Below are 72,089 nucleotides of genomic sequence, written 5' to 3'. Positions count from 1 at the left end.
TCTCACTTTTATCAACAAATGTCAAAAAAGCCAAACAACAGCAATGACATCCTGCCCAAACAGCCAAGAGTGTTTCATTTTCTTTGCACTTCTGTTTCCTCTGTGCCTTTAATCAGGGCCGGGGGATGTAATTGCTCTGTCTGGGCACAGCTTAAGGCATGCTGTGCAACTAACAATTAGTTTAGAGACTGGGATCTATAAATTTTGAGAAAAGAGTAAGAGGATTTGGTGTGCTTGAGCTATCCTTTCTAATGAAGAAAAATATCACACCGGAAGGGACCCAGAGTGTTATCAAAGCAACTTAATATCATCTGGTAGTGATTTGTAGGCCCTCATAATCTATTGTGATCATGTTGAAGGGGGAGGAAAAAGTCCACGTGTTCCATTATTTATGAGATTTCCAAAATGATGGCCGCCATCTGTGCAAACGCCACTAATCTCAGCCACAGTCTTCATGGCAAATGGCTCCATGAGATTGTCCGAGGGAAGGGAAACACTGCAGGAATGTTGGGCTATTTATTGTTTATAAAAATAAACCAACTGGACTAAGACATATGCGGGGAATTTATATCAAACAGCTGCAAAAGCAAGTTCCCTCAATAGGGAGCGTGCATTGATGATGCAATTGGACCACACTGAAAGACTTCCCTATAATTCCCTATTAATAAATACATGGCACTAGTGAGATACTGATTTGTCCTCATCTAAACCCAAAATCACCTTACAAGGATATTCCTAAAATAATTTTTGAAAACTGTTTATATAGACTAAAGCTAATTTATTATGTGAGTTTATTAACTCAATAAATATAAACAAGTCTAAGAACAGTCTGTCCCCACACAAGCTTACCTCTCTCAATCATTTCCTTGCTATCTTAGTTTAAAAAGCACAATGCGGATACTAATACTCAGTGTCAGTGAACCTTCAACTCATGTACAGTAAGTTTCTAGGATTTGAAAACTCTTGTTTTATGGCAGTCTAATCCCATTAAAGTCCTTTCCTCATTTCTTAATGAAGACCAAATCCATCACAAGAAATAAAATTCACTGAGAACAAGGAGTCAAGGAATAACAACAAAAATGATAAATGATGTCACAGAAAAAACACAAAGTACAATATTTTAGTATTGTGCCGGCATAACAGCATCAGACAAAGGGGGAAAGAGCTCTAAGAAGAGAGAGAAGCTTCTTGCCTTTGCAAAACATGCTTGACACTGGAGAGAATCTTATTTAACTGTTAATGGGTTGGTATATCCACAGCAACCTCTGAGAAATTCTCTTTCTAGGTCTACATGCTTGAGAACAGCTATCTTCTCTTTTCATTAAAACTGCATGCACTTTGAAACACCTGCCTTCAGGAAAACTCTCAAGCTGATTGACTCTAACATGAGAATTAATTCAGGCTGCTTTAGTGCGTGGACAAGGCTCCACAGAACAGCGTGTTGGTATTAGGCTGTTCCATAATACAAACTGGCAAGGATTGCTCTTTTGGGAATCCTGCTCAGCTGGAATCCAAGCACTTTGTTTGACAACTGACTTTCAAGGTGTGTGTCCTTTTCTTTTAAACAAACACATGATGGTTGAAGCTAAGACACAACAGTGCATATATACATACATAAAAATGAATAAAAGACAGTTTCCTAAGAAATCATTTGCTATAGTTTATAAGTGTTATTTACTCATGCTCATGCCAGAACTTTCCAGTTAGAAGGGAGATGTATTGTTTGCTTAATTTATTTAAAATGACTGGTCATATAAGCCACTGGTAGATACAAATTAGATTTTCTGACTTCCAGGAGACTCTAGGATTCGGGTCTTCCCTTTTTATGACAAAAAATTGTTGCACAATCACAAGATGTTTTAGCTCAGACACAATAACAATAAAGCGAGGTACACACTAGAACTGGATTCTTGTTAGCAAAAAACTCAACCCCAAACCAAACCCCTTAAGCCACTTGAAGTATAGCTGATGTGTTACAACCCACTTGAGCGTTGGTCACACTGCTTCAGTGAGTGATTTCTCTGAAGCACAGATTTCTAACACTTGCCAATGCACAACACCAAACATGCCACAAAGCTCCAAAATTACCCTGCAGACCTTCCAACTCTGCCTCTTTCTTATACATGTATATTTGCAAGTTCTCTGTCCACACAACCATGATCCCCCATTCGAAAAGCACACACCTGGACAATGGTTCACATCATTGTTTTCCTACAGTTATGGCTAATCAATAAAACAGCATAAAGGCTGCTTAAATTTATTACTGAACTGACAATAAACTTGCTCTTTTAGAAGTGAGAGATGGCTGAGAAACAAGTTCAAATATATCTGTTGTCTTAATAATCACTGAAATGCAATCTTGGTGTTGTTCAATGTGTAATTACCTGATATTTTTCTCTGATAGTAAGGCATAGAAATTCTTGTATTTCCTTTTAGTCTCTGGCTGCTCATTTCTGTTCTTCTGCTGCAGCTAATCTTCTCTGGTGTGCTGAAATCTATGGAAGTGGCCCCACAAAAATCTGTAGCAGCAAGCAAAGGTAAGGTCTGTGACCCAGAAGCCAGGGAAGCATTAAAGTTGACTTCACCACTAAAGAAAGTAGATCTTAGAACTGCATCATCAATAGGCATCATTTCTAACCAGATTCTAAGCAGCTTTTCATTTGAATACACACGGAGTCCTAAAAACTACTTTAATAAAACTCTCAGTTTTATTAAAGTTTTAAAGCATGCTAATTCTATCTTATCAAGTAAAAGAGTCTAAGAAGATAATTACTGGGAGCTTAATGATACCTCTCAGGACTAAATCGAGGCATTTTACATGGGCAATGGTCACATTAGTGTTAGAACAATGGGCCTAGAACATTTCCTTGCAATCAGTGATTCTCTCCCTCTTTCCTAGTATCTGATCAGCTATTTGAGTATATGTATGTGTCTTTAGGTCTATTACCAAACATATATATGTTTATAACACACTTTGGATTAAATTCAGAAAAAAATTAAAGGAAATCAACTAGGGATCCATGCGCATAATATAAACTATGTTTATCTTATAAGCAGATGCTCTCACGCATGACCATGCTCAGCCCACAGTCAGACACTGTCTGCAGAAACAGTTTCATCATCCTCCCCTCAACTTATTTCTTTTGCCAGCAGATGTTAGCCAACAGGATGGGTGTGAGCACATCTCAGTTCAGTTTCCCCAAAGGAAGACTCCTGCATTGATATACTTGTTCCCATACCCTGGTGCAACTTATTTCATTCTGAGTTATATCACTCCAACTGTTTATGAAGTCACATTATAAAGTAGGTTATAAAGTGATCTGGGTTCAAAAGCTGTTGTGAATTGCTGGCAGCAAGAGATGTGATGATGGCATCAGTCTCTGAAATCAGCTGTGCTACATGACAAATAGTGGAACCCTATCTAAGATTACCTTTACCTTGGCAACTTCTGTGTGTCTTATGTCACTAAACTCACAAACAGGTCACAGATCACAGTATCACAGTATCACAGTATGCTAGAGATTGGAAGGGACCTCAAAAGATGATCTAGTCCAATCCGCCTGCCGGAGCAGGAACACCTAGATAATGTTACACACGAATGTGTCCAGGTGAGTTTTGAATGTCTCCAGGGAAGGAGACTCCACAACCTCCCTGGGCAGCCTGTTCCAGTGTTCTGTCACCCTCACTGAGAAGAAGTTTCTTCTCAAGTTTAAGTGGAACCTCTTGTGTTCCTGATAAGAAAAAAATTGCAGAGCTCAAGCCTCAGCAGTGAGCAACCTTCCCAAGAGGAAACTTTACCCTGGCATTGGTTTGTAAAAATATATGCACAGTGACCCATGTAAGCACCTAGTTTTCAAATACAGAAACAAGAATAGATTGTGTCCTCCTGTATATGCCTATAAGGAAAGTAAAATCATGCTAGAGGATATTTTGCTCCCATTATCTGAAGCACAAACAACCAAAAAATAAAATTCACTAGCCGATTGTTTTTTAGGCTTCATTTAAGAGAACTTTTTAACTCCAGTATACTTCCTACTCTTATCAGCATCAGCCATCCACAGCACTGTGAAATACCATGTTTGTCACTCTTCTGGAATGTTAAGGCATGTGCTACCTGTGATATGTTGTTTTAGGATTGCCAATTGATTCATACTGTGATGCATTCATACTTTGCTGGTGAGCAACAGGCATTTCAGAGTATGCTAGTAACTTTCTGTTTTTCATGTTATTTGTCAATCTTTCTACACATTATGATATTTTTTCTATTAAACCACATTGAGCTATCACTAAGGAGCTAGCTGAAATTGTGGAATTTTCTTCATGTTCACAAGATATAGGCAAAAATACTAAGCAAAAAGGGCTGCAGACTGCAAGATGCACAATTGCTTCACTACAAAATGAATAGAAATGTTCCATTTCTGCATAGTCTGGATATTCTTTGCATGCTGTCTAACATAAAGAGCCTTACACAGAATTTCCTTCTAATTAACAAGTACGTACATCCAAGAAAAGGTCCTTAAAAGGTCTTAAACATATTATATGCAGTACCATTATTCCCACCATATTGAATATTGAAAGATTAAATTAACAAACACATACAAACAAAGGGGATCTTACCCTTTAGTTCTCTGCATGGACACATAATTTGAGAAGTTATCTGCCCTTTAAAACAACAAGAAAAGATCTTTGTTATTTTTATGACAACATTTTGTTTTCCCCATCCAAGAGATCCTCTTTTCTTATCAGATATCACAGCACTTTCTGAGGAAGGTAAATGTTCCAATCTGCTCTTGGAGGCAGAATAAGAACTGATTCACTGCAGTTTAAGTAGTTTACTTAGCCTGGCAAAGGAGAGCTAGAAGATTGCCTACATTTATATTCCACCCTCCTATAAACTAAATGTACTGCCTTCTATCTATTTATATAAGTATAAATATTTTGTATTTATCTATTTATATTTATCAATTTATCTATATAAGTATAAATATTTTATATCTTGTATTTTTTAATATCCTTAAAAATGTAAGTAGATTTTATCTGATTGCTAAATTCACATGATTCACTGATGAAAAGAGTAGTTTTTAAGCCCTGGAATATGACTTGATTATTTTATAAATTTGGTATTTTGAAGGCTAAAATAGCACTTCTTTCAGCTACTACATACTGCACTATTGCTGTGGAAAGAGACAGTTTGGTGACGTGTATATAAAAAGGTGCTATTTTTTGGAGCTGGTAACTAGCATGAAATTTATAAACTTGCACAGATTCATAGCTGTTGTAAGGAAGTTTTGGGGAGCTATACTTATTTGCACCAAATATCTCATTTGTCAGTATGCTAAACACAAACACTCTGCAGATAGATATCTTTCTGCTCTATATTCACAAAATAAAAATTAATTGACCTTCCCTAAACTCTGTAGTATCACAAGCCAATATTCCTCAAAGACTACATAAATACTATCAATGCTGTACATTGCAATTTAAATGAAAAATCGACAGTTAAGATCTACCTCTTGGCAGAACAGAGCAAAAGAAAGGAACTTATTTTTATAGAGTACTTCATTTTAACAATTCTATGGATTATTTTTAGTTATGTGGTCATATGTTTTATGATTAATTAATAAAAGCTGTCTATACTGAAAAGTGACCTGGAATGGACAAGACAAAATTTATGACTGTTTTGTATCAAAGCCACTGAATCCAGTGGAAATGAGAAGCAAAAAAAAGTATTAGTCTAACTGTCAGAAAGACCAAACTTTATGATAAAAACTTACTTCTCCTGTAAAAATCCTTTAATGGGTATCAAAAATAATTTAATGCACCCATCATCATCAGTTTTTGCTTTGATCCTTAATGCACTCCTCCTAGACCTGAAACATACTAAACCAAGAAACTCTGTATGTGCACATAAAACTACTGCAAAACTGAAAATTGAATAAATGAAGAAGCATTTTAAGATTCCAGTCAATCTTCAACAATCTCACCACTGTCTGATACTTTGTCTCATCACATGCAATGACCAGACTAGAAACAGGGGGATTGATCATGTCAAAACCAAAATGGGAAAGAAGATTCAGGCACAGCTTATCTTTGCTCAAATAGCTGTCTGCGTTCAAACCGCAGGTTGCTGTCCAGGCAGTTTCTCTGGTAGCATGGCTTCCTTAGAGTTTAAAATACTATTTGGCATTTATCCCAAGCATGGTGAAGTGGGGGGTGAAATGTGATAAGACACTAGAGCTGTTTTTCACTTCTGATAATGCTATTTTCTTCTACCACTCACTGTGGTAGAAATTGCTTCACAAAATCACCTTTTCCTTACATTGTTTTTCTAGTTGTTTTGCTTTTCCGAGGTGTTGTGGAATAATAAGTATCATGTAGTACTGAATTTACAATGAACAAGACTTGAAAAAATACTTTTTATGACACTGGGAGGCAGAATATGTGCTGATTTTTTAGATTGTGCAGTCAAGTGAAAAAATAGTAGATTAGCCTAATGGAGTGCCTTTTAATTAACATTTTCTTATTCTTAAAAAAATAAAACTGTTTTTCAGATTTCAGAAATGAAGGAATAAAAATCAAAGTAAGGAATGCTCTCAGCATTCTTGGAACAAGTGATTCTTCATATTACCATTTTTATGGGAGTGACTGTCAATCATCAGTCTTCAAATATGTCATAAACACCCACACATGCTATTTCAAAGATACCTAATGTAGGATATATAATACCATATTTCAAACTGGATTCAAAGCTTTTCATCTATCTAATAGTTAAGAACAAGGAAAAACACAAACATCAAATGAAATGAAATGTTTTGTTGATGCTAACTGGAAATATTAATTTAATAAAAATTAATAGCCTATTACATATCCATTTAAAAATTTTTCATGTCTGAATGATGATAGTGATCCTGAAATGCCTGCATCCGTAGAGAACTACTGATTCCAGCAGGCAATTTGCCAAGTAGGACCAATTAATATTATGGCTTACCAATTTCTTCATTTCTAAAAGAAATCAATAATGTTTGACAGATTTCATCCCATTCTGACCTGATCTCAGTTGTTCATCAAGAATTTAAAAATCACAGAAGTAGGGAGGGGAAAGTCCACAAACATACTTATGGAAGGCACTCCTTTTCCAAAACATTACAAATGTGTGCCACAGCTCCTAGGCCTTCAGAAACTCTATCAGCAAGGCATAATAAAGACAGAAGATGCACATGACAGATTTTCAGCCTTTTTCCAAATTATTAGAAAAGTAATCAGCAACAGTACATTTGGAACTGTACAAAACAACAAATTACAGTTTGGTTTTGCTCTTGCTGTAATTGAACTAAGAGAGAAATGCTGTAGAAAGGATCTACTAGACAATTAAGGGACAGTTGTAAGCAGGTCTACACAGTCCTATATAGGAGGAAACAACTGCTTAGAAAGAACTGCAACAGAAAGTAATGAGAAATTATTAGGAGAAAAGATAACTTTTAAGTGCTTTGATCTCTGATCATCTTTGATATTTTAAGGGAATATGTTTCATCTAATCCAGAAAATGTACATGTTACTACAGTGGCAGCACTCTTGGTTGACGAACAAATAGACCAGAACTATCTATGGAAAGTTCATCAAACAGTCCAAGGACATGGTCATAGACCATTGACAGATGTGGTTAGAGCTTCCCAGTGAGACTGGTAATCCCTCACTGTGCTTTGCTCCAGAAGGCCAGGGGCTTCATAGAATGTAACCAAGCTCAACAAAGATACTACAGGTTCAAACAATATTTAACCTAAAATTATCTTTTTTCCTTTTTTTTTTTTTTCCACATCCCTTAAGGGAAAAAAACAATGCATGAGGTGTCGAGTCAGTACTAGCAAAGATATGGCAGGAACATCATTGTCTTGGCTATCATTGTCTGGGACAACTGGCAAGGCCGCACTTGCACTGCCTGCATCTCTCCATGTCATTCCTCTCTCTGATCTGGTAAATTAATGGAACTTCAAGGCCACTAAAAAATACTGGGTATATTTCTCAACCTCAACTCCATCTTTCAAATGACTGCATTATTTATTCATTAGTACTACAGTCAAAGTGCTGTTTCTCTTGTTACTTGGTGAAATAAATGAAAGAATAACAATATCACTCTAAATCCCCATTTACAGCTCTTGGAAGGTGCAGATGACTGTGTCATAAAATTCTGCTTGCCTTCTGGCCTGTCACCCTTTTCTGCCTTGCATCTGATTGAAAGTCTTTCTTGCCCACTGCAAGTGGGTAAAGGCTGACCTGGTGGCCCAAGGGAATATATTACAAGGATCAAGATATTCCAAGTGGAAAGTGGGAGACATTGATGTAGTTAAAATCCTGAACTTGGATCAGAGGATCGAGCTCTACATGTAAGGTGTATCTGCAAATACATTTCTTCTCTGGAGAAATACTGGGGTGAGAAAGCAGGGAATACTGAACTGTCAGAAAGTACACCATGCAGACAAGGTTCACCTACTTGAAGGTTTTATTCAGTTCCTTGTTTGCTTACTTATTATATGGGAAACCAAATATCTATCTAAAAAAAATAAAATTAGACTGGATTACTTCCTGAATCTTTATTTTGATTTATTATGGGAGACACTAAGCCATCACTGTTTCTCATGTGTAGCTGAGCTTCTCATGACTGTAACGCAAAGTTCAGTCCATTCTGCTCTCATAAACTTCCCCTGGCGAAGCATGCAAACTTACTACATGTTCCTGTGATGTTATGAGGAATACAGCAAGATGCAGGCAGTTTAAATTGTAGGCAGTTTTTAAATCCAATAGCTTTAGAACAAGCTTCATATTATATGTTCAGGTGCTAGCCTTTTATAATTACGGAAGAATTCTAGTTTTGACTATTCAAAAATTTCAGCACAGACTGGACTTGGGGTCCTAACCCCTGCTACTTTTTGTGCATACTTGTAAAGAAAATCTTAAGCCCAAATGCTCATATGTTAGAATAAAAATATTTCAAAAGTTTCATATTTTTTAAAATCTATGCTTTTTAAACCTCATTTGATGATTCTCAGCATCCTGCCTCCTGAACACTGGTGACACAGCAATGTGACTATCAGAATTAACTCTTCAGTCAGATAGGAGGGGAAACAGCTCCAGACTATCCTGTTAGCACTTGAGTTTTTTTGCTGACTATCTCTGTGATTTTTCAAAGGGTTGTAGCTGTTAAGCACTCGGTTCTGACCAACTTCTGCAGTAATTTAGACTCCAAGAAATCATGTATGTCATCGAAGAACAATCCTTAAATGCCATATTATCTACCACCTCTCACCTTTCAATTCCCTAGGAGCTACTTTAGACTATTAAGACAGCCAAGTTACTTAGTACCAGGAAACATGAATTTGTATCTCTCCAAATATTCAAGCTCACAGGAAATCGCAGACGCTTGACCTGTGCAGATGCCTATGTGTGTAACTGTATAGGAAAAATAGAATGCATATATGTGTATGCCAGTCAACTAGGAGATGGCTCCTACTGTTTACGTAACTGCTTAAATACACCTAGCTACTTTCAAATGGGCAGTAAAACACTAGCTGTTTAGCAGATGCAGGCATGCAAACTATGACTCAAGAGGAAGATCTAGTGTGACAAAAGCAAATTTAGTCTTTACTATTTGAGTAGGTAGCTCAAAGAAGCTAAAGCAGGCAGAGTTAAATTAAACCAAGGTCAGAATATAACCATTGCTAAGATAGATTTAGGCAGCAACGCCCAAATTGCTTAAGGACGTAAAAACTGGTAATTTATCTTGAAATCTAACGTGCATTATCTGGCAATGGCATTGTTTCAATTATGAAAAAATTCATATCTCAGCTGACATATGTAATGAAGCTTGCTACTTGCCTAGTACATGATATAAGGTAAAAGAAAAGAGGGTATGTTTTATCATGATCTATCATATCTTTGTCTATTGTTCTGCAATCCATTTGCATACCTAAAGGGAAATGGCCTTTTTAATTTCTTTCCCCTCTCCTAATCATCTGAGGCCTATTAAGAAGTGTTCTGTATCCTGTAATCAGGCAATTTATACAGTGTGCACCCTTAGGCTACAGCCATTGCAAACAAGCTGAAAACCTCCTTTACAATAAATGGTTAGCATGGGAAGACACCATTCATAATTAATTTTTTTCTGTTTGCATTGGCAGATGGTCCCAGACATTGAAGCATGGCCTATTGCCCACATTTTTATTCCAAAGAGAAAGGGGCAGCCTTAGAGAAAAAGAGAAATGCCTGTAAGACTGCTTCACTTTGGGAATAAACATGCTCCTCAGCTTTTCATGAATTCGGGCATGTTGAAAACTGGATTCAAAGACTGTGGAAGTCAAATGAAAATAAATCGCATTAGCTTGTAACCAGGACCCGAGATAAAATCACAAGAAAAATACTGACTTGAAGGAGAGTATGACTGCTTTTTGTCATCATTTTCCATATGGATTATTCCTGAGGCAGCTTAAGCAGACATACTGTGCACGTGTATTTGAAAATGATCAGCTTTTCATCTGTGAAAGCTGGGTACTCACTGAGGCAGCAAATAAGAATTCTGCTTTTAGCCACATTTTACAACATGCATTTTCCTGCTTCCACAGAAGGACAGCTGATGACAGCTTCGGTCTTATTACTCATGTATTTGCTCAGCGTTTGTATGTTGCTTTTCAGTACTTTAAAACAACTTCTGATTCACTTCTGAGTTGTTGGCATCATTGCAAACTCCCCCAAAATGAGATCCAGCCAAGCAGACTGTCATTTTAGTGGCTTGTGCCAGCATTTCCTTGATGGTGACAGGATAGTCCTAACTACTACATAACAGATTCCTAACTTAAGAGTAAATAGAGCCTTCTGTCATGGCTCAGAACACTCTGATCCTCCCTTTTGCTCTGCAAAAAAAAACAGTAAGCTGCATTTCCATATGTGATCCCTAGAATGTGATCTAATCCAGTCTCACTAAAGTGTACTGTGTGTTTTGTGTGCTGGTACTGAAACCCAAAGTCATCAGCTGCTCATTCAAGATCATTTGTTTGGATTTATACACACAAAAATGCCAAGTCCCTGGATGAGCTCTGGGGTGTGGCACAGAGATTACAAAATTTTATCGAAAAATGTTGTTAGCTTTATCCATATCTCCTATCTGATATCTGGTCATAGCTATACTTGCCAGGAGGACACACGTACCATAGCTTCCTAGGGCCAACATGAGATAATCCACGTAAGCTGGACTTTCTCCAAGGAAGACATGACATGGTATTACTTCAGGTAGTGACACTGCCAAAGAGAACACGCAGTTACAGGCCATACTAAGTTCTAGCCTGCTTTTGCCCCACTCACTGAGACTCCACAGGCATTATGAAGTTCTTGCTGTTGACTTCAGGTATCCTTCTTCTGAAAATGTAATAATTGGCTTGTACTAGCACCCACAAAGCATTAGGTGCTATTTTAAACTTTCCAGAGAGGAAAGAGAAAATAGGAACATTTAGTCTGCAAATGTTTTCATGCTCACTGAAGCTAATCTTCAGCATTGTCCCATTTCCAGTGGCAGAATTAGGCCTGAGAGCCAGGCACAGGGGATCATTCCAGGGTGGTACAGCCACATACAATCAATTCCAAACGACACATGCATGGGACGGAAACTAGGTGCAGACTTTCCACTGTGGTAAATCATACAGACTTCTGCTTACAGATTTGCTTAGTACTGCTTTGGTATTCTCTTTTTTCTATTATGCCAAAACCTACTTGCCTGACAGATATTTTGAAATACCAAAAGGAAAGCTGTTTTCACTCCAATTCCAACCTGGCTTGAAGTATCAGTTTTACCACCACACCACATGGATTTCTATGTAAAGGCCAAAGAGTTTCATCTAATTTGGAAAAATAAAGCTTTTGAGTTTTCAAACGTTGTCATTTATCAAACGTCTCCTAACCTTATGAGTCCGATCTCAACAGAGAACTGATGAAAAAGCTCTCTGAGAATTTCCAGTTTTGATGAAATAATCAACTTTTTAAAATGGCATGCTCTTTCTGCAATGCAGAACCAGCTGGACACTAGCAGAGAACTAGGAGTCACTAGATATGCCAGTGGCCCAAGGAAATGTACTCTCAGAAAGCCAATCTGCTTCCTTCAGATAAATACATAACTCTTTCTCACCCTCTCTTGCAGTTGATGCAAAACCATAAAAACACACGTTTTTGTCTCTTCTATGCAGTGTTAGCAATGTCTGTAATAACAGTAATTGAACCGTTGAACTTCAGTTTGAAAACTAGCTTACTTTATTAATATGACCAAATATTGGGGCCACTAAAAGATTGTATTCTTAGCCCTTTATTGCGTATTCAGTAGAGATGGTAGCCAAGGCTCCTGTCTTTTCCGCCTTTCTTTCAGCCATGGAACTGTAGGAACAGCTCCTACACTGATAGACACTTAAAATTCAAATTGCAATTATACTAGAGCACAACAACATGCAGGTAAGGCAGAGGTTGGGTGCAAGCTATTTGACAGAGCCTCTTTATTTGTTTGGATGACCTAATAAGCTGCAGAAGCTGAGGTCATCAAAACCTCTCAATCATGTTGCAGGCTAGTGCCAACAGCTGTAACAGAAACTGATGATGTAAAACATGCTAAGTATGCCAAACCCAAGTTTCAAACAAGTCAGCCTGTAACATTATTTTCTACTTGACCATTGCACAGAAGTGTGCTCAGGTTTATTTATGCTCTTCTTGATAGTAATAGCCAGAAACCCCATTTCACTTTTTCAAGGATGAATGCAAGGACTGTTTTGTCATTAAACAGTATGAAATCTATATTGCTTTACTTTCCAGTTAGGCAGAACGCAGGTATTCAAATTGGATTTGAGAATTTAAGTTTCATTTTTTTTTGTAGGAAAAATACCACTGTTCTTATTAAAAAATACTACTTATTATAAGTTTGGGGGGGGAGAAACAAAAAATGAATTTATGACCCTCACCATTTTTTGCCTCTTACTTAATTCTTTACAACCCTAATTCAGTCAGTGAAGAATTCCATAAAAAGAAAGCATAAATGGCAGAAAAAAAGAAAAAAAAACAAACAACACCACACAAAATTGATTGATTAGATAAAAGATAAAAGCCCTAGGCAGATTTCAGACTGTGATAAAAATGTCTACAGGCAGAACTTACATGGATTCCTTTATGGGTAAACCATATTGGAGTATATTAAGGAAAAGAAAGTAAATAGAAAAGATAGTAGAGGCAACTCTACACAGTTTTCCTGGGACACCATTGTGGCAAAGCCAAAGGGTCAGATTCCAACATCTAACACACAGCGTGTATTGCCACACAAGTCTAAAAACATCTGCTGACACTCGTAAACTGCCACATGTTTGGATTTCCAGCAAGATCTCACAACAAGCTGGGTTACTGCAAGTCATTATTTCCTTTGGGGGAAAAATGTCTCTAGTGATGTTAAAACTCATGGCAGGATGTACTATAGTGTCAGGATAGCTCACCGGGGAGCATTCCTGCCTCAAGGCCAAGAACTTGCATATAAACTCTGCACCTGGATAGGGGCTGGGGAGAATGGGACTAAAAAATAAAATCCAAAAGAGTCAGTGGTTGTGGACAATGACATACTGACAAATCCTGGGAAAGAAGGTAGAAAACCTCCAATTGCTTACACATTTCAGAGCTCTGCAGTGTGGCAAGTGCACCTGAGTGATGCTTATGCCAGCACTTGCCTTTTCAAAGGTGTATACACTAAGCTAGAATTAGCTTTAGGGATTTTCCCACCACCCATGTTAATCAGCTAATCTGTGTTCTTATATCACAAACCAAAGAGCTGCATCTAATATTTTATCATAAATATGTGGCATGTACTTGTTGAGTTTTTCTGGAATAGGGAATCAGAAGACAATGATCAGAAGCACTGAGTCAGCTTGCTGATTGTCTGATATTCTCAAACCAGTTCACAAGATCTCAGAAGTTCTTAGATCCTTTATATTTTATGATGTCACACAAAAAAATGTGTTCTTCCTATATGAAGAAAAAAACAATAGAAGATATTGATCTGGAATGGCTTAAAACTAAACATTAACCACCAACACAAGGCTCAACATCTTGCCTGTTTTGTCTGTGCTACTACTTTGAAAGCACATGGTATTGTGACATATTGTGGATCTTGGCCTACTTCTTGAAGTGTTGCTTCAATGGCCTAAAGTTAGTACCTAACATACAAAACTGTTGCTGAATTTTCCCAAGTTCAAACACAGAGAAAAGGGAAGAGGTTTAAGTATCAACTCATTAGTGACCATTGATAGGCAAGAAGAGGCTAAGATACTTATGTGAAGTGATCTTAAGTTTCTCAGTGGAGTAAAAATTACTATCATGGGTTGATTTTTTTGTCTTCATCTTCTGCTGAGAGACAGGAAAGCACTGCTGTAGTCTTATGAGGGGAAGCTCACAGTTGCCAAAGTAATCTGTCATGGATACTGGATGATCCAGGAATAAACGAAGTAGAACCTAGTCAAATATTGAATAAAAAGTATTTTGCTGAAATTAAGGTATGAAAATCCAGTTCTTATGGATGTATGTTATGCAGTACAGTGACAGCATTTAGAATAAAAAATATAGATTTATATTATGTTTTGAAACAAAAAAATACAAATATTTACATTTCTGACTGCTTTTTAATTTAGTACATTAAATGCTCCAATGCTATACTTTTTTTTTTACTAAAAAAAAAAGAAGTAGAAGGAGAAGAAATATTATAAATGTAATACCATGCTGTTCTATATATACCCTGACTTCAACAGTACTACTGATTTTAATCATGCGATATTGTTGAAGTATATAAAAATAAGTCTGTCACAAACCCCATCGAAAGGCAACAATCAATTCATTAGTGAAAAACAAGAGAAATTTAAATTAATACTTTGCCTAGGAAACATGCTATCTTCTCATTAAAATCTCATAATTGGCTTATACATTTATTCAGAATATCTACTATTACTACAAAACTCAGTTTAACAAAGATTTGTACTAGAAGTATATGCTTAATTTCTTAAAAAAGCAGTTTATTTTACAAACAAGAAATATTTCTGTGCTTGCAAACTTGTTAAGAATATAAGTAAACTCATGCATAAATTTGCTGAGTCAATTAGGAAAAATCATTTACTGCATAAATCTCTCAACTTTTATTAAAACATCAGGATATTATAAATATACCAGCAAAGGACTTCAAACTGGGATCAGTTGGAGTTTCCCATTTGTTTTTTTAAACTGATCACTCATCACTTTTTTTTATAGATATGCTGCCAGGAATTTACCGTAGCTTAAAAAAAATTGTATGATTCACAATATATATACATATAGACACACACATATCTTATTAGCTAACTTATTAATGAGATTTATAGAGGGTGGGATCCAAAATTACAAGACCATAGAGGCTCAAATGGCACGTCTAATGATGTTTGAGAAGGGCTTATCTCAATTCCTGCGACACTCTTTGGAGATACTAACCTGCATCTTTGTGCCCCTAAATCGGACTCCCTGTTTGTATTACAGAAAGAGGTCAGAGCTTGTGCTTTAACTGTACAACCTTGTAATGGGACATAATTTACCAGGATTATCTCAGTACAAAAAAGGTCTCGTATTATATACTTTTGGCTGAAGAGTTTTCCTTAAACGTGTATTTGAAGGCCCGACCTTTAAGTGCAGTGAAATCAGTCCAATGTGTTATGAATTTATTGCACTTTGGAAGAGCAGTTAAGAGATTCTTATTAAGAAAAGCACATTTTTCTCTTAATCGGAACCATTGTGTATATTTAAACAATAATCAGGAATGTGTACAGTGGTAGTATCAATGCAGTTGAAACTAGTAGGATTTAAGTAGGCATTATACAAGTGGTTAGGTTGACTCTGTATGGCCTTATGTACCATGGTTACTCTGATACAGTTTTATTTCAAACACAATTTTTCAACAGATGGAAATGATAAGAGAAGGCAAAGGGCATAGCCTAATATTTGAGGAAGTAACCTTATGAAACTCTTGAACAACATTTTGGAGTGAGATAAATATGCACTATTTTTGTTTTAATTAAAGCACATGATAATGTGGTTTGCAATGGGGAGGTTTTAAAAAAGAATAGGAAGACATGGCAGATTGACAATATTATGTGATAATTGGTTATATACATTCCTCATTTTTCATAAAATCCATATAATATTGATCTGCAACAGTTTTGACTCACTATCTTCCGTTATGTTGTTGTAGATGACAGCAATACTCTGAAAAATATTAAATAAGAATCTTCCAGCTGTTTCCTTATATACACAGGAACTAGTGACATGAAAGTTTCATACTACTTTTGTCACTACTAGTGACAAGTTTGTACTATAGTGTGCTACCACACTACTATATTCATACTGTTTGAATGAAAACTAATAACATTTCTTCAAGCTAAGTTTGTGTTTTCCTGTCTTGTTCAATTGTGAGGTGGGAAAAAAAGAACAGAAATGATGGATTTTAACAATATATACTTGAATATGCAAACACAGATAAATATACATAGCACAGATGTTATTATTTCTCAAAATATACCAGACTAACAATCTCAGTCTTCCAGAAACAATTCAGCATTAATTATTTTATGAATATGTCAGTTGAGTCAATGAAACTAGTTATGTGATTTAGATAAACAGGTACTTAACAGCAGGTAAGGGATTAGCGGGGAAAAAACAAATCCATTGGCACACCTATTTGTAATTTTCCTAGTATGAGTCAAAATATAGTGAGTCAATACCCTGCTTAGTATAAAACAGCACAACTTACTGACATTGGAGTACTTTGTGCAATTCTGCTGTCCTCAGCTTAAGAAGGACATGGAGTCGTTGGAGCAGGTCCAGAGGAGGGCCATGAGCACCTCCTATATGAAGACAGTCTAAGAAAATTAGGGCTGTTTAGTCTGGAGGAGAGAAGGCTGCATGAAGACCTCATAGCAGCCTTCCAGTATCTGAAGGGGGCCTACAAGGATGCTGGAGAGGGACTTTTCATCAGGGACAAGATGTAATGCTTTTAAACTTAAACAGGGGAAGTTCGGGTTAGATATGTGGAAGAAGTTCTCTTCTGTGAGGGTCATGAGGCACTGGAACAAGCTGCCAAAGAAGTGGTAAATGCGCCATCGTCGTCAGTGTTCAAGGCCAGGTTGGACAGAACATTGGGCAATATGGTCTAGGGTGAGGTGTCTCTGTCCATGGCAGGGAGGTTGGAACACGATAATCCTAAGGTCCTTTCCAACCCTAACAATTTTATGATTCTGTGAATGGAGCTATGCTGATTTACACTTACTGGGACAGCCTAATAGATACAAATTCTGATCCTTGACATATTCTTGCAAATCCCATCAGTCCAAATATGGAATCTTGTTAAATCAATATTTTAAAGATTTGATCAACTGGAGAAGAAATCTGAAAATACAGGTTTGGTTTATATTTTTTTTTTTTTTCTTGTCAGATGACTAGTTGAAAAAACTCAGAAGTGAAATAAATCGTAAAAAAGTCTCCTCAGGAAGAAAGTTTAATTTGGGCAAAATAAGAAAAACAAATGAAAATAAATAAATAGATACTCAAGAATTATCACCCAAAGATACTCCAAATATAGATTATGATGAATTCTGTTCTATTCAACAAATAACATTTAAATACTCCATACAAAGGAGTAGACTACAGACATTTCACCCTAAAGTACTGATGCCATGAGGGTAATACAGTTCCCTGAGACATCAGAGTCCTTGGTTAAAGTTTGGTCTCTGCTGAATTTAGTGCATGGGCAGAAATTCATGCTTTTCTGTCCTCCTAGAACATGTTCGAACCATTATGATGTGACACTGATTCCCTCTCTGCTAAGTGATGTACAAGTTGGCCATGCAAAGTGGATCATAAAGAATCAGAATCCACATTGTCTTGGGCAAGGGTAAGGGCACTCTCTTGAAAGGCAGGAAGACTGCAATGTGCTTGAGCCAAGGCATCTCACAGCATTTACTTGGCAAGAGGACACATCCTTTTATTTCTTTGGCTTCCATTGCAATGCACAAACCCAAAACATTTTGAAACACCGAAACAGTTCATTTTGACATTTTCAAAATGAAGCACTTCAACATTGTGTTGAAAAATTTTTGTCAGTTTTGTTTCTACTCAGACTATTTGTCAAATAGTTTCAGCCACTCTGAAACTTCTTTGTTCAGAAATAAATGTTACCCTGATTTTTTTTCTTTCTCCCTTAACTTTGATTTTCAAATAGCTTACCCAGAGCTGTACTTATACTCAGTAAAATTTTTCTCGTATTTTATTTCAAATGGTAATTTTAAGGCTTGTTGTAATTTGAATTGCAACATACTGCTTAGTGAACCCCAATCCTGTGAAAGTTTAGAAGACTCCATGGTATTTAGAAGGAAATAGGATATGTAACATTCTGCTAATTGAACAAGACAGCTTTTATTACTAAGCAGTGTCTTTCTATTTCTCACTATATCCAAGATATTTACATACACCTTTAATTTGCAGACTATAAGCAGCCAAGTCATTACAAAGCAATTAATAATTGCTAATCTATTTACATGGAAATTATTCAGCAATTAATGTTTTACAGGAAAGAGCAACAGCTGATTTTGTCCTTACAAGACAATCTCTCTAATGACACATTTCCTACACCTCAGAAGCAACAAGCAAAAAACCAGGTTGACACTGGTATCAGATGATTAAAATAAAAAACTTTTAATAATTCATTTCTATACTTTTTTTATGTGTGTTTTTTTAGGAACCTTAGTTGTAGGTCCAAATTAACAGCAGAAAGGAATGCTGAAATGAAATCCTGCATCATTGAGATCAGGTGAGAAGAGCAATATAAGTTTCAAGAAATCTCTACAGCCTTTTAGTGTGTTTTCATTCAGAGAACAGAGAAGAAAAGGCAGTATTTATCATCTCATAGCAGAGAAATTACTTTAAAATGCATATTTTGGGTTATCAACCTGTTTTGAATGCACTGAAGAGCCAATAATGGCAAAATATATCTTACAGGTGTTATTGAAATCTTAAAAGATTGCTATACAAAAAAATGTCAGACTCTATACAAATGATGGCAGGGGAGTGTTTACATTCAGACTATGCAACTAGATGGAAAAACAACTTAAAGCTAACCCTGGATTAAATGTTTTGCTTACTTTAATGGGAAAGTTTCAGCCATGCTCAAATATGAGCACATACTTCCTAGATGTAGCTGACTCTTTATTCGGCTCAACAAATGTAAATATTGTATCATGTATTAACTATAGGAGGAATTAGAGTGGATGGAATTTTGACTTATAAACAGAAACGGAATTTGTAGCTGTTTAAAGACATAAACTATGTATAACTATGAGAATTTTAAACCAAAAGGCTTTTTATTTATGCAATAAACTAGTTTAGTTTATAATCAGCCTATTCAATGCTACTATTATTAATCCTTTGAACTAGAGTTATTTTGCTGATTCTACAATTTATCATCATCACCTCTTTTCACTTATCAAAGGAAATAAAGCAGGACCTTTTTCTACAGAATAATAAAAATAACAACAACAATAATAATAAAGAGGTCTTCATTAAAGGCATGTTCTAAGGCCCAGTGAAATCAAGAGGCAATTTCAGAGTCTTCAAGGTACTAAGTTATTTTAACTCCTAAATTAAACTAACAGTAGCAATTTGCCTATCATCCGCCCAAGCCTGAGTTCTTCACAGGGACAGGGAAAATACATTTAATCACAGTCACCTTGTTAATAATTATGTATTTTATCAACTTTTTATGCTCAACAGAATTCTATTATCTAACATGCAAGAAAATTTTGGAAATGAGAATTGCGCCTAGAAGTGCCCCTGCCTATGGCAGGAGGGTTGGAACTAGATGATCTTCAGTTTTTTTCTGACTCTAACTATTCTATGATTCTAAGTCTACAAAAACTCAGACCCAACTGACAGTCTACAGGTTCGGAGACCTCATGACTGCAAATGGCGAGGAAGGCATTTGTGTGCCTGAACTGTAAAGAAACATTGTGTTTTTCAACATATGTGATTACTCAGGAACTTCAGCGAGGCACACAGTTTGAGCTGTCTGTGGGATCAGGATCTTATACCAGCACTGGTATTGTCTCCATAAATTCACGCTACTCTGATCTTCGAGAATAAATTTTCAGAAGATGCACTCTGATAATAAAATAAATTTGCTAACAAAGAGACACTCTTAAAACTTCTATTTTCAAAGAACAGGGCAAGAGAGTTCAAAGATTACAAAGAGGAAACAAGCTGTTTCAAAATATCTGTGGAAAAAAAACTAAAGTTTGCTGGTTTTAAGCTTTTCTTGTCTTCATTCATTAATTTATTTGCTCACTCAAATCCTCAAGAGAGTAAGACCCAAATCCTGACAGAATCACTGCACAGAGCATTATTTTTAATTTTGCATGTGTTGCTCAAAGCCTTGTGCTCAGAGCTACAAGGATATGTCTCATCTCAGAATCAAACATGATGCAGTTCCTTACATTGACTGGTAACTGTTAGTAATACGAGCAAAAGACATTGCACGGCTGGTGCCAAAGCTTTGAACAAAATTACTTCCTTTAACACACCGCCACCTTAATTATGTGCTGGGGAACATAAAGCAGGTCAGACAATTTGTACTGGGACATCATAATTCCATCAGTATAATGCTGACATTGCTAAAGATTTATGAATGGAATGTCGTAATTATTTTTCTAGTAAACATATCAAGTTTCACTAGTGGGGGGGCTGGAAGTACTAATTAGCTGTTTTGGTTTTTTTTTGTCTTGTATCATATAAGATGAGGGGATCAGAGGGTGGAGGGGAAGGATCTGTGACAAAAACAAGAACACACACAATTTATGTATGGCATGTAATTCAAGCAGATGTTCTTATATAAGGGCTGCAGGGATTAAAGCCTTTCTGCACATAATTCCATTTACTAACTACCTTTTGTCTGCACAGGCCTTCCAGTCTATGATGGACTTTTGCTAAGTTACATCTCTTTAAAAGCAAAAAAGAAAAGAAGAAAAAGAATTTAAAAAATTTCTGCTGTTAAGTGTCAGGGTTTGGCAGCTTGACTGAGGCTCTTTAACCTGTAACCAGCTGGTTGTTTCCACTGGAAATTCCACCGGAATTATAATTGCATCCTACAAGCTATGACTCTGATGGAGCTTCCTTTGGAAATCCATTCAAAACAGCATTTAACCAAAGTAGGCACATATGCTTTCACTGCAGAAAGAACTTGTACTCATGCTAAATCTGAAGAATTCGCATTAAAATAATAACCAGAGCCTCTCCCCTTGGTGTCTATGCTCAGATTTGTCAAGATAAATAGGTAGCTCAAACAGAAGAAAGAGGTAAAAACAGTTAAGAAGTCAATACTGCAATACTACAATACGGCAATATCCCAATGCAATGGCAACAGTACAATTTGGGGTCTGAACATTCCAAAATTGCTATTTTTAACTTGCCTGACAGACACACTGCATCCAAAATAAAGTACTGTTCACAACAGTGAAGAATTTTGAAGGTTTAGATAAAAACTATATTCATGTATGTAAAGAAAAAAAGTTGGTCAAAATTATTTTCTTAAACACATAAGTGCAATTCCACCCTGACATTATTGTCACTCAAAATATATAGCAAGCAATATCCAGGTATGTCTACAGGTAAAGCCTTTTTCTGCGATCACTTGTAGTCAGATACTAGACTTCCTACAAAGGAAACATAATAAATATAATTCTTGTAGCAAGAAGGAACTATTCAAGACTCTAGATCTCTATTATTCTTCCTCCACCTCCTTGAAAACCAGAAAACATACACCATGATAATATTTCTAGAGCAGTGTCATGACTTTTCTACTACATTTCCCTCTTATGAGTGAGGAAGGAGACACAACCATGAACTAATTCTTCTTGCATGCTGTCATGACTCTACAAATGGAATGCTTGTAACAATAGCACAGTCTTTGTACTGTCTTTTATATAATGTTCCATCTCTCTCTATACGGAGAGAGACAGAAAGGAGAGAAAACAGGATTCAGTTCTCAAAGTGAAGCTGAAAATGAATTTTCAGAGTCATGTTGTTAAATAGCTTAATACAGTTTTTAAAATTTCATAGAAAAGATTAATAAAAATTTGTCTTGGCTAGAGGAGGGATAAATTGTGGTTTTGCTGGATTTCATAGAAAAGATCAGTGTTGTCCAACCACCATATGCAAATGACTTTTAAATACATAATTTAAAGGACATCTTTACTTATATTTACAGATGTGGATAAACTGACAATCTATTTCAGGAATTTTTTGTATAATTGTATCTTACAGTCTCTTTGCTTCATGAAAAGTTTCCTGAATATGTTGCACAAACAGTATGGATTCCTAGCAGAATGTAGCTCAATGTATCTCAACATTTCTTAAATTATCTTTGAAATAAAGAAAATTGACATAAAACACAGAAGTCAAGTACATGACCCTAAAAATGTGACAGTTAATATACAGTGATAGGAGAGATTTCTAATCTCAGAATAAAGATTAACATTAAAACTTTATCTAGAGTTTGGCTTTCAATTATCCTCATATTACAGCACTTCCAAAGAAATTTGGATAGCATCCAGATAGCTTGGGATCATTTATTTTCTTTGAAAGGCTTTTAATATATTGTTGATCATAGACACGCCCATATTCTTGTGCTTCAAATATGACAGAAATGAAACTTCTTTTTCTATGCCAGCCAGCTGCAGCACCTGCTCTCATGTTTACTTTTTATATTTCATTAGTGATTTGAAGCTTTGTATAAAAGCTCATACACGTTATCTAATTGTAGTCTTCTTATTTATACTTTCAAGACATTGAATATAAAATAGAGATTGATACTGAATTGCATGCTTCAGTAGTATCAGAATGAGTACTGCATGTAAAGGATGTTTTTGTCCCATGTCACAGTGGAACTGCCTCAGAAATTTTGCATATAAAGGATAAAAAATCCCCAATTCTTCTAGAGACAAAATGACAAAGCATACTTATTTGTTATATTATTTGTTATATGTCTGTTAATGACAATATACTGGGTTATATTGTCAATAAGCTACTAATTTTATTTTTTTTTTTCCTCCCAGCATGTCTGAAGCAACTGGTTCTTCAGCGTTCTGTTTAGTCAATAAAAGTAGCACAATCTGGGCAGGACAGTGGAAGCTTCTGAGAATAAGACGGAATAAAAACTTTCAGAGATCACTACTCAACTGTGAGATCTCTTTCAGTGACACAATGATCAGCTGTAAGTGGTGTTAAAGGAAAACCCTGGGTAGAAACTTTATTCATAGTCCCAAAAGAGAAAATCAATCCTCAGAGTGATTTAAACAGGAAACAATGTTGTCTGAATATTTTTTAATCTTATTCATGTTTATACTTTTGTTTTTATTTTTTTTATGCTTCTGCATCATATATTAGAAGGATTTTTTTTTCAGTGTGAATCTCTCTTTTTTGACAACTATTTTTGGTAAGAATTGTTTCCCTATTCACTTGCAATCTGAAATCTGTACTGAATCCACTGTGCCTAGAGAAAGCATTAGAAAATCTGATATGAAATTTTTGTAGTGCTTTCAAAATTCTATCATAATTATTTTAAAGTGCTTGCTTTAAAAATACTTGCAGGGAAAGGAAATGAGTGGTGGAAACTTTTCTTCCTTTTTATATATACCTTCCTCATACTGCTTTTAAGCACTTCATTGGTGAAGAGCACATCACAAAAGATTAAAAAGGGATAAAAATAAAAACTGACATCTTGGAAGAAAGAACAGATGGTAAAATGCCAACATTACTGGTAGTAACAAGAAATTCATAAGTGTAAGAGGAAGCAGTAGTACAGGGCACAGCAACAGCACCAAATGAAACTTTTCTTCTGTACAGCTTTAAAGACTATTACTTGCCTGGATCAAGGACTTGTGCCACCAGTGGTCTTGATAAGAAACATATGGATGCATTTTACATTGGTGTGAGGATGCGATTCTGGTATTATTAGATCAGTTGACAGCACTCCCCCAGGGCAATGGGCATATTGTGAGCATAATGGTATTAATTCTACTTCATTTGCTGCAGCTTAGTTGTTTCCTTACCATCAAAATCCTTGTAATGAAAAGACAGAGGTCAGAAAGTTTTCCAGTGTACTAACATTCCACTGTAAGCATATTCCTAAAGCATTCTGTTACAAGGGAGAAGTTATTAAAAAATAACACATAATTACTTCACTGGTTGCAAAGACTCAGCTGTGCATCTCACTGCTGTAACCTCTCATTGGAAAAAGCATGAGGTACCACACTGTTTTGTGAATATTTGTGCAGTCAAAGGACTGCACATGAATGGAAGGTGAGTAGGAGGAATCTACTTACATATATGGAGTACTCTGAAGGGTCGGCTTAAAATGAAAATTAATTTTGTTGCTAACAATCACATAAGTGAAAAACAGATATTTCACCCACCTGGAACTGTTAGACAAAGCAATTCTGAGCTCTCTTCAAACTTCACCTTTCTCAGCTACAGCTTTTTTTTTAACCTAAAAGGTTTTTTTCACTCAAAGAATCTATAACACTTGCTGTGTACAGTTTGCAAAGATTTCTAATGAGAGCAAACTCTTAAAACCCTTTTCTTTTTTTAGATAAACATATTTGATTTTTTCCAGTCATTATCATTTTAACTTGCAAAGTGACATTATGCCAAAAAGAAGGGATTCATAAATTAGTTCCAATTTAGAAAGTTTTCTTGTCATTGTATAAATGACAGATCTTTAAAAAGATGACTTAAAATGAAATGCAATAAAAAAAATTCACTTTTGTGGCAGGTTTTTCTTCTCTTTTTTTTTTTGACTGAAAGAATAAAACAATGTGCTATCAAAAAGAAATGAGTAGTAAAAAAATTACAAATGTTCATGGGCAGGAAACTCATTTAAATTCTTAGATTGTTTTAGGAAAGCTAAATTTAGTTGGGACAGTAACTAAATAAGATGTAAGCAGAAAACACTTTCCTAAGTTTAATTCACATGTCAGTAGAAATTAATAAAGCATAATTCACATCCAGCTTCGTATTTCTAAACCTGACGGTGGTTAGAACTACTGTTATTTTGGAGTTCAACTAGAAATTTGCTAATCCTGTTACTAGGCTAACGTGTCACCCATGCATTTTGTTTCTATTCTCTTTAAAGACTGTGAAATTCAGATGCAGATTCGGGTTTGGCTTTCAAATACCTTTAATGTTTAGGAGCGCTTGATTTGAATTCCTTTAGCAGATGCATTTCTGTAATGAAAGAGATGATATATGGAGAAGTATGAAAAAAAGACATGAGCACAAGAGATGTCAGGGTGACTGTGGAAGCTAATGGAAGAATGCCATCTGTGAAGGGGAGAACGCAAATTTAGGGTTACATGTGAAGATTTTTTATAGTAGGAAAGCATTCTTAGTTTTGAAACATTCAAACAAGGTACCACTCCAAGCAGCTCTTAGGACTTCTGGGACCAAAGTGATCCTTCAGTGGATTCATTACTCTAGCTTGAGCTTGGCTCAAGGCATTATTTAGCGGGAGTACCACATGGTTGTTCTGGACCTATGGATAGCAAATTCTTTAAAATATTCTTACTAATGTAAAAGTGAACTGAGCAATTTAACCACATGGCCATTAACCTATAAGAAATAGCTTCCTAACATCATCTTGTCTGATACTAGCTATCCCAAGTTACACACAAGACTAACGCCAAGATGTATTTGTCACGTTAACATTTATTTTTGTGTTTAGTAAGCATATGTTTGATTCTGTAATGCTGAGATTCTACTACTCTGTTTTTCTATTTCAGGTGTCTTCCCTGAAAGTTTAACAGTTGCCAAACTTAAAAATTTGCTAAACTTAAGGTAATCATGGCTCTGTTCAACACCTCAGTTTGACTCTTCATTTCTCAATGAGTTTTCATTATGATTTTTTGGTGAGTTCTCATACAAGAAATTTTAGCGTCAAGTTTTAGGCAAAAGAATTTTAGGATGAAGTTACTTTTTCTTACTCAAGATTTCACAATACTATCTTGTGAATCCTGCACCACTACACACTGTGACTGGCAAAACATTAATTTTTTGAGTCGTTTTCTTCTTTTGCAGCACTGTAGAAGCTTCAGTTGAAAGCGAGTCTTTAGGCAGCTTAATGATAGCAATGTGCAGGTTTAAAAAAAATACATCTGTCACAAGCCACTAGATATCAAAATACAATAAAATACTTTGGTGTTCTTTGCATTGCAAATTGGTACATAATTTATAGAAAACAGGTTTCTGTAGGGAGTGAGTTCTACCATCAGCTAAAAGAACACTATTTGATGTGCAGATATACTGCCATAGTGCTAGTCATTTTAACGTAATCCATTATTTATACCTGTAAAAATAGTGATTGCAGGACACAATTTCTAAGCTTTCTTTTTGAGTGCCTCTTTCACAGTGTGACAAAATTTGTCTGTCAATACCTCTTTCTGTAAGAGAAAGCTGAACATACAAATTTTCTGGATGTAGTCTAAAACTATATTTCAGACCAGTCATGAAGGAATCGTTAATTCTTGAGGAGCATTTCTTCTAAACAGGTAGTTCTTGTGTACAAGCTGGTTCCCTCTCTAGTCTGACCAAATGCAGAGGATCATAGAGTGTAATTAAGAACATTGATTGTCTCTGTATGGGTATACATATGTGTATGTGTATGCATGTACATATACACACACATCTATGTACAGAATGATCTTTCTGAGGAGAATAATTGCAACTGAAGTCTTTTAGAGCTGAAAATACATTCTACAGTATTACCCCAAAAGCTGCCTGCTATGGTGAAAAACCTGCTATAATGCTGTTAGGAAATGAATAAAAATGGAGAATGCAGGACACAAAGGAAGCAACATCTAGAGGTTAAAAATATTTGTCAAACTCATTTGTAATCACATCTGAGAATATTTGTATGAGAAGACATCATGTACTATGATCTCAAGAAATAATTCTTTGAATCACAGAGGCATTATGAAAACTCTGTTTTCCTCATCTCAGCCTTACAGGAAACACAGGTTTTGCACAATGCTTTTAGAAACCTTGAAAATAACATTTTAGACATGAGTTTCAGATCAGATTGGGGTGTATATGACAATACACACAGCTATGTAAAATAAGGAAGACAACCTAATCAAGTACCAGCCAGTCTCTGATAAGTCTGTGGATATATAGGAAGCAAGTATCAGCTTTGAAAAGAATCTTCATAAAACTTTCAAAACTTGTCTTATTAACACTGTACGTGAGATAAGACACCTCCATGAAAATGTTAAGATGACAAATATATTAAGGCAATAAGATACAACTACACATTATCTATTGAGATATTATTCTAGAATAAGTTCAACAAATAACCTAGAGCTAACCTGTTTTCAGAAAAGTTTAGATTCTGAATACAAATGGGTCATTAAGTTCAACAAAGTAAATTGCAAGGTCCTACACCTGGGTAGGGGCAATCAATTTTTATGTTGAGGACACCAGAACTGTACACAATACTCCAGGTGAGGTCTCACAAGAGCAGAGTAGAGAGGCAAGATCACCTCCTTCAACCTGCTGGTCACGCTCCTTTTGATGCAGCCCAGGATACAGTTGGCTTTCTGGGCTGCGAGCGCACACTGAAGCCGGCTCATGTTCATTTTCTCATCGACCAACACCCCCAAGTCCTTCTCCGCAGGGCTGCTCTGAATCTCTTCTCTGCCCAACCTGCAGCTGTGCCTGGGATTGCTCCCACCCAGGTGTAGGACCTTGCACTTGTCATGGTTAAACTTCATGAGGTTGGCATCAGCCCACCTCACAAGCGTGTCAAGGTCCCTCTGGATGGCATTCCTTCCCTCCAGCGTATCAACCAAACCACACAGCTTGGTGTCATCGGCAAACTTGCTGAGGGCGCACTCAATCCCACTGTCCATGTCAGCGATGAAGATGTTGAACAAGACTGGTCCCAACACCGATCCCTGAGGGGTGCCACTCATTACTGGTCTCCAGCCGGACATTGAGCCATTGACCACAGCTCTTTACTTGCGAAAGACTGGCGCTACTGATCAACTTCCAAAAATTTTTTGAACATTAACAGCTGTCAAAGTATAAACAGTTAATTGCCTTTCGTAGTTATAACCTTGTCTTCATTCTTCCAAAGTAATACATTCAGAAAATATCCGCCTCTTCAAGCAACCAGCCTTATTTCAGTGGGGGATATTGGATCTGAGTCTATCTAGTACAATTTCAAGACAGTGAAACTGCAACTGATAGAAACTTCAACATGATTAGAACGATCTGTTATCCCCACATATAAACTTCTCTGGTTTTTATTTTTTTCCCTGTGTAGTAGACCTCCTTTTATTACTTTAATGGCTACATTTAAGGCGGAAAGTGAAATGATTTTTGGGGTAATGTTTTAGTGTCTGTTTCACAATGGTTTTTATTGAGCTGTAAAGCACTGCATGCATAGAAAAAAGAAGGTGCATTTTAGAAATAAAACTATTAAGTAACATTATCTTGCCATGGATCATTCCCACTGGGATAGAGGCACCATTTGAAAAGCATAACTGAATTCAATTAAAATATGATAAATTTTGATCTCCACCTTACCCACACTTTCAGCATTGCATGCTGATCAAAAAGCTAATAAAAGCATGACTGTTTATGTTTAGCAGCTTTCGCCTGATCACATATTGTACAACACGTTCATATTTTTCCCTGGCTACTTACAGTAGGGAATAACTTGAGTATAACAGCCTTCTCATATGTCCTACATGGCGACATATGTGTGGATGGACACATATGTCCCCATACCTAATTACCAATCTGCGGTCCATCAGTAACAATCACTATTACTTGTCATTCCCCAGAAGACACGCTTTTGCATATCATGGCAAGAGCAAGTGGAGTCCAGATGGGAGAATGAAATGACTGTTTATATCTGACACAAAATCACAGAAATGTGTGTCCAAAGTAAAATTCACAGAAACAACTTCATTATATTTTTTTCTGTGGGACAAATCCAGAAACTGCATGTATCTTCTTTTCTGTAAGCAGACACCGACAGAAACATTGGAGATATGCGTAATTATCTTGAAATGACTGTTTCCTGATTCTCTCTGAAGAAAATGGAAACTACTCCAGTTAATTGAGAGTTAAATTAGTATGCATTTCTGAAATACAGGCCCCATATCCATGTCGCAGGTCACTAGATCCCATGATCTGCACACAGGAGATTAACAACATCTTTTGAAGTATATTGGTTTTCCTATCACATATATGAACACTGTTTAATATAGAAAAGTAATACTAAAACCCAGGTACACAGTAGGGAAAGACCATTTCTGCTTTACAGATGGCCAGCTGAGACATGAAGAAACTACGTGATTTTTCCCAGTGTCAGACAAGAAACCTGTGTCAGAATGGAGCAAATTTAGGCCTTCTGAATCTTGGCTGATTTTCTGAGCTGTCAAACTATTTTTCTTTTCTGATATGAATAAACTTCTGGTTGCAAAGTGGATTGGTAAAAGCATCATGGGATTAAAGACAAAAAAAGAGAAGAATCATCTGACACAGTATAATATAACCTGTATAGCAGCTGCCTTCTCCAGAATTATATCCCAAAATCTTATATAAAGTTAAATAACACACTAATTAAAAAAAGAAAAAGAAGCAGAAGAAAAACTAAGTACCTTAGACAAAAAGATGTTTCAACTGAGGCATGAAAATAAATGTAGGTAATAATTATCACTTATGCAATTCTTTTCATCTGCAAAATGCTGTATAAATATTACTTTCAAAACCCTCACAACACCTCAGGAGGTGGGTAAATATTAAGCATAATGTAAAAAGTTATGCCCTCATATGATATAAACCAATTTTCCCTCTGGAAAAAAAAAAGGGTGGAAGGCAAAAAAAGTTTATTTAAAGCACCTGAGCTAGCCACATTCTAAAGAAAAAACCCTATACTGCCATCCAAGAGGGTTGTAATTCTCACAGGCATACATGAGCTAGCTTTAATTAATCTAGCACAGACTCAGCACATGTATGGCAACTAGGGTTCAACAAGGCTACAAAGTCTATTCCAGATTCCAGGCAAATAGTGTAGGACAGTTAGCCTGGATTGCATTCAGCACTAAGTGGTCATTAGCAGGATACAAATTAGCTAATTAAAAGCAGACGTGAGTACCTTGTTCAAAGGGTCCTCATACATCTATAATGTAGCATGAGCAGATCCAAAGCTGAGGCTGAAACTGTAGAGCTGGCTCCGAAGTTTTCTCCAACAGCTCAGAAGCAGCTATGCAGGCACACACAGTGAGGCTATTTCACACATGATGGAGCTGCAGTGGAGATGGAGCTTTTACACCTGCAGAGCCTGCCAAAATAATGTAAAAGGGCAAAAGGGAAGGTGGTAAGTCTAATCAAAGACAAAGTTTTGGGCTGAATAAAACACTTAACTGCGTGGAAAATTCCATTAGATTGATTAGATACTTGCCTTAGGGCCCTCTTAAAACACCTGTTTAAAAAATAATAATAAAAAAAAAGATAGCTTTTGCAATGCGGCTTAAAAATATTGGCAAAGCAGGAAATGGAGCTTATTAGAGCTCAAATTAGATCTGAGATTTATGTGAAGAACATTTGGTCTCTTTAAAAGGCCTGCTTAATCCCTAGATGGCTTTTATTATTTCTATTATTATTATTTATTTATACAGTGGCATGGTATACATGGCACTTTACAGACAAATAAAGAAAAAACATTGGTCCTCCCCCAGAGAGTTTACAATACCTGTTCAGGCAAAGAGTCAAGTACAGGAGTAACTTTTTTTATAGAATAGCCTCCCTGGGAACCAATGAGATTTAAAGAACAACAAAAAAAATCAACTTACTGACATGATTCCGCCTTCCAGATCAGACCCTCTAGTCTCAGACATTCAGTCTTAAGTCACAAGTGTAGAACCCAGTTCACAGGAGTAACTACCTGAGTTTCAGTAATTTCTGTTGAGTGAATCTCAGTGTTTTGTTCCAGGTTATGGATGATAAACATAAGCAAAAGCAATAAAGGGGTGAAGATAAACTGGTTTGTACTGCTAAGTTAGTTTCAGTGAGAGTCTTTCACTAGTATTTGTAATATTTTCTCAATTGGAGGAGTGAAAATAGTCAGTGATTGAGAAACAGCTACAGGAGGCCGTTTAATGCAAAACAGGGAAGCTGCAGTTTTTTTGTTACTTCTTACTGTACACTAGTGTTAACGAGCTGTTTCTTTAGGGATGACTGACCAGATCTCTCCATCTCTACTCTCAGACTTCTGAATTTGAATATTATTATAGTGAATGTATTATATTTCAGGTATAAACTTGAAGTAATATTGTGTGGAAGTGTTCTTTCTTATTTTACTTTTCAAAAGCACTTATGGTTCTGTTAAAAAAACCTATATACTGTTGGTTTCTCTGGAAGATGACAGGATACTATTCTCCTTCTTACCTTCATGATGCCCCTATTTCTGTGAATGGAAAATTGGAGCTACCTCAAGTGACTTCTCTTTTGGAGGGTAGTGATGACTAGTCCAAATGTACAGCCCTATTTGCCTGCATATAAACTTTTAATAACGTTCATTAAACTTTATTAGAATTGTACATGCAGCCAGATCAGGGTTACAAATTAAAACCTCAATCCAGCAAACACTTAAGGAGCTTTATTCATTTGAGCAAAAAAAATTTCTATACTCGCACACTTAAACTGAATCTGAAACCTAAACAAAATCCCTTTTTGTTTAGTCCTCTGATATTAAACTTAGAAACATACAGTCAAGAAAGAAATTACATGTTACTACTGCACAAAGGAGCAAACCACTCCCCAACTTTTTTGAAACTGCATTTTTAAAAATTATCACTATGTATAAAAAAATTTCTGATGCAACAGGGTTGGAAACACCAATGAACAAATGAAATATGACCATATGCATGTAACGATATACAAAAGTCCTGGTCAACAGGGACACTGAAGTCTGAAGAGGCTTTGCAATAGTCTTTATGGGCAAAAGGATCAAACCAACAGAGCCTGATCTGAGGGCCCTGTGAAGCCAGTAAGATTTTCCCCATTGATAAGGTTTGAATCAGATGTACAGTGACAAACAGAACTGTAGGTAAAGATGCAGCCATAAAAGCCATAAAGAATTTTTAAAGACAACAAACATAAGTGTCATAAAGCCAAGGTCAAACTCCCATCAACCAGACAAGTATGTGTGAGTTATACCTTTTAGGCCTAAATACAGTATTCATTGGTATTGATTTACCTTGAAACAAAAGATAAATTAATCAATTTATTTTAAAAATATGGTTCTATTAATTGAGTAATTTCCTTTGACAAATATTTCCTAAACCCATTAGCAGTTATACTATTTTTTTGTTTATATCTGACATGAGACTATGTATCATTATTCATGCATAGTCTGATTCTGATACCTTGTTTACAATTTGTTTTGTATATTTTGTTATGTAAGCAAGAATTAATATACTCAGAAATGGAAGAAATATGCTATATTATCTTTGACTACATTTTTTTTTAATATGGCTGTCGTGGTTTAAACCCAGTCAGGTAACTCGTTCACTCACTCCCAGTGAGTGGTGCCGAGATGACAACAATCGAGGTCCGTGTCCCCCCCCCCCCCCCCCACCGGGGTTCTCCCCTTCCCCACTCCCGGAGGAACGGGGAGGAGGATCGAAAAAAGTGCAACTCCCGCGGGTTGAGACAAGAACAGTCCAGCAAGCAATGTACACAAATCACCACCGCTACTATCAACTACAACAATGATAAGGGAAAATAACAAGGGAAGAGAATACGATACCACCGGCCAAGAAAATGAGTTCCACCCAGAAGCCCGTGTCCTTCCGGGTAACTCCCAGTCACCCCCCACCCCGGCCATGACGTGCTGTGGTATGGAATACCTCGCTGGATAGCCCGGGTCAGGCGCCCCGTCTCTGCTTCCTCCCGGCTTCCCCTCCTCCCTGGCAGAGCATGAGCCTCACAGAGTCCTTGGTCAGGGTAAACATCACTTAACAACAACTGAAAACATCGGCTTCACCAACACTGTTCTCAGGCTGGAAGTCAAAACACAGCACTGCACCAGCTACCACAAAGGAAAAAAAAAACATGACTGCTACTGCTGAGCCCAGGACAATGACACACATCATCTTTAAGTTACGGACAACATTCAAGATAGTCTGAGTTAAACATAAATAAATACACATATGGGCAAGGACAAATATGCTAACTGGAAAATTCTATAGAATACAGGCTTGCATATGGGTACATTAAGCATGTGTACCTATAAAAGCAATGGAAATCATAATCTGACTCCAAATTTTCGAATAAGCATAAAAAATTGTCTAGCTTAGATAATAACAGTCACAGGCTGCTCTCCTACAGCAACTAGGTGACAAAACCTCAGATCTTCCATTTCAGTTTCTGCACATGGGAACACCCCATCACAATTAGTACACTCTTTTCTAAATACTAGCACCCTCCAGTGTGCACACCCAGTAACATACACCTATCCCTTGTTTGGTGAGCTTCCTACTGCAAAGATAACCCACCACGCAGGAATGCAGATTAGATGTGAAGTAGCAGACGTTTTCATACAAACCCAGGTTTGCACAATTCCAGTGATGGAAGTATATAAAGACCTGGCAATTCTGACAGAGTAATTCAGATGAGAAATTGCTGTGAAAATTTGGAGACTTGCCTTCAGATGTATCATTTCTAAGGCAACCAGGTTTCCTGTCCTCACTTTTTTCTTCCATTGCTGCTTCTCTTAGTCATTTTCAACTAGCGTTACATGAGTGAAGTTCTCAGACCACCTGGACTCAATACAACCTACTTGAGTCTTTTCCTTTTGACTATCATACCTTTTTATCATGGTAAGTCACAGAGCCTGAAGCCTTTCATCACGTGTAGGCAGGCATCTCCCATGAAAGTCTTTTTGTTAACTGCGAGGAAAAAAGGACAAAAGCATTTTTTCTTTTTTTTTTTTTTTTGTTCTGATACAAAAGAATGTTTCTATTAAGTAGCTGAATTGAGAGTATGATGACTCAAAAAGGTAAGTACCATGTAACTGATTTATGTTCATTCCTGTGTTTCCTATTGCAATTTAGTTTTGATAATTCTTGTTATTTTGGATTTCGAGTATATGGAATGACAGGAAAAAAATTTAATGTTCAGAATGCTGAGACTCCCTGACTAGTTAATAATCCAGGTGTTTGTTTCTTTTTCTTTTATCCTTAGTCATAATTATATTTCTCTCTCAATAGTTAGCTTGGTTTTTATTTATTTTTATTATGTTTGGGTTTTTTAGAAAATATATGCAATTATTATTGATTTGGGCCTACATATAATAGTATGGTTTTGTGGCATTTTAAGTTCTCATATTCACATCAAGGGAAGATGAAATAGATAAAACATCTCTGAAGGAATTGTCTATGGTAGTAACTAGGTTGTAAAGTCTGACCTTATGAAACGAACCTATGTGGTTCAGTTGAAACATTGAAGGGAAGCAATGGCATCCAGAGGGACCTTGACACGCTTGAGAGGTGGGCCAATTCCAGACTTGTGAAGTTCAACCAAGCCAATTGCAAGGTCCTACACCTGGCTAGGGGCAATCACAGGCACAGCTACAGGTTGAGTGGAGAAGTTCAAAGCAGCCCTGCGGAGGAGGACTTCGAGTTGTTGGTCAATGAGAAAGTGAACATGAGCTGGCTTCACTGTGCGCTTGCAGCCCAGAAAGCCAACCGTATCCTGGGCTGCATTAAAAGGAGCTTGACCAGCAGGTCAAAGGAAGTGATCCTGCCCCTCTACCCTGCTCCCACGAGACCTCAGTTGGAGCACTCTTTGCAGTTCTGATGTCCTTAACATAAGAAGGACATGGAGCTTTTGAAACAAGTCCAAAGAAGGGCCACAAGGATGATCAAGGGGCCATGAGCACCTCCTGTATTAAGACAGGCTGAGAAAGTTGGGGCTGTTGAGCCTGGAGAAGAGAAGGCTGCGTGGAGACCTCATAGCAGCCTCTCAGTATCTGAAGGGGGCCCTATAAGGATGCTGGAGAGGGACTCTTCATCAGGGACTGTGGCAGTAGGACAAGGGCTGATGGGTTTAAACCTAAACAGGGGAAGTTGAGGTTAGATATAAGGAAGGTGTTCTTTACTGTGAGAATGGTGAGGCACTGGAAAAGGTTGCCCAAGGAAGTGGTAAATGTGCCATCCCTGGAAGTGTTCAAGGCCAAGCTGGGCAGAGCCTTGGGTGATATAGTCTAGTGTAAGGCGCCCCTGCCCATGGCAGGGGTGCTGGAACTAGATGATCTTAAGTTGCTTTCCAACCTTAACTATTTTATAATTCTATTATTCTATTTTATTATTCTATGATTCTGTAAGTTATGTAATGAACATTGTAAACTAGACTGTTGGAGCTCTATGGTATTTCAGGGCCTGTCACGCTATGCCTTCTGAATGCTCCTCGGATTATGAAAATGGTCTAACCTGTCTTGAAACTAAAACTAAATTTTATTCCTACTGATCTACTGACAGCATCAGATTCTAAGGGCAGCTGTGACTTAACAGAACCCAGACAATGTTCATCCAGGTACCTCTTTTCCTTTTCAGAATTTCTATTGCAATGTAATGTTTAACCAAGAAACCACTACCGTTAAATTGTTTAATTTGTTTATAATTAAGAGAATATATTTCTCATCTAAATGTTTTATTAATATCACTACAGATATTGCCAGTAGCATCTTACAGTCATATTTTCAATTAAGTCCCACAGATCTTCAAAGTTATTTATGTGCTCAAATTCTAATGAAAGTATTCTGCAAAGCAGCCGCCTAATGTCTTTCAGGATGTAACTTGAAATCTTACTGGACTTTTACAGATAGATTAGTTTTGATGCACAGGGTCTTAAGTAATGTAGCCATTTTTGAAATCTGTGTCTTTGGTCTGCCATATAATTGATCTAGAACAATGATCCAACATGTTGACAACATCTTCCAGCCTAATCTGGCCCTGGAGGTGAGTCTGAGATAGATGTGTCTGTGAAAGCAAATCATCTGTATAGAAATCAATAAAATGATGCAAAAATATAATAAGAAAACACTCACAGGAGGCCTACTAATAGGTTTTGCAACTCTTCCTTTATATTTAGATTTATCAGTAAACAAGGAACCATCACTGTCTATTACCGGGCACATAATCTTCAAGGCTGTACTTTTTGATTATACAATTTTCATGAACATTGCCTCTAATCAAAGTACCTTACCTGCTAATTCATGTCCTGACATCGCATTTCAGAAGAGGTAGCTGGATTTTTGACTGCTTTGCAATATAATGAGTAGAGCTTGGATGCTCATATTGTAACATACTTTCAAATGGAAAATTATCTTACTCTTAACTCCAGAATTATGATCTGTTTCCAGAATATTGAAATCTCAATATTCTCTTTTCACGAGTAAGGTCAATATAATTTTGTTCCCTATTTAGGATCATGTCCTGGGTTTAGCAGTAGCAGTCAATTTTTCTCCTTCTTAGTAGCTGGTGCAGTGCTGTGTTTTGATTTTCAGCCTGGGAACAGTGCTGATAACACCGATGTTTTCAGTTGTTGCTAAGTCATGTTTACCCTGACCAAGGACTTTGTGAGGCTCATGTTCTGCCAGGGAGGAGGGGAAGCCAGGAGGAAGCAGAGACAGGACACCTGAAACAAACTAACCAAAGGGGTATTCCATACCACAGCACGTCGTGCCTGGGGAGGGGTAACTGGCTTCTGGGTTGGACTCGTTTTTCGGCGGGTGTTATTGTATTCTCTTCCCTTGTTATTTTCTGTTATCATTGTTGTCGTTGGTGGTAGCGGTGGTGATTTGTGTTGTACATTGGTTGCTGGACTGTTCTTGTCTCAACCCATGGGAGTTGCACTCTTTCGATCCTCCTCCCCATCCCTCCGGGAGCGGGGAAAAGGAGAGCTGGTGCGGGGGAGGGGGCCTCAATTCCTTCCAGCCCGGCACCACTCACTGGGAGTGAGTGAACAAGCTGTCTGGCTAGGGTTTAAACCATGACACATCATGAGATAATTCAGGTTGAACGGGGCCTCAGGAGGCATGTAGTCCTACCACCTGCTCAAAGTAGGTTCAGCTGTGGTCAGTGAAGAGCACTCAGGATTTATCCAGTTTGATCTTGAAAATCTGTAAGGATGAAGACTGCATAACCTCTCTGGACAACCTATGCCCCTGCTTGGCTTGCCTTAGTGGGAAAAAGGTTTCTCTTCATTTTCATCCTGAACCTTTCTTGTTCCTCCTTGTGCTTGCTGCTTCTCACCCTCCCACCATGCATCACTGTGAAGAGCCTGGCTCCATGCCCTCATGAACCCCCTTGCAGGCACAGGGGACTGCTATGAGGTCCCCCAAAAACTTTACCTTCTCCAGCTGGACAAGTCCCAAAACCTCAGGCACCTGCAGTGGTTCTTCACTGAACTCACAACAAGCTTGCCAATGTCTTTCTGGTTTTTGTTGATATTTACAAATAAACAACAGCAGTTATCACAAAGTAATGGGTAAAATTAAATCCCAGAATCCAGTGATGTCTTCTGCTTGAAAAAATGGGGTTTCGCAGGGCTGAGATGTCACAGGTAGATTCTTTTTTAATGCCTACCTCTGGCACACTCTATTTCTGAGTTTGCTCATTCTTACCTTTGATATTTATAATGTCTCCCCCTCTTCTAGATATTTAATGACTTACATGTTCCCAAGTCACTTGAGAAAAAATGTTGACATAATAAAATTTTTGTGCTTCAAAGTAATAGGAACAATGGAGAGATGGTACTTATTAAAATATGATTACTGACTTGAACTGTATAGAATGGACATACTTATAAGAGAAAATTCTTGTCCTCCCAGGAGCAAAGCTGTATATTCACTTTTGTTTTCAGTTCCAAATAGCAGGAATGTTAAACTGGAAAATGCACTTATTTTCAATTATGGCACTTTTCTGTGCTTCTTACTTTTCCAGTGGTTTAACTTAACTGCAGCCCAGAGAGGCTGGATGAGAGCAGTGAGAGATGACATCATATCTGTCTGAATTAACAAGGTGATAAAGAAGTACTGTAAGTTCAGCTGAATGGATCAAGAAGTAAGTAGAAATATAGTTTCCCATAGCTGCCTAAGACAAATCATGAGAACTCCTGTCTTTGGAAAAAAATCTCCTTTAAACCAAGACTAATTAATTTCACATTCTTGTTTTTTGTACATATTCATACTTTTTATGGTTCCTTAACCTGAATTTTTTTTGACTTTTTAAATTTTAATGTGTTATATGCCTTTATGTTAATAAATAACTGCTAGGGTTGTTTTTTCCACTTTATTTTTCTACTATTCACACCATACCTACTTCTACATATTTACATTTATTACAAATGCTCTGCCTGCTGTACCTACAAATTATAGAATGTTGTCTATATGTTCTACCAGGGTTTTTTAATTTCCCTGAAAAATACTTTCATTCACCACGTACCAATAATTGTAACCAACTCTTATTTTCAGTCAATAGAAAAATGTTCACAACTAAAGCATTATCTTTCATTTCAACATGTACAATGAAGATGTGGTTTTGCTGGTATGTATCATGTTTAGAGCTGAGAAACAAGAGTCTAGAAAACAACTCCCATCCTTGACTTGGTCACCAGGTTCCTTTCTGATCTTGAACACATCAAATAAAACTTAAGCTAAAACTTTGTCTTCACAGTTTCTTTATATTAGATTGAGATGCGCTGTATGAGGGACTGAAGCTGCCCTTCAGGGACTCTTAGTGCCATGATGTTACAATGACAGCCTGACTTGCCTCCTGCCACCCCAGAAGAATTGAAAAAGAAATCTATCCACACAGTGGAAAAGATGGCTAAGAAGTGTGTTTTCTAGGAGCTGGTTTAAAGAGTTAATTGGACTAAGAGCCAGGATTAAAAGAACTACAGTAACTCAGGATTTTGGGTCTCAGCTGATTGTCCCCAGGTTCGGCTTAGTCAAAACTACTCTGATAATTTGCAAACCCTAGGCTCTGTCTGCCCAGTTAAAGCTCATTAACAGTTCCAGAGGCATGATTCTTACAGAAACATCACAAAAGAAACATGCACAAAAGAAGGAAGAAAATGTGAGGAAAGGTAAAAGGCTTTTGACAGATGAGCTTCATGACCAAGCATATGCAATTAATAATGGGCAGTTTTAAGACTTACCTGGGCTGACAAAAGTTGGCAAGTAAACCTCACAGGTATCTCTGAGAGAGAAAGCTGTAAGGAACCCCAATTTGAGGAGATTTGTGTTACTGGGTTGAACATTCTGCAAGTAGACTGAAAATCTTGGAAAAGTCTTAATTTCCAGTTCTAAGAAAGAACTACAGAACTGGATCTGCTCCCTAAAACTGTTTTCCTGCTTCATTTATTTCTCCTGCTGTTTTCCTTCTTAATTTATTTTCCCCGCAGAGGCTTGGCCTTCAGCTCCACTCTCTAGATAAACCATATCAAGACCAGATGGGGTAATATGTAATTGCAACATCAAAGTGTGCAGATCTGTAGATGTCTCTGTAAAAAGAACCACGTAATCAACCAAGCTCAGTGTTAAAACATGGAACGTCTTTTGATTGGACATTCTGGCTGTTTGTAAGCCCTACAGTGTCAGACAGGATAGATTTATGTTTAACATTTGTTGATTGATATTTAGTAATTTTTCTATTACAAAAATAAGTGCAAGACTGCCAAGTCCTCCAGTCCATACCTTTAATTATGCTTGTTGTTAAAAGGAGAAAACTTCACCAGATCCTTGACTGACATAAATGGAATAGCATTAATTTCTCCAGGGGAAAAGTACAAACTTGAATTATGGAGTAATTAGTTCACAATATTGTGGTGGTTCATAAAGAATTCTTACAAATTAAATGGACTGCAAGTGGTCCTAATTTTTTGGTTTTTTAAGTTTTACAAATCCCATCCACTCCCATTCTTTCCAGGCTCCTTTCCTGCTCCTTAAGACTCCAGTAGACTGCAATCATAAGGGAAAAAATCCAGTACTCAGTCAATAATTGGGTGGTAATACCACTTGGCACACTTACCTGTGATAATAAGCAATGATGAAACTTATTTTCAGGTAATCTAGGTCTCAAATTGTACTTTCTATAGCTAGTTTTCACAGTTCCAGCACCAAGAATGTACAGAATTTTTACAACAGCACTTCAGAGCCTGTTTGGTATATAATTACTGACATAGTATTTTGCAACAGACCTCTAGGAATATAAGAACAGGTTTTTCATTATTTTTCATTTCAAACAGGCAAGCTGAGTAAGACAGAATAAAATACTTTTTGCAAGAGTCATACATTAAACTGGATCGGGAACAGGGGTTCTTAAATCTCTTCTCTCCTTTAACTCTGACTGCTAAACCTTTTTTTTTTTTCTGCAGCCATAAGAGCTGTCCAGGCATTGCAGACTGCTTATAAAGTTGGGTTTTTTTCTGCAGCACTGCTATTTCTCTGCAAAGTGGTAGAATATAAATATATGACTTTCACCACTGCTGTCTATATATTGTCTTTGAAGTCCTTATTTTTGTTTAATATTAGATAACTGAAGATACCACTCATAAAAGTCAGTAGCACGACATAAAGTTACCCCTCATCAAGAAAAGACCTATTCCTCTAAAAGGCACTAACAGATTCCTAATGATGCCATTTTGTTAAGGAGCCCTCACGATTCTTTACTGAAGGGTGATTTGGTGTGCAAATGATACCAAGAAATACATATTTAATACAAAGCTTTATCTGCTTTATTGATCCCATTAATACCTCACTCTGTTCCCAGAAGTGATGGCTCAGAGATCTTACTGAGTGCTACAAGAAGGGAAGAGGGAGCATGTAATGTTCCCCCAGGTCTGAGCTAGCAGTTGCCATGTTGGTGCCAAACACCTCCAGGGCTAAAAGTACCTGCTGCAGAGAATCCTTCTGCAAAGTAAAGATACACTGCATAGATCATAGATCTAAAAAGTTAGGACATAGAGAGATCAGTAAACCACATTTATCATTCTTGTGTAAGAGACTGGTTGCTTCTGCCCAGACTGCTCCTGGATAATGTGAAGGATAGTGTTAGTCAAATAAGGAAGATATTTGCAATTTGCAAATAACTGGCAATAACCTAAGCAAAAATTAAGATGACTACATTATTTTCTTGCTCTTTCACCAGAAATCTCCTATGTTAACACTCATTCCCAAGCAAAGCTTTTCCACCATATGCATCTGACAGAATCTATCATCTGATAGATGTTTCAGTTTCACCCCCCACCAAAAAAAAAAAAAAAATCAGTTAATTTGTGATGGAATATTTCTTAGACTATTTGCATAGCTGAGTTAGGCCACAAATGATGGGAAAGGCTGATAACTGCAAGGTTTTATCTATACAAAGGAGAAATGTAAGTATTTGTTTTCTGAGACTGGAGCTAGTTGACTCAGTCTGGTGGCACATACCTAAGGTATAAATCTCATTCAACAAAACTATGAGTCTTTCTCCTGAACTTTTATTGCGTTGGTGGATCATGAGCTATAAGTTAACAGACATTTCTAAAAATTGTTTTAAAACCAAATACATCGTTACTTAGGATAACATTAATACGATGAAAAAAAATCCTAATTTGAATACAGAACTAACAGGCATGAAAGAACAGAGATATGACAGAAAAAATGGAACTTGAGTCTATTTCTAACACACAAAAGAACTACCATCTTCCTATCATATGGTGATTAAGCTTTGTCAACCATGCAACAATTGCTGCCCTTGTTTATTTTTTTGCATTGTCAAAAATAGAAGCTGCCTTTCAAATGCAAAAATGTAAAAGTCACCATAATTAAAGGAAATGCTACAAATTCCTATTAACTAAATTAAAATTAAAAAAGTAAAAAAAAAAGGAAAAAAGGAAAGAAGGAAGGAAGGAAGGAAGTTTAAAGCCTAGATGTTTAGACAGCCCTGCAAGCCCCCTTGTGACCTTACTCTGATATTTAACAAAACATTAATCTTCTTGCCAGCAATTATAAAGAATACAGTGATGTAGTTGGGACTCAGTGAGTGAGTAATAGTAATTCCATTGTTCTCTCTTATTTATGCCTTGGCTGTACCAGGCAGATGAGGTAAGTTGGGGTGTTTTATATATTATTATTCTGAACTGGCAATACATAAAGGCTGATTACACAAATATCTGTCTGTTTCTGAAGCACTGTTTCACACCACTTTCCAGCTCATGATCAAAGCGTTTCAACATTTTATTACGAAATCATGAATCCCCACTTAGTTTGCATATGAATTATAGTCTTTTTTTTTAAAAAAAAAACCCTGGTGTACAACAGTGACAGTGCCTTTTGAACTAAGGAACAAAACAAGGTGTTACACATTGCTTCTTGAAGGCAATGACTTGCTGAATAATTCTGTTTGTTGGAGCACAGTCCAACCTCCCAATTGAATACAAAAAGCCTTGAGACCAAAGATTTCTTTTTTTCTTTTTTTTTTTTTTCTGTGAACAGGCCAACAATTTTGTTTCACTCACTAGAAAAAAAGAAAAAAGCAGAACCCTATCAAGAAATTGAGAAAATGTTGCCATGTAGCTGCAATTATAACAAATCTAAGAGAGCTTCCTTCTGTATTTCTGAAATGCAATAGTTATACTAAAAAATTTTTAAAAAGGCATGTTTTCAGTTAATAATATCCCATTGTGCAAACCTTACATTGTGAAAGGTTCCATGTGGGTTCTATATACGTGTCATAAAGCACACTAAAAGAATGGTAAAAAGGAGGCAAAGCATACCCTAAAGTTATAAGCTGGTATCCTGCACCTATTTCTTAGGGGAACTGTTATGGTATCTTTAAGTTCACATTTACTATATTTCAAGGATCGACTTCATAACAAAACCCACAATGCTCAATCTTTCTGCTTCAGGAAGAAGAGGGGTTAAGGTATCCATTCAATTTTTTTACCCTTTAAGAAACTTGTATTTGAAAGTCTTAGAACTGTAAATCACGGATTAGAATTCCTCTGACTTTTACAAGAACATCTAATTGTTGATGCTTATGCTAACATGCATGTTTCTGTATGACGTTCTTTTAAATATACCGTGAACATACATGTGTTTTCCTTCACAGTAGTCCAAAAAGTGTGCCATTCTTATAAAATATTTTTATATTCTAAGGATTTTTTCAAGTTTGCTTTACAGAATACAATCATGAACTGTAAACAATCTTATAAATAGAAAAAAACATTTTATTAGGCTTTACTGTCAGTGATTTGCAACTATTCATTTTGTTGAAAGTCTGCCATTTGTGCCACTTCAGTCAAAGCAGGAGTTGGTTGTAATTTTTGGCCTCTTTTATTTGCAATGTTATCTTCTCCTTCTGCTCACTTCTCTGTATTGGCAGAGACAGATTCAGCTCATGTTTATAAATCTGATAATGTCACCAAATCAATATTTAAGGTGGGAGGGTAAAAGAAATTGCTCCTATGTTTCATTACCTGCCTAAAGAATGAAGGATCTAAACTCTGATCGCAGTACTTCCATATGGCTGTACAGTGAAAGATTGCACAGCCAAACAACAGCCTAGTAAGGAATACTTGGTTTGTTAAAAGATTTTTTTTTCAGATCATCAGTAGGTGGCTAAAGTAATTAAACTTAATACAGCATTTATTTTCTGAACAACTAAAGGCTTAGCTTGTTACACTGAACAGTATTTTCCTCTTGGAGTAAACACATGGAGGTTATCCAAAAGCAGATTCAGCTCAATGGCAGCTAATGTAACCTGGCTCTGTACTCCTTGTGGGACTGCAGTGTTGTGGCTGTGAAAATTCATACATCTTCTGTCAGATGATATAATTTCTTTTACCAGCCAATTCAGTACATTTGAAACATTTTACAAAACTGGCTACTACTTCAGACTTCCTCTGTGAAGTAACTTTGAATATCCACATTTGACCTTAATATAATTTCTTCAGTACATCTTAAAACTGGGATGGGTTTAAATTCTGCATAATCATCACTGCATTTTCTATACTAGCATATTTTAAAGCAGAACAGAACAGCATTGTGTTGGGTGAGATTAACAATTACATTTTTATAAGTATAAATACTTTATTAAATTAATTAATACATGTATAAAAACCTTAATATTACTCAACCTCCTTGTGCAGACTTCACAGAAATGCCAGATCAAACAAGGAGGTATCCCTGTCTTGATATCAAACTTCAAAAATAATCCATCTGATCCTGTTCACAGACAGAGAGGATGCATCTCTGTGTACCCTGCAAAATCAGTGCTCTCCATGTGTGAGACACAAACTTACAAAGGCAAGAATTCAGAGTTGAGCCTTAAGCCCAGTTGATAATTTGTTTCATTGTTGCAGCACATATGAGATATGCAGGACCCCCAGCACCTCTGAAGCTCCTGTTCTGTTCCTGCACAATAGGGGTGAGCTAAGGATTGCATTGTATCCATATCCCCTCAGTTCTGGTGCCTGGGTAAGCTTTAAGAAAGATATTTAATGTTATTTGAATGAGGTTTTATGATGATGTCGAAAAAAACAATATTTGTGAAAAGTAACAAAATCCTCTCTCGAACTAAGATGTGATAAAACTGCCACAATACATCATGCAACTTATTAGGAGATTACACCATTCCTCTGAGCTATGAATTTACGTAGTGTTGGAAACCATAAGAGATAAGAAAAGGCACCTGTGGCCAATTCTGAAAGACAGAGAAAATATACTTTTGCGTGACAGATACTTATATGATGAATCTAGTAAATTTCTACTTCAAAACCTGATTTTATGGAACAAAATTTATCAAAGCTAAAGTTTATATTATTATCTTAATAATTACTTTGTAGACTCATGAACCCCAGACTTTATGGGGTAGATATTGCATTAGCTGTATTTTAATGTACCACAATGACAACAATTACTTTTAGAAACACTGTTGTAACATGTCCATCACCATGGAGTATTTCAATAATATTAAACCCATACAGAACAGTATCATAAGTAGATGCAGTTATCAAAACAAGCTTCGTTCAAAAGGCTTAGAAATTCTTATTCTTTACCTCTGTTCTACTTAACAACACTTAAGCGTTTAGAACATGTGAACCTTCCTGTGCAATGTGTAAAAACAATATTTTCAATATTATCAATACAGAATTAAGCTGCAGATTTCATGGAAATCTGGAGTACATCTTGAGGCACTCAGAAGGGAAAAGGCTACGCAGGAACAAAATGGCATTTTATTATGCTGATGCAATTAATGTGTAATATTTGTTGTGTTGCTGGCTTATGTAGTTTTGTATTCTCTGTTTAGAAATATCTGATCTTTTTGCAGGTTAACTAGAGATAAGAGTGTTCACAGTTCTAGATCTCTAGGTCAAGATAATTTTAGGTCTTCCAAATCTGAAACATAGAGTATTTAAGTATTGTTGATTTGAGGACATCTTTAAGAATGAGAAAGAACACAAGCTCAGCATGACTAGTAGAAATCCTAAAGCCTAAGTTATTTTCATTTCAGATTTCTGAATTAAGAGGGCAAAAGTACTGTAATTCCCAGAAAAAAAAAGTTGCATGTAGTAACAGTTTAAGAAAAATAATGAAGAAGCATAAGGTGGAACAGCATGTTCTGCTGGGAGTAAAACAACCTTCACCTTCCTTAGGGCAGGCAGATATTGCTCTGTCAGGACTCCAGCTGTACTAAAGCTGGCTGAACATCTAAAGAAAGCAGTTATACTTCTCCTTTGAATAGCCCTGCTACCAGAACTCTGAAGGACAATTAGGACAGAGCTGAGTACCCTTATAAGTTGGGAAAGTGGTCAGGGAAAAATAAAGGAAGAGAATATAAACACTGTCTGATAAGTGTGCACGTCTTACCTTCAATTTTTTGAGAAATGTTGCTGGTTTGTTTCCTTTTGTCAGTCCAGCTGCACACTTACTAAACTTCTGCTAAAGTAGATTCTGAAGAAATATTACTTTGTGTCTCTGCCTCGAGACTTCTGTTATGCCAGGTAAGCTTAGCTTGCTTTGCCCTTATCATTGCCATGTGGAATTTAGAATAGCCTTTGGCTCTGCATATGAAGAGGCTGGAGCCCACTCCTGAAGTGATTTCAACCTACTTTCCCACCAGCTGAGAAAACTGGGAGGCAAAATTTTCTTCTGCTGAGGCTACTTTACTTTTTTCTAACCAGCTTTGGGATTATGTTTCACATATCTTTTAACAAATTAACAAACAGGTTCTATTCAGGTAAACTGGGTATTAAAATTTGGTTACCATATCACTGGTGGTAGGATGCACTGTATTAAACAGGGACTGACTCAGTCCCTGTTCGTGAACTTCTGGGCTAGGCCAAGAGGTACAAAGGTACCAAGGTGCCTAATTCCTGTCCAATTCAATGAGATTTTAGTATTTAATTCCTACAGTCTGTACCTCAGAAATATTTGTACAAAGGAAACAATTTGAAATTTGCTGTCCCAGGCAACTTCATGTCATTTTAGGTACAAAGATGACTTGGCAAGCACACAGAAAAAGACTCCTGACTGACATAAGCAAGGAGGTAAGCATTAAGTATGCAGCTCCTAAATCAGCCACATGTTGCACTGCTGAGCAGAACAACTGCAACAATATTTCTAAAAATTAGACTTTAAATACATACAGTAAATGGCCACAGGATTAAGCCATATATGATTTTTGTCTCAACCATGATAGTATCTTTTGTCTTTCACATCTGTTCTCATTATGGACTCATTTTCTTGTCTATATTTGTATCCATTTCTTAAATCTGAATACTTGACAAATATTTCCACTGGCTTACATCAATAATCAAAGTCTGAAAATAATACTATAAATATAGTTGATTCATTAGGAAAATAAAAAGTATATTTACACTATTTTGCTTCCAATGTAATTTTACATTACTTTGCAAATTATGCTAATATTTGGTTATATAATCTCAGCAACTTTTACAAAGTAGCAGTGAGGAGTATCAGTGAAAAACATATTATATCCACTTTTAAATTTAGATGCTATTTACATCTGATATACATTCTTTCCAGTCATGATGGGACTGATGTAAGACCATCACTTCAGTCAGATATCTCCCTCTCTCAGACATTTCTTTGCTTTCTGTTGCCGAAGTCTACTTCTAACTGTCCATAAAAGGTCTTCCTAGAAGACTAATATGTTGCATCGGGTCCTTAGCATGTCTCTCTTTATTCATGCTGAGATCATATCTACTGATTTTCTAGCTCTTCTCCAGGTTCTGTGCTGCAGTCCCTTCCCTTCTGAAGTTTGTTTTCATAGATGACCATTACTTTCTTATATTTAATTCCTCTTAAGTGCTGTAATTTCCCAAATGTTTTTAATTCCATAAGCTGTTTCCTGTGATCTTCTCCAGACTACTTCTCAGCATGGTTTTCAGTTTTCTCTGGGGCTATATTTTTTTTATCCACCTCTTCCTTTTCTCTCTCTTCCCTCGGCATACAACAGCACTGGCCTCCTTCAGCCATAGCTCATTTGTCTGTTTAGCATCTGTTTGTCATTCATACCCCTTGATGTTATAACACTCATCTTTTTCATATTCTCATCTATAGCCCACTGTGAATAATTGCACAGTGCCTTAGAGTCACCATAGAGCATTTAGCTCTGTTTATTCTAATAGGATATTTGCCTCCTTATCTTCAATAGTCTTATTCTTCCTTAGGAAGTTTTAATATTGTCATCACTCTTTCAAATTTACTGTTTCCTGCAGCTGATCTTTAATTAGAAAGCTGCAATGAGATGGTGAATTTGCAGAAGCCACACTTGTCCAGCCCGCAGATATAAGAAGCCACTCCTAAACAGAGTTTGTGAGATGCCAAAATGTAGGCCTTTCACTACTTTTATGACAGATAAGGAAGCCCACTGAAACTGTCCTGATTTGTCCAAATACTCAAGACATGTGAATACCACAAACAAGCTGGCATAACTTCACAAAAGAAAAAAAAAACAAAAAAACCACCAAAACCAACACCCCAAAACAACAAAAAACCATGCACTGATACTGTGGAATTAACTTTGGGTACAACAATTGCTAAAATCGGCATGTTGTGGGCATGCTTTTTTATCTATCTATCGCCTCTGTTTCTTTATGCATCTCTGATTAGGTGCAAGCTAAGCAAAGTAAAATTTTTGCACAGTTGCCTCCATCCTGAGGCTATTCTGAGTTTTGTCCATTGCTCTGAAATTATTGCAATCAGTGTTTATTTCTGACAAAACTTGAAGGCCAGAATCATACATCAAGGCCCAGCTGGGACATGTAAAATACACCCATTTTTTATATAAAATAAGAATGCTTGCAAGATATGCATCTGAGAGATATGGTGGATACAAAACAGATGAGGAAAGCCCAAGGTAAGAGTGAGATGATAATGGCCAGTGTAATAAGAAGTGCTACTGCACCTCAACTGCTTGGCTATGATTAAATTAATTTAGTAACTGCTACCATGCTAAGAAAAGGAAATAATGGCAGGATGGTAGTTTATTATCTTCTCCCTTCTGTAATTTACTCAGCACAAAAGTATTTATTAGAAACATATTTATCATGTACTCACTTTTGGATGTGCCATATGTTCCTCTACTTATGATGTAATAATTTCTGGATTTTTTTTTTTTTTTTGAAGTGCTGTATAAAAAGACTAAAGCTGAAACTGGAAAAAGTCACTAGATATCAGCGCTGAATGTGAGATCAATTTCATAGGAAGAAATTCATGCCTTTAATGAGAAGTTTGCTCTAATGAAATGAAGGAGATCAAAGCTGATAGAAAGCAAAGCTATGTAATGAAACAGTGATTTAAGAAGCCTGGGACATTCATTTTATTTTCATTGTAAGATAGCTTACTTGCCTTACTGTTTGGTATTGTTTATTCTGGTGTCTGTACATGGTTTTGATTATATTAATTAGATTATTGGTCAAATTCTAAACTGTTGTAAATCAAAATTGCTCTTATGACTCCAGTGAATGACAGTGACTTATACCAGCTGATGATTTTCCCTTCAGTGTCTTACAAATACAGGATAAAGATTTTGCAAAACTTCTAAAAAAGCTTTTTTCTTTGTGAAAATGTTACAATTTATTGCAGTTTTGCAAATGGATAGAATTTCTTGTTTTAAATACTTTAATTAGTTTTATAAAATGAATTGAAATTTAATTAAAGATGAAAAAAAGCACAGTGGAAATTTTTAAAAGGATAAAACCAGCAAGAAACACTCCCAGATTTGAGTGCCATTTTAACAGTAATCTGAACCAACATCTGAAACGTGTTATATAATTTTAAACATATACTAAAAATTATTTTCTTCCAGCTTAGAGCAAGTGCAGACTCAATAGCTGTTCCAAAGCTTTTAGTTATTTTCCCCCTCAATCTCGAGACATAAACAAACAAGAATGTTAATTAAAAATGTTACTTCAGGCAAGACTCTTGTCAAAGTAGTTAAACAGAGTTAAAGTCAATGATCAGAATGTAGGGTAACCTCTAGAGAAAGCATTCATCATGTAAACATGTTGCATTTATTCAGAGAGTGATTCCCCAACAGTTTAACAAATGGCTTAATATATTATTGAAAAATATCACTTTTGCTCTTAATAAGAAAATCAAATATGTGCTCCCTTCTTTTAGTGCATATAATGAACAGGATTCCAAAATGTATTTTTGATACTAAGTATCAGGGCAGGTTTTATTGGTGACTGTTATACCCTTAATTCCTTAAATTTTCCTTGTTTCTCAGAGGCTGTTGTCCATGGCACAGTACACACTTTCCCCACTATAACTACAGTTTTACAAGGGTTTATGAAATTCTCAGTGCAAAAGGGAAAAGGTAAAGTTGATTTCTAAAAGGACGTCAGACTAACTTGTATGCAGGTACAGTTAACATGTTGACAGCTTGGTTGTTCTTTCAAACAAGCAATGTAAATTCAACAGGGTTTGCTTGATCAGGTCTAAAGTGTAGAAACTAAAAGCATTTCTTAGCCTCTGAAGCTGACTACACATGTGTTTGATGTTCCCACTAGAAGGTGACCTAAGCATTTGAGCAGGGATTGCTGTGGTGCTATTACAGCCTGGATGGTCAACAGGTACAAGGTACGTCAGGGTGGCACCTGTTACTAAGTTCAGATATAGTCAACAAGATGTGTTAGACTTTGACCTGGAAAGCATTTATGCATGTCAACAGTCCAAAATGACAGGAACTGGCACCTCTGGAACACAAAAAGTCTTCACTGAATATGGAACACTCTATTCTGCCAACCTACTGAGACCCATGACACTGTTTATTGAGATCTTCATGAAATTCAGTAAAATCCCTAGAGAAGTTAATGGCTTTATGGCTACTATATTCCAGTGGCCCTGAAGGGTCTTCAGAGATGCAGAAAAGCTAAGAGGTTTGCAAGGGTACGTGACAGAAACAAGCTCTTCCAGAATCCAAATGGACCCAACAGGATTCATGGGAACACAGGGCCTGAGACACAGCACCATGAGGTTCTTGCTCCACACAGAGGCCATATTGGAAGCAACATATAATCCTGTTTACAAGTGTAAAGCTTCATCTGAAAACTTTTGTCTGTTTTGCTCATATGAAGAAGCAGATCCTGAGTTTGAATAAGCACTAACAGTTTGAAAAAAATTATTGGTAGTTTGTATTTGTTACTATCACATTTTAGGTGTCCTGGCAAACTGTCTGCTATGTCTGAACACAGAGGGGAAAGCTCCTGCAAGAAAGAGTGTGACCAGGTTCTTGATGCTCTAGGTTTGGCTTGGATGATTTTCTTCTGATATACAGTGTTAAAGTTTTGGTGGTTCTGCAGAATTGTCATTAGTTTATCAATCATTATTTTGTCACCTAGTTGAGTATTATGTTACATATTCTCTCACTTTCTATTTTTGCATTATATTTTTAACTTGTAGAAAAAATGTAAATGCCAGCCTGACAAAGTACAATGATGACAAAGTACAAAAGGAGCAACAGTAATGTTTACCATTCAAACAGATTCTCATATATTCTGTAATGTACGTTAATGTAGTCAAGGCAGTCTACTTAATGTTCTAGACAACACTCATTCGGTAAATTGAAACTTTTTTCATGGATTTTCATCTGACAATTTGAGTAATTTTTATTTAGAAAATTATCAGGTTGTGTATCATACTTCATTTCAATGTGTTTGAAATCAAATTAAAAGAATTTCACTTTATTTCACGTTCCAATTTTTGCCTATACATTAATATAAAAATACATTGCTACAGAAAGCTACAAATTATTAGCACCATAAAGCTAACTTCATAATAAAATAAATATGCCCGTATGCTCAGATAACTAAGTGAAATTTAATTATGTTTGTGTATGAATATTTAGGTAGCTATCTTCAAAAAAGAACCTACATGCTACAGTTAGTACCATAATGAGCATTTGTATAGTGTAGCTCAATATGCAACTTCAAATGAACTTGTGTTCTGTAATTTATGCCTTTCTTTTTAAGACAATATGTCCTCATGTTTTTCCAAGAATAGATGTATAACTTAGGGTTTTGGGCACTGATCCAGTTTACACATTTCCTGATCTGGCCTTACATTACTGGAAAACTTATTCCAGGATGAAAGCTCAGTTTGTGTAAGAAATAAAATCAATTCAATTGAACATAGATGACTGTCGCACAAACACATGTATACTGTGTTACACACAAATGTTGACATTTATCACTATCATTTAGAAGCAACCAAATAAACTCCTTCTAGTGAACCTGGTTTCTAGTGGGTGTATTTATGTAACGTTTGCACTGAACTTAGAGCAGGCTGTGCTCTGTATAATGTTTCAAATAGCAGTGCTAAAATGGTGAATTTCTTTCCCACTGAACTAAAATTTTACGTTTCTGGCAATGGTTATGGAAGATAATGTACTTGTTAGCCAAAAAACCCATTCAGAAAATAACCTCACTCCTACTTTGATGTACAAATGTAACAGCAGAGTTCTTTATGAAGGGATATGGCCCATCTTAATTTTATGTGTTATATTCCTTTTTTTTTTTTCTTATGTCAAAGACGCTTATCTTAGTGAAAGGCTTCTCCACGGATTATATTTTCCTTCTTTTCTTTCTAGGCTATGCTCAAGATGAATGAACTTTATCTTTTCAGGAAGTTAAATTTTTATTTAAAACGTGAAATCTTGTTGAGTCCCAAGGTTAAGTGCATGGTTTCAATGCTGATATACTTTACATACGGCTCTCCTATTTCTAGCTATATTTAACATTCTTTTATCTTGAAACATTTTGCTTAATTTCTCAGAAATGCCATTTGTTTAAAAAGAAAAAAACCTTTTTGAGAATCAAGTCGCCAGCCAGACCTTTTCCCTCTATTTATATGCAGGACACAATCCTGGCAACAATTTAACTCCAGCAAGTTGGAGAAATTCCACCTGGACTAAGTGCCCCACAACCAAACTGGCAGTGTGATCCAGAAGATGGCTCACTATCAGATGGCAACTGAAAGTATATTTCATTTCTTTCTTCATCAAGGGAAATGAAATCAGTTATGAAAAAAATTTATCTCAGGGAGGTGGGCCTACATCAATTCCTACTGAATCTGGCAACAGTATACTTCATTCTAGACTACATACATTTCATTAATATTTTGTTTAAAAAAACACCACTCACAGACATTTGCCTATTAAAAGTTTCTGATGAAGGGTCAGGACCTATGAGATACAAAATCTAAATCAACAGAAAATATTTCAGTGTTTCATAGTTATTCAGAAGATGCTAAAAATACATTTTGGGGGACCATACTATTTCCAATATCATCAGGAAAGAGCCTGGAGAACCATGAAGCATTTTGAGAGTTACAGTAATGAAAACATGTACAAACTTGACTTTAAGTTTGACTAGAAGCATTTTCATTAACGAAATATTCTGTTAAGAAATCTAGATTGGATCCACAGTGCTCACACCCAAGAAAAAGCAATACCTCCTGTTTTATATATATGCATAGTAATGATATTATATATCAAGATAAGGGTACTTCATCTCTTAAAATTACACAAATGAAACAACTCTTGAAGATACTTACAGTACCTTTACTCTTTAAAAATATACTCTTTAAAAAGCAGAATTGAACGCCATATACTTTTTATGCCCAGGGCGTCACATCCAACCAGTTCTGCTCTTACACTTACACAAGAAGAAAAGGGAAAAGTTTAAGGTTTTGATGAAAAAGTAGGCATCTAATCTGGGCTAACCGGATGCATGTAGCAGCATTCTTCCGCTTGCAGATCCCAGGTGAATAGTCTAGCCACCTCCTAGATAACTTCTGTATCAATTTGGTCAACTTCTCTTACTAAGGTTTTAATTTGCAATTTCTAAGATTATGTAAAGATAGTGCAGAATTATTGTACAAATGTTTACTGGAATAGAGATTCAAAATGGGCTTTCACATAGAAGAGAATAATCCTAACATTCTGTATTTTACAGCAGAGGCAGCTCTCTCACTTAGACCAATCACTGTAATCTGGATGCAATTGCGTATTTTTTATTTTATTTATTTTTTATAAAAAATTATTTTTAAGGAAACTAGAAGGACTTTATGAATGTTTCTGGGTTTTAATTAGATGATTTTTCATCTAATGAGATGAAAGACATTTTTCTCAAATGATTCTTAATATTGTTCTAAAAAACAGATTTGTCATGAGAAAAGGTAGCTAAAGCAAATTATCTGTTAAAGTGTGCTGCACAGTCCCTTACTTCCTGGAATGTTGCACTGAATTTAAGAGAAATACCCTAGTGTAGAACTACAACTGAGCATGAATAACTGTGTGACTGCCTGCCATTTATCTGTCATGCTCAGCTAAAATCAGTGATCTTTGGGACAATGTATTGCACTACACCCTTACAGAATATCCAAACAGTGAAAAAAAGCAGAAAACCTTAAGAGAGCTACAGATTAACAATTTAGATTGATTTGCTGGTATGATTAGGTCTATTACATTCAAGTACCTTAAAACTGAATAATAATAATATTTTTTTTTAAATTACAAATAAAAGACTAACTAGGACTATAATGACATAAAATAATGATGATAGACTACTGTGATGACAGTTCAAAAGGGATCTAATTTATCTCTGAGGTTTAATTATGTGTGGTAATACTTTTAATAATGGTAAACCCATACATTGGAGATTCCTGATTATTATTATACATTGGAATTTACATTAAGAAGAACTGGCTACTCATAGACATTATTATTTAGAAACACTATCTTTTTTTATATAGAGTATACACTACCAGAATTATTTAAAGGAGTGCTAATACTGAGAAATAAGAATTGATTAAATGACAAAAACAATCGCCAAGAAAAATAAGCATTGAAATCTGACTAAAACATTAAATAAAAGAATGAATTGGTACCAGTAATCTGGAGCATCACTTTCTAAGAAACGCATATGGTAGCAAAATCTATTTTAATTTCCTATGGGGATTTTGCCTGGATTATGGTAAGTCACATGACAAGCCACTACTAAGTCCCCTGTTGGGAGCAAAGGACAGAAAGGGCTTTCACTGGGCTTGTTGCCACCTTTCTCAGCAACAAGAAGTCACTAGCCCCTAAACAAGAGTTGCCCTCATCAAGCCAGCCACTCCTTAGGGAGGCTCTGGCTGGCAGCAGTTTCACATATCTCCAGCTTTCCAGTGCCTAGTCTTGGTGACTGCCAGCCTTTGGCATAAACTAAACTGGTCTCCCCACTCATGCCCTCTTTTTACATCTCTTTGTCATTTTTCTGGATCACCTTCCTTTTAAAAGCTACTACATCGCAAAGAGAAGCCATTTAAGACTCCAAGTCATGAAATATTATTCTGATTATGGAGTAATCATATTTTATGTGTCAGAATGGTAAAAGATATTATTGCCTCTGTCAAGAGCAATAAGTGCAAACCTTTTGCATCACGAGTAGGTACAGAGTAGTCAATGGTTAACTGACTTAACAAAAACTACCACTGGGGCCCAGGCAAGAGTCATAATAAAGTATCTGGATGGCCTCTAATTCCTTAAGAGCTACAAGTCTTAGAGCTCCTATGAGAATCAAGGTGTATATATCTTGTAAGCACTCAACTAGTACTATTTTGAATGTCCCACAGATGTCAGCAAAGATTGACCATAAAATCAAAAGATCTTGTCAGTCTGGTGAACAGAGGACAAGAAACAATACTAATTACCCAGAAACTCTGTTTGAGTGATAAATGCAGGAGGAATTGTAGAAAAGATCATTTGTAGTATGAATTTTCCGAACTATTTTTATTTATCTTTGCAGACAAGGGAAGAGTTAAAAATTCAGTGTCACTGCTGTCATGATACTAACGTGTGGACGTAGCCTTCCTCCACCTTCTGAACTCCTAATACAATCACACCATTTCTCAAAATGGCATTTTATCAGTTTCCAAAGAAATCACACAAATGTTGAACTAATGCCTAAGGGTGGGTTCATTGGGGCATTATTCAACATTTTGTATGCTTGCTTTGGAACCTGTTCTTCTACTTCCAAGTGCAAACCTAAATCTTTCCTGGCTGGAACAGAAAATCTTGTCTCTGGCCTGGTATTCTATAAGAGGAGTCCTCCATTAATTTTTGTTTTTCAACTACTCTTGGCACAACCATATTTGCTTTTCTTACAGACCTGTACTGGTTTAAGAAGATCTTTTAAGATTTATAGGAGTTCTGCAACAAATTTAACAAAACCACCATGACAGAAGATAAATGAAACAAAGGAAAATTATCATATGGCTTTGAGTTACATCAGAAATAACATACCAAGACCATTTAAAAAAATTGTAGGCTTATAATTTACCTATTTTTATAGTGATCTAGATTTTTTCTGAATTTTAATCACCCCTACCCAATGAGAACACAGTTGAACTACCTATACTTTCCCTCAGAATTATGTCTGACATGCTTATAAATAGTAGATTCACACCTTCTCAAAGGTGCCTCGAAAATGCAGTGCACATTTCTATCAGAAAAAAATTAAAGTAGCTAGCTTAATGCACACTGTTTTATATTTGTAATCCTATCTGGATCATCATTGCTTTGGCTTCAGATGGGAAAATGTATTACATGCAGCATTTTTGTAACTACAAGAAAAGAATAACAGAAAAGCTGTAGGTTGTATTTCCCTGATGTAATTAATAACATACAGAACAATATAAGCAATGTTAACTCCTTTATATAACCTTGCTCTCATGATTGCTTTTTATGTCTTTATTTAAAAACATCAAGATCAATTTCAATATCAATAATAAAACGTAAAAATTAAAGTTAAGAATAAAACCAGACATGCCAGGAGCTAAACCTTTAATGGAAAGAAGGATGAGAAACCAAAATAAAGGCCTGCATATTTGCACAACCACTGTCACCTCTTCCTGGTTAAGGTATTCTTCAAAAGGGAATAGCACACAACTACAGAGTGAGAATTCTCTGAAAATTAATGTTCTATGTCTTATGCAGAAATGTCAATGTAACATATCCCAAATATGTGCATTTCATTGTTTCTGTAATATTATGTTCTGACTCTGAAAAAAACATTATGCTCAAGTGTTTAAGAGACCTTGAATATCTGCAGTTTTTAAGGGTTATTTTTTGAAATCAACCCCAATTTTTTTGTCAGTTTCTTTTTTTTTCTTTTTTCGTTTCTTTAAATGGTGTCCAACCCCCAAGGCAACCTTAATAAAGTCAATGAAATTATACAGGTGGAAAGGACAAAAATGCAGTATCTGGATTTCAAATAGTGGCGAAACTGGTCATGCCATTAAACCCAACACAAGAACCTTTTAATTTAAATGTAATCTCCAAAAGACCAAATTACCAGCAACATATTCTCATTAATTCCTGTAAGGGATACTCAAGCTTTGGACTCTCTATTGTTCTACTTATCCAGAAATGGCTGAGACTTAGTATTAATAAGACATCACTCATTTAAGTGGGCATTCATGACTGGGCGGGGAAAAGATAGGCTCATCCTTTTGAAGTGGTAGCGGGCAAGTAAGGCTGCTGTAATAGGCTGTGATTATTGTCAGTATGAATGCTCCCTCATCTTTCTAAAAATTAAAAGGAGCACTCATTTTCCTGCTTGAGTATTTCTCACACTGGCAAAAAATGAACACTTTGAAATGTAAATGATTTAATCTTTGCAAACCCCTGCTTCAGAAGGAGGTACAGCTTCATTTACAAAATGAAGACATTTTAGGAAATGATTATCATTGTAAAATTGAGGTCAGCAGGGAGCCTGAGTTCAAACTCTTAGAATATCAGCAGTGTAACAAGTTTGATCTTCCTTACTGCATTGCTTGCATTTGCTTCTCTGGGTTCCAGCAGAGAGCCATTGTCAGTCTGAACTTGTTCCCACTCGTTTCCCTTGGTTAAATAAAACAGTTATGCTTATTATTTAGAGTTAGTCAGTCCAATAAAATTTGGGACAAAACTAAAATTAAAAAAGGAAGTTTAAACTTATTTTGATTAATTTATACACAATGTAGTTATTCAACTTAGAACATTAAATGGTTGAGAACACTGAAGGCAATTTCTTTATAGTATAGGCGATACCATTGGGTAGTGTTACTATACTGTCCTACCCATGTTTGGGAAGGAGACCACCCATAATGGTGAGAGAATATTTCATTTAAAAATTAAACATTAAGTCCTTAATCTCTCTTCTGCGACTTCTTAACAGAATTACAATTATTGTTGGTGGCAGTCTAGGGGTCTACGGTGTCAGTCAGGCTTATTATGAACTTGTGCACATAATAAATTTGTATTGTAAAACCCAGATGATAACAACTATCATATGACAACAGCCATTGGCATGAACTACAGAGTCTGACTGATATGGACAGCTTCCCTGCACTGCTAGACACTCCTAATGAAAATGATGGAAATCTTTCAGAAATGAGAATCAATCTGTGTGAAACAAATCTCAGAAGTGAGGAGTTTAATGTGTTATTGGTGATCTTGAGATGTAAGTTCATTATCTTTTAATCAATGTTATATGCTATTTTTCAGTGGAGTTACTTATCTCTCTGCAATTCCTGAAAAGTCATTTCTGTATCCCAGCCTGATACCCTGGAAAGTATACCTTAAAATGAGAGCAAAAATCTCAGTTTTCTTACAAGTATCTTTGCTATGCCACTGGAGTTACACCCTTCAGTGTAAACCCACCCTTCAGTTACACACTTCAGCATGGATTAAACTCTACAGTTACTCTGAGCAAGAAATGCACCCATGTATCTACAACATATGAGAAAAAAATATCAAATCAGGCAGTATTCAGTATCTGTCCAATATCTCACCAAAGGATAGGTAAGAATGAAGGGCTGCTTGTAGTCAGGTAACGCAATATAGTTTGAAGCAGGTCTAAAACCTTGGTAGCCAAACTTGCAGGATGCTTGTCCAAAGCAAACTTAAGGATGTTTATCTTTACTAATGATGAAAAGCAAAAAATTAATAATGGTTTTTCATGTTCCGCAAAAAGAGGAGAAAACCCCCATGTTTCTATAAACAACCCCCCACAATTTTTCAAAATTTCCCAAATGCAGAAAAATATGTTAAAATGTTTCAAAAAAAAAAAAGATAAAAAGAGAAAGTCTAAAAAACATCCAACATACAGCAAGTCTCATTGCTTACTGTTTTTTCTGGGTTTAAGCAGGTGTTTTGTTTGTGTTCACTGAAGTGTGAGGCAACTGTTCTCTGAGTAATGAACGACTCCATTATGAGCACCACTCACTCCCCTTCCAAGGCAAGTCTGCAAACTGTGTGATTGCTGCAGCAGAGGAAAGATACATACCCTTCCCTTTGGGCAAGACTTCTCTTTCTCGGTGGAAATAAATACCCAGAAAGTCCTGTAGATGTAAGACAAGTGAGTGTGACCAGAAACAAATGTGAGAAAAAGTCACACAGGTATTGTATTAATACTTGAGGTATTAATGCACATGGTCAAGTGTATCTCGTTGACTCACCTGGTGACTTTATGAGAGTTCTGGAGGACAGGGACCTGAAAGATAGCTGTTTAGTATTGGTATTGTCCTCTTAATGACAGTATTACTCCTTTAGCTATTTAAAGGTGTCTATGAAGTTTTAGATTTGCTGTTTATAACAGAAGCCAGGTTGTGAGAGGGTCTAGAGCTGGATGAACGCAGAAGTAAGAATATGTCTGTTTTGATGAACCAATACTGTAACAGATAACAAAAAGCTATTCCAGGTTGTAAACTCCCTGGGGCGCAGAGTACTCATTCATCTGTAGAAAAACATCAACACACTGCATATTGGGTAGTAAGTAAGGTATCCCTCAGCCTTTCCCTGTCCCATAGCCTGCAGGACTGGGGCCAGAGCACAGTAGGAAGAAAAATTCAGTGCAGTGAAACTTTATTGACCTAGAAGGGAATTCCAGGAAGCTCACAAAGATTCTGAGATCTGAACTTTTAAGCAGGCCGTCACTTTAACCATTAAAGAATTTATTATTATCAACAACTCTGCTCTATTGCCAACTATGCTTAATATTTATTTATATATGAGGTAGCTCTCAGTTATTTTTCTCAGTTGAGAAAGTAAGTCTAACACATCTTAATTAAGTTTCTCAGAATGTTGAAGGGTGAAGTTGAATGAAGTGAAGAGAGAACAAAGGTATGGGCACTAACACTGCATGTGCTATTAAATTCAGGACCACAGGTTACAATAGTACTGTGTGGATTATGTTTCTTTAGCTCCACATTCTGGGCAACTAATGCAGTATTTTACATAACATTTTTTGGGAAGTTGAAATCAACTCTGTAAATCAACTTCTGAAAGTCGTGAAGTAGGCAGTTTAGCTACTCGCCTAGAGCTCTTCAGGAATAATCTGCTTTGAACTACTTAACAAATACCGTGTTTTGTCATTAACTCATTGTCTCTGAAGTTCCCACAAACTGTTTCCAAGTAATTTTCGTAATATTCTCTTCAGTGACAGATATTTTACACATTAAATCTATTTTTCATGTTAGTCTAATGAACAAGAAGGCTGATGTAATCCACTAAAGGAACATATATTCTAGTTTTCATTCATGCTTCAGAGTATTGTCACAGTGCAGCACAAAGGAATAATCTGATTGTTTCTCATAAAGCAAGAACAAATCATGATTGAAGGATTTCTTCTATTTAAAGCTATGCTCTGCAAAGCCTATTGAACTTGTTCGAGGAGTCATCTTTAATGCGTACACTAACTACATAAAGCTGCTGCACAGTTGCCATTCAAGAGCTTATTTAGTACCAAAAGGCCAATATTGCTGACTTGCAGATTACAAATATCATATTAATTTATTTATATTTAAATCAGGCTAAAAGATTAAGAGTACCTTCAGTAGATCCATTTACAATTAAAATGAGTGCAAGTTTGAATTACTTTTTTATGATCTAGTACAGCTGGGATTTGAAAGAGTTGCCGCCAGAATGATGCAAAGCATTTGCCTTTGACAAAATAATGCAAAATTTGTGTAAGTGGGTGAAAGCGCATCAGATTATATTACCTTGTAGGTCAGCTGGAAAATACAGTATGTATTCTGATTGTGAGAACACAGAGTGAAAGGAAAAAAAAAAAACCCAGGTGCTGGGTGATTCAGTCTGCAGAGAGAGGGTAGGGGACGATGGCAGTGCAGAGGCCAGATTCCCCCTGTTATCTTTCTGTGGTCAGAGTCTAAAACTAGCAGGGGCGGTTCTCATAGGTTTGACCCCTGGGCAAAGATAACTCTTTCATACCCCCTGTTCCACTTTTCCACTTTGTATCCAAGTCCTCTGCTATAAAATGTAAAACCAGCACATAGAACATACTGCTTTGGAGGTCTGCCACTTGCATTCAGGCAACCATTTGTACTTTTGCAGGCGTAATCAATCTCCTGTTGCTATCAGCAGGGGAGTGGGGCTTTGCTGCTTTATGGCTTAAAAGTAGTTTTGTGCAAATTCTATTTCCCTCCCCCTTCCTTTTAGCTTCACCACTCACAGGATTTCCAGGGACATGGGCTAGAGCTGAGAAAAGAAGCTTGTTTGATTTAAGCACAGAGGGGTTTTTTGTGTGTGTGTTTATATTTTCTCTGCATCTATTAAGGGGCGAGGGGGAGAGACTTCATTTATATGTTAATATTAGCTGGCACCCTGACTAAACTGACAGAACTATTTCATGGGAAGCTGACAAATTTTGTCAGCTAGGCTATCTTTCCACATCTCAATAGTGGCAATAATCTTGATTAGCAAAACAATTGGGGGCCAAAGAAGTCCTGCTGCTCCAAAGACCCTCTTCTCAGGTTACAGTTTGCTAATGTGATGAATCCAGAGAGCCCTTCAAGCTTGAAAAAATTTCCCAAAGCGCTGAATTTAGGCAAATGAAGGGAACCATTTTGAAGGCTGGACAAAAGGGGTTAATTTGATCGACCATGTCTCCATAGTCTTATAATAATCATTTACTTAACAAGCATATAGAGAGTCACTCCATGGAAACTGGTGAAGTTAACAGAGGAAGTTCGAATAGAATATCTGTTTATCCCAGATGTGTGGGAATTTTAGCCAAAAACCAACAACACATAATTGCTGCCTGCAGTACTGAGTCTTACATAGAAACAACAGCAGAACTGAAGGGCTCTAAACACGTTATGAAGTCCTTGTCTATGAAGCAGTACAAGCTTCCATTTCGATTAGCTTGTTGCATTGTTAATAAAATAATGAGAAATTAACAGTTTCAATGGAAATTAACTAAAAAGGTTTGTGCAGTCTTACTTCTCAGTGCAATTTATGGCATCTATTTCTATTTGCCATCTTAAGTGATTTGGTAGTATTTTTGAGGCATATTGATTAATCTTCACACCTTTTATTGCTTTATTACATGATAAGCCATACTCTGAACTATATTTATGCAGCTTAAATCTGGTGTATTTCTTCTAGTGGAATTATGTTGCATTTTCTTTAAAACCAAAATCAAATGCTCATTAAAATTATCAGTAGATGGAAATGTGCTTTGTCCGGGTCAGCTTGGAATATATAATCGCAATGTAATGTAGCCATCTTGGCTTTGTCCACACTTATTTATGCATGTAATTAATTTATTATTAATCTGCCATAAGTTGATCTAAAGTAGCTATTCTTCATGAGATAGATTCTAATAAATTCATTGATGGCTGATGCAATTTGCAGACTTGCATTGAAAACTCCATGATAAAAAGTACTAACTAAAACCATCTCTTTTCACATGGACCCTCCCCCCCCCCTTCCTTTGGAGCAATTTCTTTGTTCTGTGACAAATAAAAATAACCATTTATATCATGTTTTGTATCATTAAGGGATTTGACCTAATCTGTGCACACTGGTGAACATTAGCTTAAGTATACATTTTGCTAGACATCAAACACAGGGTACTTAAAAATACTGATCTGTCTTTGATGGGTTTCAGAACTAAACTTTACTTATGCATTCTGCAGCTATGAAAGAGGAACCATTTATCATGAAGAAAGGGAGGAACAGAAACCCTGGCATATTTTTTCTTGTTCTGTTATACATCTCTTGTGTTAATGAGAACTTTTATACATTTGTCATATTCTTTTTAAATTTTAGAACATTTTTTGATAATTTAGAAACTATAATGAAATTCTCCACCTTTAACATGAGCCAGTAATTTTTTTTCAGTTCCACTCAAATTTGTGATAGGATGTGACTGGAACATGGTTTTTAAAATTTATTACATGCACACTTAAAGATAAATACATGGACAGAAAGATTTACTAAACAGGTTTGCTCCACAGCTGTCATACTCTTTCACAGTGATAGCATTCAGGAAAAAGATCATGCAGAATCTCCACTCATAAAGAACCTCCAACATTTACACTAGCATAGAATAATGTTCATTTATATTTAATTTGCAAGGTGGATATGTGAACTGTAGAATCAGAAGTTCCTCTTTTCCTTTGAAATCAATGGAATGCCTTTAAAGATTATCAGAAAAATTCTGTTTGATGTCAGTTGAAATTTTGCTTGAGCTAAAAGGTTTACCAATAACATAGCACACTTGCAAATAAATGAAACAGACTTGCAAGAGTTTTCTCTCCCAGTCTCTCCTTCCCATTATTTGTTTGAAAACTCTACACACAGCCTCTACTTTTCAGCATTTTGTGCTTCCAGATGTTCATAACTAGACTAATTTTTTAGGAAGCTGAGGTGCTCTGCTTCATACAATCTGTCACACAGTACCATAGTTGAAAAGGAAAACACATTATATGATTAGCATCAAACTGTTACATGCTCATTAAGAATCTCATATATTTTATCATATAGATCTATACCTCTACAAAAATAACCACCTTATAATTCCCTCTTTTAAGGCTGCTTTAAACAATGGCACAGGTTACAGTGACAGCAGCAGAAGAGAAGTTTTTCAGTCCTCATGCATGAGGCTAAGGAACTCAGTCTATTTGCAGTAAGAAATTTTTTTGCTTTCATTTGTTCAACTTGTCAGAACAGCAGACAACATCTAAATATGAAGTTCTTACCCAAACAAAAGCTTCCTTATGGCATTATACTTGATTCTTATCGTTTTAGGTTAACATGGTACAAACTTTCAAACAACTCCTAAGCTTGGAATCTTGTGCACTACTAGAGTGGCTGAAAACTGTGATCCTGATTATGCACAATTTAGACTAGCAATACCTCTGAGTAAGGCTTGGAAGCCCTCACTCGAAGGAAGACTTTCCCACCTATACCCAGTGTCACCAGCAGTCAGCTGAACACCAATGTACTACAGTCTGCGAGATCAGGCTGAAGTGCCCTCTTTCAGTGATCTTGGAGAAGGCAAGGATGAAGACAGCCTGGAGACAACACAGTGTTTTGGGGTTAATTTCCTTGTGATATAGGATATTTCCTTACAAATTTTTGTTGATATTTACACGATGAGTTCAGGCAGTTACTAGCCATACTTCACTTCCAACTGTAATTGTTTGGTGACAGTACGTATTCTGTGCTTGATGCACTGCTGCTGAGACAGGGAGCGTCCCATTTAAGGTTTTGTTTGTGCAAGGTATCCGAGGCTTTTGTCTATAAAAAGACAGAACTAGCATAGGTACTAATGCTTCTCTGTGATAATTTTACCCCCTTCTGACACAGTTCCAAAATGATTGTAAGTGAAGAAGAAACTCACATTAAACACTGACATACATGCTTTGCACAATTTTAAGGAAAATACCTTTGGTTTGCTTCCAAATATCGTCAGCAGGATGAACACAGAGGGCAACATTTAGTTATAGATTAATAATCCAAAGTACAAATAGTTCTGAACAAATAAGAAAAACATAAACCCACAATATTAAGCAAACCAAAGGACAAAGATCACTCTCAATTCTCCATGCTATATTATTTTTAAGTGGTGAAACAAACCATACAGAAGTCATTGAACTCTGTGATGTCAATATCAAGGTGAATCAGCCTGAATCATACATGCCGCAAAGAGTTATGAAATGTAAAAGCCACTTAAAGCATGAGGAGTTTAAATGAACAACAATGAACCCACTGAATTTTTAAAATTTCCCAATTAAACTCTTTGAAGTTGGAGAGTACAATGCCAAGATGTACATCAAACAATCAAGAAAATTTGAGGAAAGCAAATCAACTATAAAATTCAGTTACTCTTGTGTTACTGTAATATGTTAATACCACTGGAATTAACTTGAATTATATAATTCTCTGTTAGTAAGACTACACCTGACATAACTGCTTATCTATGAGTAAAAGAAGAAATCGAAAGAAAGAAGAATTTCTTCCATTGGGAAAATAGGAACACACTTCTCTGGAGGGACAAATTTTGAACTATCGTATAAGCTGCAAATCACCTTACCTAGTCTGATTTTGAACAGTGTTTTTCAACTGCTCATCCTGTAGCTCACACATTCTTACCACTCATGAATTATTCTGAGAAAGTTACATGCAGCTGAGACCAGAACAATATGTAAAGCCTGCTCCCCTACTTTGATTCTTCGGTGAAGAATCAAAAATAAGTATGTGTTTCTGTATAAAGAGTTGAATTTTGGCATGAATTTTGGGTGATAATTCTGTTTTGTCACTGTTCTAGGGCATAAACAATTATCTATCATCCATTGATAACACCGGAATGGTCATCCATCTATTATTATAGTAAAATTATTTTGTTAGAAAAGATTGTGAGAAATCACCCAATGAATGTCTAGGCTATCAAATTAACCATTATCTGTCCATCCCAGACAATCTTCAGACTGTGTTTCTCCTCTAAAAATTAAAACATACAGCACTCTAGATCTCATCATGGGCACATAGAAGAATTCCCATTATATTAGGGATTCTTTATAAATAATGCAGCCCGTAAATTTATCTGCTTCCACTCCAACATGGAGCTTTTCAAAATAATTCTTACTTCATGATCAGGGAAAAAAAACCCGTATTGATTGATACACAGATATCATAGTGTCAAATAATTGTGTTCTCTGGATTTATACACAGATACCTTCATTACTATCGCAGTTTGTTTCATATCTTTCCTCAGATCTGTTACCTAATAATATTTTATGTAGGTGAAGTGTCACAGAAATGGCTATATCCCCAGTGAAATATAAACTCTGAACTTACTTACACAATTGTGCATCTTCTTTAACAAAAGCAACTCGGTCAGTTTTTCAGCTGTTTTTCTTTATGATTTTTTTTTCCTTATAAATAGAAATATGAAAATAAATAAATATTCCACATTGCTTACATTTTGAGTTCAGCTGTGTAAATCAACATTTATAAAACATCATAGAGCATGAAAAGGTGAGATTTTTTTCATGCTTTGAATTTACTCAGTTTATATGTTAAGACTTCTTGAACAGTCTGAGGTTTGATAACGCATTATAACTGAAACTTTCCCATGTTTTGTCAGCTTCGATTCCTGGAGCAGTGTTACTGCTGAGAGTGCATTGGGCTAAATTTTTAATGCTCTGTAACACAAAAAGCAGATTTCTACTATTTCTAATCAAAGGATTTCTTCAAATTCTTGATGAGATATGAATCGAAGTTTGGTCTTCAAGGTGAATTGTTCATTAATCCTAAAAAAAACATGATTAAATCAAGGATGCTTCAACACATATTGTAAAAAATAAAAGCTTGCACAAGCCTTTTATTTAATATTAACTTCATTATGTTTTTATGTGAATTCTGGGAAGTTGGTTATCCCAACTTAAAGTTAATATTTCCTCAGAAAAAATGGTATCATGTGATTATTCCTCATGTAGTTACATAGCTTTCTTCATGTTAATAGTTAAGCTATTTCACAAATGGCATTAAATAGAGGAGTGCAGAGAAATTCTGTTGATTCTGTTGTGTCCTTAAATTACTCTGACATATAATATGAGCCAAAGTTTATAATAGAAAGAATTAAGAAAATACATTCAGAGAAGCATATGCTAGTTTTATGGAACGACACACGATAAAGAAGAGAAATGCAAACATTTGTTATCCTTAGATCTCAGGATGATCAGTAGGACAGTCTAGTTCTCACTTGCAATTTAGAACAGTCCTGTAAAAACCTGCTCTTTCCTTGTCTGTTGTTTACTTTCTTAAAATAAATTTCCCAATCCACTGAAACAGTATGGAAGCTGCAACTGCTTATGAGAGAGGAAAAGTGGTCATACAGAAGTAATAAACTTGCCATTTGGGTGGGAGGGTTTTTCCTTCTGTTTATTCTCTGAAGGACATGCAGATTAAAAGTTTGGAAGGCACATTCGGAAAATTATATAGCATAATCGAAACACCTGTATCTCTGTGAGTACCTGCCATTTCAGGAGTCATTGACAGTCATAGTCAATAATGACACCATTAACTGATTTATTTTTTTTCCCCAAGAACATATATGTTATATACATGATACATACACAAACAGGTCTTCACCTGCTATCAATAGGCCATGCATGCAGCAAAAAAATTGATTGCCTATAACTCTGACAGAGACACTACATCGTCTCTACTCCGCAGAGGCGGCAGGAGATAGTGTAAGACTCAAGTAAAACAGAGCACTTAGCCTTAGGAAGCACATGAGACACTCAGCGTCACAGAACCCTTCTTCAGGAAACCACACTTCAAGTTTACAGTGAAATAAAATAGAGAAAAAAAAAAAGAAAGAGAAGCAATTATAAAAATTCAAGAGGATAGATACTAAAAGCCAGTTAACCAGGTAATGGCTCACTGCTTTATTGTCCATGTATTAACATACCAAGTTTCAAGATTATCACACTGCAAGGCTATATCCAGCAGTCACAAAATTTTCACTACTAAGGTAGCTCCCAGATTCAACAAAGCCAGTGAGACTATCCAGTTTTATAAACTAGAAAGTATGTTTTAAGGAAACATCATGGCTAATCATATAAGAAACAGGACAATTGAAAATCGAAATCAAGAAAGAAATATGCAGCCACACAAAAGTTTGACTTTTCAAGGGTCTTTAGGTACTGGTCCAAAGAATCACATTATCAAATAGAAAAAAAAACCAAACTCAAAAGATACTGTCAGTTTGTGTCATGAAATTCACATCAGGTTCTTCAGCTTATCAAAAGTACTGATGCAAGTCCCAGAGGGCTGCTATACTATCTTTTCCCATATCTTTTCCCCTCAACCTCCACCTGTAATAATGAGCTACGTAATCTTCATGTTATGTGATATAGTCATCAAAAAGTGATGTACCTGCACATAACACATACAAAACAATATGAGAAGATACTTTTAAAAAGAGGAAAGAACCTTAAACATTAGTAAGTAGCAAATCTGTGAAATCAAAGCATTTTCCTCCTTTTTTATAATAGCCTTTCATTCTTTTTATGATTTGTCTTTGAAAGCTCCTAAACTCTTCCTGTGGATGACAGTTGATATTGTTCTTCCATCCTGCTGCAGACAGCATAAGGGAGGGAGGGAAAAGAAAAAAACCCTATTGTACAGCTTTTCGTCTCTGAAACATGATTTTTATAATTAATATATACAACTGAGAAGAGAAAGGTACGTTATAATGAAGTGCAATTAAGAGGTGTTTGTTCCTGTCCCACACATAAGATGACTATAATTTCCTTGGCTGTTTAGAAGTCAACCATTATCATTACATTTCACACATCTTTTCTACTTTTTTCTTTTTTCACTTCTGATTTTGTTTATTTTCAATTAAGACTCCAAATAAACATGCATACAGAAAATCTGATATTCAGGTAACACCATCTTTTAATTATATTGTGCAGTGATCATTAAACCTAATGCTTATGCAAACGTATTTCGATTTAATTTCATAGGCATGAATGGAACTGTCAATTTTGCATTAGATTTAAATTCATGCAAGGGAGCACAGAATGTGCATTTACCCAGTCTATATTGCATGTAGCCACTGATGTATTATTAGAGGAATAATTTAAATATGTTCTTTTGGAATTATTGTTTACTTTTAAATTCCCCCAAACCATATCACAGAATACTTTTCTATTTTAAATTTTGTGTTAATATTATTTGCATTATTGTGGTGACTACCACTCTAATCTCCCATATACTCACACAAAGAAGTAATCACTTCCTGGAAGGCCTTAGGAAGTAAAGATATTAAAGGAACAAAAGAGAGACAGATTCTGACTGATGTGGTGCTGGCATTTTTGTTAGCCTTTAATGTAACTCCACTTAGAGAGTTCCTTAGCATTTATATTCTGGCTGAAGTTAGAACTCGGCTAGCTAAAGTCATGGTAGATAGAAGCTGTGAGTCCAGCCTCCCTTGATCCAAAAACCAGCCCAGCTACGGCTGGAGAAGTACAGAATTAAAGATGAATCTGTTTTTTGAGTTGAACTCTCATTAATGCCATAAGGGACCTAAAAAATACCATCTTTCCACTTTAAATTTGGAAAACCTTTATGAACTAAATCCTGAAGGTGCTACAAAGGATCAGTTGCTGATCAGTTGCAGATAGGCAAACTGAAAATTATGGCCTAATTAAAACCCATTGAAACATATAGAAAGATTAACATTGAGAACAGTGGGCTTCTACATGGAGGCAATTTACTTCAGTAGATGTTATTGAAGTACCTTCAGATAAGAAAAGCATTTTCTTTTTTATTTACCTTACGGCTGAATGTACTATTTACCTTAAAGTTAGCTGATAATTTTTTTTCCAGTTTTGCTCATGTGTTATTATTTCTGTGGAAAATTTTGATAGATATGATTTTAATTCTCTATGTGCACTTGTGCCAATTAAGATAAATAATTCATTTGTTCATACAATGAGTATGACCTCATTTTACTGGAGTAAATATTTTCTATCAATTTTTTTTGGTATGCTTTTGTTTCTACAGAATACTTCCTGAGAAAAATGTGTACGTATTAGTTGTAACAAGCTAGTTCCAAACTATATAAGACATCATTGCAGTTTCTACTACTGTTTTTTGGTTTTGTTTGTGGCTTTAGTTCAAAAGAGATCTAAAAAGATAAATTTAATTGCATTTTCCATATTGGAAAATGTATATATTGTCCTTTTAGTCTTCCAGGTTATCAGCAAATCTTCATGCTTTTGTCTCTCCCTCTCTTAATACACTGTTCCAAGAAGTAATTAGCCTTATTTGATTGAAACAGAGTTGATATAAATTATGAGATTAACTTCTCAAATTAAATTCTTCAGAAAGCTTTATCCACATTACTGTCCATTTGGTTCCTATATTAAGTGCACTGACTTCTATTTGATATTTTTCTGACTTTAATGCTGCTTTGTTCAACTATTAATTTAAATTGATGGAAAAGGTTTTTCTACCAGTCTGACATATTACTTGAAACTATGCAGTAGAATATACTATCAGGTTAACGTTATCTGCTGTTGCTATACTTTTTTGCATTGTTTCTCTTCATCTTCTGTTTTGTATTAGAAGTCATAAAACCTTGTATTGCAAAAAGCCTACAATTCAACTAGCTCTATTCCAGCAGTTAAAAAACCTTCAGTTTGCCAAAGCACGGATCTTATCCCAGCTGCTCTTTGGTAAGATGTGTTAGAGTGACCATACAGATTTCTCACTTGCATGATGAAAGACAGACTTGGTGGTATTTGTATTTTATTTATTGATTAGAAACAAGGAGCCAGCCAGAGCCACATCTTTCAACAGCTATAGAAGATTAAAAGTTATATTTTAAATGTAAGAATACAGCACGAGTTGAAAAAGTTTCCAGTCTTGCTGATTTTATCTTTTGGGCTGCACAAAAGTAGTAAAAATAAGAAAAGACCTTCCTGTCTCAATCTCTTTCCTAGATTTCCCAACCCTGTTATTAACCCTTCCCTTCCTTCTCCTTTCCCATTTTATTGGGAATTATCTACAAAACATCCAGAAATTGGTGAAAGGAAAAAACTGAAACTGCATGAGATAAAGAGCAGCTGCCCAGGGAAGCCACATGCAGCCTGTACACAAATCTTCAGTCACAATCCTTACTAAATTCAAAGGGATTATTTCTGTGAATAAATGTTCTAATGCTCTAGCATAGACACAGTCCTGATCCAAATGGAGCAGTGAAAGGGGCTTTGCTCCTCCTCTCTCTTGTCCTTTCTGGTAATTTTCTCTTTGAACATTTATGTGCTGCTTACTGGATCATTTTCCTAGTTCTCACCAGCTTATACTCATTTTTATAACAGTATGGAGCAGACTTCTATTATAGAATCATAGAATCATCGAATACGCTATTAATCAGCCTTATAATGTCTTACCATTTGTCCTATAATAACAGAAAATACTTACTGAAAATTCAACATGCCAGAAGGATAAGTAGTGCAAATCATATACTTCTGATTATATTCATAGCTTAAATTGTTCCACTGTTATAAGTGATATTGTTCTAAAAAAGAGATTTCACAATGCAACTTCACTCCTTCTTCCAAGGTAGTCTTTAAATTCAGGCACAACCCACAGTTCAAGTTTGGTTTACTTAGAAAGGCTCTAAATACTCCCTGTAGCACAGCAGGAGGCTCCTTTAAAGCAGTTGAGATTGGTGGGTGGATTGAGAAGACATGAGACCACAATTATACCCCATTTCAATGATATGTCTGGAGCAGTAGTGACTCCAAACAAAGAAGCTGAAGTGTGTGGAAGCTGATATGTCTTCAAGACAGACTTAAAAGTACCTATCTGAGCTGTAGGTTTGAAGCTAATGCCACGAGCAATTCAGTGAGTTTTCCTGCTGGGAGCCAAAGATGCTGCTGAGTCATTTACAACAGGCTGCCTAGAGTATCTGCTTCTCAAAGAGAGTGAAGCAACTTCTCTAGGTAATGCAAGCCTCTAGTCCTCCATTTACTTGCAAGTAACTACAAAAGGGTTTATTTTAAGTTTTCCTCAGGCAGAGCTCCCTTGCTCTCTTTTTGATCACCATCCTCTGCCTCCTCAATACTCTGCCCATGTTTCTGAAGTGCATGTCGGTAAATCATCAGCATCAAGATGAGATGTGAAACTCCGGAAGAGGTTTCAGAAGCACACATGATCTGACCCAGATGGAATATCCATCATATAACTCAAAGTAGCTAACCTCTGCCGCTTTCAAAAAGGCAAGAAAAGCCTCTCATACTAACACAACAGGAGGAAAAAAATAGTCATTCACCTGCTATTCATCACAAAAAGAATTCATTTTTACACCTTGGAAGTCATTTGGACTCTCCTGAAACTAAGCACTGTTGAGATCAGCTCAACAAATCAATACAAGTAGAAGCTTTATTAGATGCACATGTCACACATTTCTGATTTTGGCTAAAGGAGTAGGAACAAAATTAATCTCCTCTAGAAGACAACTGAGTCAAACCAGCAAACTTAACACACTAAAACCCAGAAATAATAACACTGAACATAGCATATTATTATGAA

At 36.2% G+C, this 72,089-nt stretch overlaps 1 long non-coding RNA gene across 1 annotated transcript; it reads right to left on the bottom strand.

Moving 5' to 3' along the window:
- Positions 1 to 30,289: 30,289 nt before the first annotated feature.
- Positions 30,290 to 60,999, bottom strand: LOC133277215 (uncharacterized). The gene is made up of 3 exons (XR_009746123.1): positions 60,731 to 60,999; positions 33,999 to 34,079; positions 30,290 to 30,469 (listed from the first exon to the last, which is right to left on the bottom strand). It is a non-coding gene; the product is annotated as an uncharacterized LOC133277215 (long non-coding RNA).
- Between the last annotated feature and the right edge of the window lie 11,090 nt (positions 61,000 to 72,089).

This window comes from Pezoporus flaviventris, unplaced genomic scaffold (assembly GCF_033815535.1).
Source record: "Pezoporus flaviventris isolate CSIRO_AGI_PZ_B2104156 unplaced genomic scaffold, CSIRO_AGI_Pfla_v1 ptg000054l, whole genome shotgun sequence".
In the NCBI taxonomy this organism is placed as follows: Eukaryota; Metazoa; Chordata; class Aves; order Psittaciformes; family Psittacidae; genus Pezoporus; species Pezoporus flaviventris.
The sequence above is the reverse complement of the archived record's forward strand: the minus strand, read 5'-3'. Positions and strand labels throughout refer to the sequence as shown.